General features: G+C 46.6%; 1 protein-coding gene and 1 long non-coding RNA gene across 2 annotated transcripts; both read left to right on the plus strand.

Moving 5' to 3' along the window:
• Window positions 1–6276: 6276 nt before the first annotated feature.
• LOC138674344 (uncharacterized) lies at window positions 6277–42959 on the plus strand. Its single transcript, XR_011320601.1, has 3 exons — window positions 6277–6371; window positions 7845–7941; window positions 42925–42959. It is a non-coding gene; the product is annotated as an uncharacterized lncRNA (long non-coding RNA).
• Window positions 37800–38699, plus strand: IER2 (immediate early response 2). The gene has a single exon (XM_069767263.1). It carries the CDS (start codon window positions 37840–37842, stop codon window positions 38323–38325), a length of 486 nt encoding a protein of 161 aa, XP_069623364.1. The 5' UTR covers window positions 37800–37839; the 3' UTR covers window positions 38326–38699.
• Window positions 42960–60948: the final 17989 nt, after the last annotated feature.

A 60948-nucleotide genomic window follows, 5' to 3' on the forward strand; every position in this document is an offset into this window, starting at 1 on the left:
TCAGCAATCTGATAGATGCTATTGTGAAGGCGCCTCCGTGCCATCTTGGTGGAGACAAGTTTTTTTTTTCCTCTAGCAACATGGCGCCGGCGGCTCCTGTGCAGTAGCATCTATCGGATCACCGATAGATGTTACTACACAGGCGCCACTGGTGCCATTTTGAGAGATTATTTTTTTTCTAAATAAATTTATATCCAAATAAAATAATGACATTGCTATTATAGATGTGATCATGCTGCAGCACAGGTGCCTGCCTCCTGAATGTGATTTTTTTTCAAAACATTGTATTGAGTATGTAAAATAGGGGGTGCATCAGTGACCTGTGATAAGCCATACAGATGAATATGTAAGCAGAGCACCACATAAAGACCATATCCCACAGGCCGCCCCGAAGCACGAGAGTCTCCTTAACTGCAAATAAAGATTAAACAACCACAAGATGGATTTCATCAACTAAGGTATTATTGTAATCAGTATAACGGTGCCAACCTGACACTGTAGGTTACTGAGCACAATCCTGTTGACAGTTTCCCTTTAATCATATCAACCTATAGAATAAATAACATGGTCCTTTTTTCACAGTAAGGCGATGTGCCCACGTTGCATTTTTTATGCTTTTTTGTCGCAGCAGAAACACTTAAAAACCACATTCCCATGCAATCCTATGGGATTCCGCAATTGCCGTGCCCATGCTGCAGATTTTCCCGCTGCAGAATCGCATAGCGGTAAAATCCTTAGCATATTCATTATTTCTGTGGAATCGCATTGCTTCCGCCTCCATAGGATTACATTGAAACGCTCACTTTACGCATGTGGCTATGCCCACCATGCGTAAAGTGAGCGCTTCATGTGCGGATGGTACCCAGGGTCTGCAGGAGAGGAGACTCTCCTTCAGGCCCTGGGATCCATATTCATGTAAAAAATAAGGATATACTCACCTTCTGATGGCCCCCGGAGTCCTCCCGCCTCTCAGCGGTGCACGCGGCGGCTTCCGTTCCCAGGGATGCATTGCACAAATCACCTGGGATGACTTTGCGGTCCTTTGCGCAAAGCATCCCTGGGAACAGAACATTGCAGGCGCACCACTGAGGAGATTGGGGGCCGTCGGAAGGTGAGCATAACTATATATTTTTTTTTTATTATTATTTTTAACATTCTATCTTTTACTATTGATGCTTCATAGGCAGCATCAATAGAAAAAATTTGGTCACACTTGTTAACCCCTCTGTGACCTTAGACGTACTATCCTGTCGAGGTGCCCTGGGCTTATCTGACCCTGGACGGGATAGTACGTCATAGCCGATCGGCCGCGCTCACGGGGGGAGCGCGGCCGATCGCGGCCGGGTGTCAGCTGCTTATCGCAGCTGACATCCGGCACTATGTGCCAGGAGCGGTCACGGACCGCCCCCGGCACATTAACCCCTGGCACACCGCGATCAAAGATGATCGCGATGTGCCGGCGGTATAGGGAAGCTTCCCGCAGGGAGGGGGCTCCCTGCGGGCTTCCCTGAGACCCCCGGAGCAACGCGATGTGATCGCGTTGCTGCGAGGGTCTCACCTCCCTCCCTGCTCCCTCCAGCCCCGGATCCAAGATGGCCGCGGATCCGGGTCCTGCAGGGAGGGAGGTGGCTTCACAGAGCCTGCTCAGAGCAGGCACTGTGAAGCCTGCAGCGCTGCATGTCAGATCAGTGATCTGACAGAGTGCTGTGCAAACTGTCAGATCACTGATCTGTGATGTCCCCCCCTGGGACAAAGTAAAAAAGTAAAAAAAAATTTTTCCAAATGTGTAAAAAAAATAAAAAAAAAATATTCCAAAATAATGAAAAAAAAAAAAAAATATTATTCCCATAAATACATTTCTTCATCTAAATAAAAAAAAAAAACCAATAAAAGTACACATATTTAGTATCGCCGCGTCCGTAACGACCCGACCTATAAAACTGTCCCACTAGTTAACCCCTTCAGTAAACACCGTAAGAAAAAAAAAAAAAAAACGAGGCAAAAAACAACGCTTTATTATCATACCGCCGAACAAAAAGTGGAATAACACGCGATCAAAAGGACAGATATAAATAACCATGGTACCGCTGAAAGCGTCATATTGTCCCGCAAAAAAAGAGCCGCCATACAGCATCATCAGCAAAAAAATAAAAAAGTTATAGTCCTGAGAATAAAGCGATGCAAAAATAATTATTTTTTCTGTAAAATAGTTTTTATCGTATAAAAGCACCAAACCATAAAAAAATGATATAAATGAGGTATCGCTGTAATCGTACTGACCCGAAGAATAAAACTGATTTATCAATTTTACCAAACGCGGAACGGTATAAACGCCTCCCCCAATAGAAATTCATGAATAGCTGGCTTTTGGTCATTCTTCCTCACAAAAATCGGAATAAAAAGCGATAAAAAAATGTCACGTGCCCAAAAATGTTTTCAATAAAAACGTCAACTCGTCCCGCAAAAAACAAGACCTCACATGACTCTGTGGACCAAAATATGGAAAAATTATAGCTCTCAAAATGTGGTATTGCAAAAAATATTTTTTGCAATAAAAAGGGTCTTTCAGTGTGTGACGGCTGCCAATCATAAAAATCCGCTAAAAAACTCGCTATAAAAGTAAATCAAACCCCCCTTCATCACCCCCTTAGTTAGGGAAAAATAAAAAAAAATGTATTTATTTCCATTTTCCCATTAGGGCTAGGGTTAGGGCTAGGGTTAGGGCTAGGGTTAGGGTTAGGGCTAGGGCTAGGGTTAGGGCTAGGGTTAGGGCTAGGGTTAGGGCTAGGGTTAGGGCTAGGGTTGGGGCTACAGTTAGGGTTGGGGCTAAAGTTAGGGTTAGGGTTTAGATTACATTTACAGTTGGGAATAGGGTTGGGATTAGGGTTAGGGGTGTGTCAGGGTTAGAGGTGTGGTTAGGGTTACCGTTGGAATTAGGGTTAGGGGTGTGTTTAGATTAGGGTTTCAGTTATAATTGGGGGGTTTCCACTGTTTCGGCACATCAGGGGCTCTCCAAACACGACATGGCGTCCGATCTCAATTCCAGCCAATTCTGCGTTGAAAAAGTAAAACAGTGCTCCTTCCCTTCCGAGCTCTCCTGTGTGCCCAAACAGGGGTTTACCCCAACATATGGGGTATCAGCGTACTCAGGACAAATTGGACAACAACTTTTGTGGACCAATTTCTCCTGTTACCCTTGGGAAAATACAAAACTGGGGGCTAAAAAAATTTTTTGTGGGAAAACAAAAAGATTTTTTATTTTCACGGCTCTGCGTTATAAACTGTAGTGAAAGACTTGGGGGTTCAAAGTTCTCACAACACATCTAGATAAGTTCATTGAGGGGTCTAGTTTCCAATATGGGGTCACTTGTGGGGGGTTTCTACTGTTTAGGTACATTAGGGGCTCTGCAAACGCAATGTGACGCCTGCAGACCAATCCATCTAAGTCTGCATTCCAAATGATGCTCCTTCCCTTCCGAGCCCTCCCATGCGCCCAAACGGTGGTTCCCCCCCACATATCGGGTATCAGCGTACTCAGGACAAATTGGACAACAACATTTAGGGTCCAATTTCTCCTGCTAACCTTGGAAAAATACAAAACTGGGGGCTAAAATATAATTTTTGTGGAAAAAAAAATATTTTTTATTTGCATGGCTCTGCGTTATAAACTGTAGTGAAATACTTGGGGGTTCAAAGCTCTCACAACACATCAAGATGAGTTCCTTAGGGGGTCTACTTTCCAAAATGGTGTCACTTGTGGGGGGTTTCTACTGTTTAGGTACATTAGGGGCTCTGCAAACGCAATGTGACGCCTGCAGACCATTCCATCTAAGTCTGCATTCCAAATGGCGCTCCTTCCCTTCCGAACCCTCCCATGCGCCCAAACGGTGGTTCCCCCCCACATATGGGGTATCAGCGTACTCAGGACAAATTGGACAACAACATTTAGGGTCCAATTTCTCCTGCTAACCTTGGAAAAATACAAAACTGGGGGCTAAAATATAATTTTTGTGGAAAAAAAATATTTTTTATTTGCATGGCTCTGCGTTATAAACTGTAGTGAAATACTTGGGGGTTCAAAGCTCTCACAACACATCAAGATGAGTTCCTTAGGGGGTCTACTTTCCAAAATGGTGTCACTTGTGGGGGGTTTCTACTGTTTAGGTACATTAGGGGCTCTGCAAACGCAATGTGACGCCTGCAGACCATTCCATCTAAGTCTGCATTCCAAATGGCGCTCCTTCCCTTCCGAACCCTCCCATGCGCCCAAACGGTGGTTCCCCCCCACATATGGGGTATCAGCGTACTCAGGACAAATTGGACAACAACTTTTGGGGTCCAATTTCTCCTGTTACCCTAGGGAAAATACAAAACTGGGGGCTAAAAAATAATTTTTGTGGGAAAAAAATTTTGTTTTATTTTTATGGCTCTGCATTATAAACTTCTGTGAAGCCCTTGGTGGGTCAAAGTGCTCACCACACATCCAGATAAGTTCCTTAGGGGGTCTACTTTCCAAAATGGTGTCACTTGTGGGGGGTTTCAATGTTTAGGCACATCAGTGGCTCTCCAAACGCAACATGGCGTCCCATCTCAATTTCTGTCAATTTTGCATTGAAAAGTCAAACGGCGCTCCTTCCCTTCCGAGCTCTCCCATGCGCCCAAACAGTGGTTTACTGCCACATATGGGGTATCAGCGTACTCAGGACAAATTGGACAACAACTTTTGAGGTCCAATTTCTTCTCTTACCCTTGGAAAAATAAAAAATTGGGGGCAAAAATATAATTTTTGTGAAAAAATATGATTTTTTATTTTTACGGTTCTGCATTATAAACTTCTGTGAAGCACTTGGTGGGTCAAAGTGCTCATCACACCTCTAGATAAGTTCCTTAGGGGGTCTACTTTCCAAAATGGTGTCACTTGTGGGGGGTTTCAATGTTTAGGCACATCAGTGGCTCTCCAAACGCAACATGGCGTCCCATCTCAATTTCTGTCAATTTTGCATTGAAAAGTCAAATAGCGCTCCTTCCCTTCCGAGCTCTCCCATGCGCCCAAACAGTGGTTTACCCCCACATATGGGGTATCAGCATACTCAGGACAAATTGGACAACAACTTTTTGGGTCCAATTTCTCCTGTTACCCTTGGTAAAATAAAACAAATTGGAGCTGAAGTAAATATTTTGTGTAAAAAAGTTAAATGTTCATTTTTATTTAAACATTCCAAAAATTCCTATTAAACACCTGAAGGGTTAATAAACTTCTTGAATGTGGTTTTGAGCACCTTGAGGGGTGAAGTTTTTAGACTGGTGTCACACTTGGGCATTTTCTATCATATAGACCCCTCAAAATGACTTCAAATGAGACGTGGTCCCTAAAAAAAAATGGTGTTGTAAAAATGAGAAATTGCTGGTCAACTTTTAACCCTTATAACTCCCTAACAAAAAAAAAAATTGGTTCCAAAATTATGCTGATGTAAAGGAGACATGTGGGAAATGTTACTTATTAAGTATTTTGTGTGACATATCTCTGTGATTTAATTGCATAAAAATTCAAAGTTTGAAAATTGCGAAATTTTCAAAATTTTCGCCAAATTTCCGTTTTTTTCACAAATAAACACAGGTACTATCAAAGAAATTTTACCACTATCATGAAGTACAATATGTCACGAGAAAACAATGTCAGAATCACCAGGATCCGTTGAAGCGTTTCGGAGTTATAACCTCATAAAGGGACAGTGGTCAGAATTGTAAAAATTGGCCTGGTCATTAACGTGCAAACCACCCTTGGGGGTAAAGGGGTTAAGCACTATGCTTGACAAATGTGACCAACCTGTCAATCACTTTTGCAAGTGATGCTTCAAATCGCTTGGAAAACGCAAGCATTCTGCAAGCTAAAAACGCTTGCGAATTCCACATGCGTTTACCCGTGGCAGGGAGTTGCTGAAATGCTGCGGACATTTCCGCAGCATTTCTGCAACGTGGGCACATAGCCTAAATAACAAAATTACTTTCTTTATTTTTTGCCTTCTCCATCTCCCCACCACAATTTTTTTTTATTACTGTAATAGAAAATTGTCAATGAATGGTGCAGTTGAAAATACAACTGTTCAGTCAAAATGCAGGATATCATATGGCTACAACAATGCAATGCGATTCTGAAAAATAACACTTGGTCTGGCCCAAAATAAGCTGAATCCTACTGAGAAACACTGCTAGCCTGAAAATACTGATAAATAATGTGTGTCAGTAGCACTAATAGGTTGCATTTCTGTTTTCATTAGTTCAACTCAGAAATCCTTAAAGATGGTTTCCAGTTAAATATAAGAACCGTAGAATATTACATTCTGGAGAAAAAGCATACTTCTAAAAGATCGGTAAGAAGAACTTGTGGATGATTTAAGGGAATAGTACTTTTATGATGGAGTAACACTAGCGTTTAAAAATTCAGTCAATGTTGATCCAGAAGAGCAGGACAAGTGTCATGCAAGTGGCATACGATTTTCATGCTAGTACAATGCCATCTTCCTCACTTAGCATCCATATGACATGCATATGCAATCCGTATGCAATACAATTTTAACATTAGCTTTAACATAGAGTAATTCTTTGTCATTTAAAGATAGTTTTCAAAGTACATATTCTTCAATATGTAGATTAGATAGATGGTGACCTATATAATTAGTGTAGTGTGGGTGTAGCTTACTGTACATGTATTTAAGTAATAAATCAATAAATTTAAGAAACAAAGTGTTAGGTCCCCCGAATTTTTGTTAACCAGCAGAGAGAAAGTGGACAGCTAGGGGCAGATGAGAAGGGGGTAATGCACCCCCCCTCCAAAAAAATGGATTGAGACCCCCTAAAATTAATAACTAGCAAAGGCTAGGCAGACAGCTCCGGGCTGATATTAATAGGCTAGGACACGGCTATGGATATTGGCCCCATCCCAGACTAAAAACATCAGCTCTCAGCTGCCCCAGAAATGGCACAGGCATAAGATGCTCCAATTCTGGCGCTTAGCCTCTGCTCTTCCCACTTGCCCTAGTGCTTTGGCAAGTGGGGTAATAGTATTTGTTATAGTGAATATTAAAAACTTTGAAGCCACCAGCGATGGGGGCATTCACCCCCCTCATCCTTCCAGTGAGGAAGCAAACAGCTGACAGTCTGAGCCTCTTGAACGGACTGTACAATGAACATAAGGTAGTAGGGAATTGCATATAGTGTGAATTGAACCATACTACTATGCAGGCAGTCCTTTTCGGAAATAAAGGACGTCTGCAGTGTCACAGAGGATGTTTTTTGTACGTGAGACAGGGTTGGAACAAAGGTACCTGTGTTTACACATAGAGACCTGGAAGAGCCTTTCTTTTTACATCTTGAATTTAAATGACACCTGGGTTCCCTCTGATGAAATATTATAACTAGAATAGGCAGTCCAGACTTGCTGTCTCCAAAATAAAAATTCTGAATATTGGAATTTGTTTAGATCCGGTAGTGATGGGTCTGTTGATTTTCAGCTTCAATGCTAATCAAGGAAGAAGATGCATGTTTTTTCAAAACTGTAGCACCTGCCTATAAGCCCCAAATCCATAGTGGCCAGAAAACTGACAACGGCCATGTCCTGTTTGGTCTATGCGTAACTATAAAATCCCAATACAAAATATAGCGAACTTCTGCGATCATCAGGAGTGAAGTTATCGCAAAAGTTGGGACTTTCATAAAATCTTAAAGGGCTGCGGACATCCCAAAACACAGCCCATGTGAGGTCATCACGGGGGGAGGGGAATGTGGGTGTAACCCAGTTGCTGATAAAAAAAAGTCAAGCCAAATTATGATCTTGGTTCCTGCAGAGATAAATTTCGGTGTATACATGATTCCCGTTCTCTGGACGTATTTCAAAGGAAGCGCTCTACTACGCTAGGCCGAATGATATCTGTGATCGATATAGTAAGTTTCTTTTGTTTTATCTGTTTTATTTTATGTAACGGTGTATGTTGTGTTGATTTGTGCCCTTTGTAAAAAATTTTGTATATTTTTTATGAATACTGCCTCGTTTTGAATTAAATATGAAATGTAATAGTTCTGTTCCTTTTGTTCTGCAACTCGCACCCCTGAAGCTGTTATATGAATATGTTACCAGAACCAGGCCTGCAGTCAGCCTGTAAAAAATGACTGGTGGTGGCAGCGAGTAATCTGGGGTTATCGTGGAGTTCACAATGACTGTATTGAAGGTATATACAGTACAGTCCAAAAGTTTGGACACACCTTCTCATTTAAAGATTTTTCTGTATTTTCATGACTATGAAAATTGTACATTCACAGTGAAGGCATCAGAACTATGAATTAACACACGTGGAATTATAAACTTAACAAAAAAGTGTGAAACAACTGAAAATATGTCTTATATTCTAGGTTCTTTAAAGTAGCCACCTTTTGCGTTGATGACTGCTTTGCACACTCTTGGCATTCTCTTGATGAGCTTCAAGAGGTAGTCACCGGGAATGGTCTTCCAACAATCTTGAAGGAGTTCCCAGAGATGCGTAGCATTTGTTGGCCCTTTTGCCTTCACTCTGTGGTCCAGCTCACCCCAAACCATCTCGATTGGGTTCAGGTCTGGCGACTGTGCAGGCCAGGTCATCTGGCATAGCACCCCATCACTCTCCTTCTTGGTCAAATAGCCCTTACACAGCCTGGAGGTGTGTTTGGGGTCATTGTCCTGTTGAAAAATAAATGATGGTCCAACTAAACGCAAACCGGATGGAATAGCATGCCGCTTCAAGATGCTGTGGTAGCCATGCTGGTTCAGTATGCCTTCAATTTTGAATAAATCCCCAACAGTGTCACCAGCAAAGCACCTCCACACCATCACACCTCCTCCTCCATGCTTCACGGTGGGAACCAGGCATGTAGAGTCCATCCGTTCACCTTTTCTGCGTCGCACAAAGACACGGTGGTTGGAACCAAAGATCTCAAATTTGGACTCATCAGACCAAAGCACAGATTTCCACTGGTGTGTCCATTCCTTGTGTTCTTTAGCCAAAACAAGTCTCTTCTTCTTGTTGCCTGTCCTTAGCAGTGGTTTCCTAGGAGCTATTTTACCATGAAGGCCTGCTGCACAAAGTCTCCTCTTAACAGTTGTAGAGATGTGTCTGCTGCTAGAACTCTGTGGCATTGACCTGGTCTCTAATCTGAGCTGCTGTTAACCTGCGATTTCTGAGGCTGGTGACTCGGATAAACTTATCCTCAGAAGCAGAGGTGACTCTTGGTCTTCCTTTCCTGGGGCGGTCATCATGTGAGCCAGTTTCTTTGTAGCCCTTGATGGTTTTTGCCACTGCACTTGGGGACACTTTCAAAGTTTTCCAAAGTTTTCGGACTGACTGACCTTCATTTCTTAAAGTAATGATGGCCACTCGTTTTTCTTTACTTAGCTGCTTTTTTCTTGCCATAATACAAATTCTAACAGTCTATTCAGTGGGACTATCAGCTGTGTATCCACCAGACTTCTGCACAACACAACTGATGGTCCCATCACCATTTATAAGGCAAGAAATCCCACTTATTAAACCTGAGAGGGCACACCTGTGAAGTGAAAACCATTCCCGGTGACTACCTCTTGAAGCTCATCAAGAGAATGCCAAGAGTGTGCAAAGCAGTCATCAAAGCAAAAGGTGGCTACTTTGAAGAACCTAGAATATAAGACATATTTTCAGTTGTTTCACACTTTTTTGTTAAGTATATAATTCTACATGTGTTAATTCATAGTTTTGATGCCTTCAGTGTGAATGTGCAATTTTTATAGTCATGAAAATACAGAAAAATCTTTAAATGAGAAGGTGTGTCCAAACTTGGTGGCAGCAGTGAGATTCTGAGTGACCCCTCCTGTGTCCCCAATCTCTGGCAGGGTTGATGTCAGTTTTGTATTGCCAGCTGACAGCAAGCCCAGGGGTTAGTAATGGAGAGGCATTATAAAACACCCCCATTACTAGCCCAGTAGCCATATTGTAAATTTAAAAAAAAAACCTGAATAAAGTCCTTTATTTGAAATAAAGACACTGGCACCTTTTTTTTAACTAAAAATAAAAAGCAAAGTTATACTCGCCATGACGCCTAATCCACTGAAGCCCATATCCCCTTAAAAGAATTAAAATAATAAACAACCATATCCCTCACCTGTTCAACGTGAAGATAATCCTCAGATGCCCATGTCCCCTGTAAAAGAGTAAAAAAGAAAAAACAACCATATTCTTCACCTCTCCGACATGAAGACTATCCATTTGTCCCTTGACAAGTCTAGCTCTGTTACATCTAGTTGCTAGGCTGAACGCTGGCATGATGTGAGTTCAGTCTGGCAGCCAGCAGAGACACTGGGCTGCACGTGGTAACACAGCATCAGTCTCGGTGATGTGAATAAGGTGAGCTGAGTTCTTAGCTGATGAACTCTGTTCACATCCCTAAGGTCACTCCTAGGACGTGAAAAAGTTCTCAGGCTAGCAGTGACGTCATTGAGGTGAATGGAGTTCATTTCCTATAAACTTTGCTCACCTTTCTCACGACACTGCTGCGCTAGCACACTTAGCATCTCTGCTGGATGCCAGACTGAACGCTTGCATCATGCTAGCGTTCAACCTGGCAGATGGATGTAGCAGAGCTAGAGTCTGGGGAGCCCCACGTCATTTTAGTAACTAGTAAAGGCTTAGTATACAGCTATGAACTGATATTAATGGCCTGGGAAGCTCGATGTTTACTACCCTTTCCCAGGCTATAAACATCAGCCCCCTTCTGTCCACTTTCCCTCTGCTGGCTAACAATATTTTGGGGGATCCCACACCATTTGTTTCTGTAATTTATTGATTAATTAAATACTTGAACATTTTAAACTGCACACACACACTGCACTAATTATATATGTCACTCACATATTTGTAGCTGTCTATTCTATGTATATATATTTTCCCCTTCTCCCATGACAGCACCACCTGAGAGAGGGTATCCGCCCATCAATGACAGGAAACCTACTGAATAAAAGAGCGGTTCCTCTCCTCCGCATCAGTTAGTTTCCTGTCCTTGAGGAAACCTAGGAAGAGCGATATGGTGAAGACTTACCACAGATCTGGAAGGTGTCCATGGACAGGATGCCGTCCGGACTGAAAATACACCACTGGCCAGGAAGTTGGTGCAGGCAGAGACCTGTTACTAAAAGTTTCCTGCCAAAATGAGGTCCCGGGTCTGCGTATGCCGGTGCTGCAGGAGTACCCCATGCTGCGTGCATCGGTACATGCTTGTGGGTCTGCGCACGCGCTTTGTGCGCTGGTGGAAGATCCAGCGCCCCGCTGTGATGAGTGCATCGAAAAGCATGGTCGCCTGGGACTGTGAAGGCGCAGAGCATGAGATGTAATATCCGGCGCGTCCTGATGACGTAGTGTGCCAGACCTTAATGATGCGGCCATTCAGGTCTGCACATGCACAGGGCTTGCTAAGGCTCACTGTGCACAGCGTGCCGGATTCAAATTGTATTTTACCCTGAAACCGGGGAGGGGCCGGACGGAGATGTGACAGGACCATCCCGATTATGAAATGGGATGGTCACAAGATGGTAGTGCCTGCAAAAACCTCAAGCATGTATGTGCTTCAGGAGCCACAGCAGCAGCGTCACCGCCAGGGATACAGCAGTGGCAGTCGGACAAGTGGCAGCAGGACTGGCCAAAGGAACAGGGCGGGTCATGAGTCCACCACCTCCAAGGGAGAACGTTCATGTGAACCGATCCCACCTTCATCTCCGGTACCCTAGACTGAACGTCAGAATGGTGATTGATTTCCTTGTAAGTTGACCATGTTAAATAGGTCCATTTTCCTCCATGTTTTTTTTTTTTTTTACTAGGGAAGGCCCATGAAATGTAGCAACTAGCAGAATAATAAAGATTGTGCACTGTGCAGGGACAACTTACCTAGCACATATACAAAAAGACTATGTCCCAGTTGTATTCAGAAGACCATCTCTGAAGAAACCCCTAGTTTTGCTATGGATTTAACCCCTTAGTGACCGAGCCAAATTTTTGAAATCTGACCAGTGTCACTTTATGTGGTAATAACTCTGCAACGCTTCAACAAATCCCAGTGATTTTGAGATTGTTTTTTCGTGACACATTATACTTTATGATAATGGTAAATTTTGTTCAACATTTTTTGTGTTTATTTATAAAAAATATCAAAAATTTGAGAAAAATGTTAAAAAATTAGCAATTTTCTAAATTTGAATGATTATCCCTTTAATACGGATGGTCATACAACAGCAAACCATTAATAAATAACATTTCCCACATGTCTGCTTTACATCAGCACCATTTGTAAAATGTTATTTTATTTTGTTAGCATTTTAGGAGGTTTAAAAATGTAGCAGCAATTTTTCATTTTTTCAAAGAAATTTACAAAATTTATTTTTTTAGGGACTTATCCATGTTTGAAGTGACTTTAGGGGTCCCATATATTGGGAAACCCACAAACGTGATACCATTTTAAAAACAGCACCCCTAAACATATTGAAAACTGCTGTCAGGTAGTTTATTAACCCTTCAGGTGCTTTACAGGAATTAATGCAAAGTGGTATGACAGAAATGAAAATGTGTATTTTTACCACCTAAATGTTGCTAACTTCTAAACAGATTACTACAGCCGTCAGACTCTAAGGCCACTATTTGGTCATGAATTGCCATGGCAAGCATCAGGACAACAAAATCATGATCTGAGGGCACCAATTGTGACAAAGAAGAAGCCCCCACACTCTGTTAACCATTTATAATGATGTAGTCACTATTGACAGCAGCATCTAAGGGGTTAAACAGATTTAGATGGTGCAAATACTGATCGTGGCTGGTACAGCAAGTTGTCAGCTATAGTGTACAACCGACAGATGCTGGATTGTCACCTGTATGGGGAGGATATTTTCTTATATCTCAGGTCAGTTAAAAGACGTATTGGCGGTCATTAAGGGGTTAAAATCCATAATAAAATCAGAAATCAAGTACTCATTGAAACATCTAATGAAGCAAGAAAAGGGGAAAAAGAGACCAAAGCATCAAGTATCTGATTCGGATGGTTCAGCAATATTGGAGGATAGGGATGATTCAGACTCTTCTTCTGTCTCCTCTAATAGTAGTACAGGGGTAGGCTGTGTTTTCCTGCGGAAGACACAGACAAATTAGTAAGAGTCATTAGGACAACCATGGGCAGCAAAGATTCTAAAACTCCTAGGGACAGTTCAGGTGTTACGGGTTTCACGCGACAGAGAGGAGCCAGAAGACCGCGGCAGTTAAGGGCGGATTCAGGAGCTAAGGCAAAGTACGTGGCCCTGGCGTCTTCACCATCAGAAGTAATTCAGGGGCCATGGCGAGCAAGGGTGCCCCTAGCTTTAGGGACAAGGAAGGAGCCCCTAGAGTCGTGACATCAGGACATCATGTTCAGGGGTTTAGAACAGGAGAGAAGGTGCTCATTCCCAGTCAATGAGATTAAAATGCTCATTGACTAACAATGGAAAAGATCTGAGAAGGGTCTGCTGCCATCTTTATCAAAGAGGAGGTACCCATTTGACGAGAAGGAAGCAGGCATATGGAAGACGCCCCCTAAGATTGATGTAGCCATGGCAAAGTTCTCTAAAAGGTCTACCTTGCCTTTCGAAGATCTTAGCACTCTTAGGGACCCCTTGGACAAGAGAGCAGAAACGTATTTTAAAAAAAGCATAGAAATCCTCAGCAGGGGCATTGAAGCCAGCAATGGCAACATCCTGCATGGGCAGATCTATGATGGTTTGATAACAGCAACTGGAGGATCAACACAGGAACAACACATCTAGAGTTAAAATCTCCCACTAATGCAAGGGTCTACTGCCTTCTTTGCAGTCTGGTTGGCTGCCAGGTCAGCGAATTTATCAAATGCTGCCTGTAGAGCACTGTGGCACAAACGCTAGCTGGGGGATGCCCAGTCTAAGGCCAAATTATGCTCAGTCCCATGCGAGGGAAGATCTCTTTGGACAAGCACTGGATGGTATTTTAGATAAGGCTGCAGACAGAAAGAAGGGTTTTCCCAGTGTGTCTATTCCACAATATGAGTTCCTTTCACAAAAGAAACAAGTCCCTCAGAGAACAGGGGAACTGGAGGATAGGAAGCCAAGGAGTGGAAGCTTTATGTTTGGGGTCCCTTCCTCTGAGGCCAGGAAGCCTTCTAAGTGACTGGCTTCCCCAGGTAGGAGGAAGGCTGTCTTACTTTCGGCCTGCCTGGGAGAAGATTTGATCGAACACCCAGATTCTGAAAATAATACGGTCAAGGCTAAAACTAGAATTCAGGTCTGCTCCGCTGCACACCTTCAGGATATCATCTCCAAGAAGTCTTGGGGAACAATTAGCCCTGGAGGCATAAGTACTAAGGCTACGTTCACATTAGCGTTGCGCGCCGGTGCGTCGGCAACGCAACACTCGACGCACCAAAAACGCGCGCAAAAACGCTGCGTTTTGCGACGCGTGCGTCGTTTTTTGACGAAAATCGGACGCACGAAAAATGCAACTTGTTGCATTTTCGTGCGTCCGACGCTAGCGTCGAAAACGACGCACATGTCGAAAAACGCTAACAAAAAAACGCACGCGTCCCCTATGTTAAACATAGGGGCGCGTCGCCGCTGCGTCGCCGACGCAACAGCGACGCACATTAGCGTAACGCTAATGTGAACGTAGCCTAAGCTTAGTATGAACACAAGTTCTGACGGAGGTACCGGTACAGCAGCAGGGGGAAGGGTTTTATTCTGCCCTGTTGATTTAAAAAAAAAAGAAAAAGCCTGACGGCACCTTCAGGACTATAGTTAACCTGAATAGACTAAAGTTTCTGGACTACAGGCCCTTCAAGATGGAGTCCATAATATCGACCATAAAAATGTTCCCAGGCTGTTAATGAGTATCTTGAGGATGCTTACTACCACATCCCAATCTATGTGGAGGACCAACTGACTTGAGAGTAGCTGTCACGATTCCCCTGACCGCTGTCCCCAATTGGTCAGGATTCCCACCGTGACCGTCACCCCTACGTCACAGATTGAGGTGACTTGAGGCCAACAGACGGCTATCACATGTGCAGGGGGGCTTATCTTAGTTATCCTTATTCTAGGTATCCCACTGCTTTTCTATATACCACGAACTGCAGGGATTTATGTATATCCCACTTACAGTTCCACTTAACACTTGCAGCTCTCTGGCGCCCCCCTTACTCTCAGGTCAGATTAGGTACTGCACCCTGGGTAATTAGTCGCCAGAAAGGCTGCCTGCTATGTACTGGCTATTGGGCACGCTGCAGCGACGCGATAACTACTCCCACTCAGGCAGGAACAATAATTATTAACGCCGCAGCCGCTACAACATAACCCAACAGTCTGCACACTTCTCGCTGCCACCAGCTTCGATTAAACGGGTCCGAAGCTAACCCAACACAGTAGCGTAATTCTCTTCAAGAGACAGGGTACGGCTTTTAGAGCATGGAGAACTGAACTAACATATAATAGTATATCCCATTAACAAATTAGGCAGTGCTTTATCAAAAATATTTTATAAAGATGTTACAAATGAGACAATTGCAAATATGTACATGGGTAATTATAACATAAAGGGAATAAATGAGAAAAGATAACACTCACATGTTAAAAGCATGGCGGACACCCCAGGCTAGTGCAGTTTCCATACATCCCAGTCCATGGGATGTACTCAGCTCTTCCAGGACAATAGGACAAGAAATCCAGAAGAAGAAATCCAGCAGAAGGGTGAGCTGGGGATGTGTGCCACAACTTAATACCTTAAGGCTTTGACATCACAGGAGGGCTGGCTTATCCAGACCCTCCTCTCTCTACATTCTGAGTACTTCAATCTTAAATTTATCTACTTGCTATAACTTCGCTACAAAACATGACAGAGTCAGACTCAACCTATCATTCATCTCGGATTAACGGGAGCATTCTAATGAGATCAAATATGTCCTATCTGGGATACATATTTACAGAGAAAACCCTACTTCTTTACCAGACGGAGTTAGAAGCCCGAGTTTCAAGGGATGGGTAGATACACCGAGTGAGAATACGACTATATATTTTCGTATTTCTAGCTTAAATCGTTTGCCTAATATCTAACAAAAACTAAACAAAGAATCTTTCATGGATCCTTGAAGTTTCTACTTCACTGATAGCTGAACAAGAGCTTACACAGGAAATGCCGGTCGTAAATTCCGTTCGGCCATAAAACTCCCCACACTCTCTGAGAAGGAAAGCCAGGAATTGGCAGCTACAAACTGTTACTCCAAGAAGGGGGGCTTAGCCCACGCAGGCTAGCAAGAGAACTACTTATGATATGTCATACCATATCGTGACACCTCCCCCTTTTGGTGTGCGCTAGGGAGGCAGGACCTGATGGTTCTCCTCCATGCGCACCCTCAGCAGGTTCACCCTGGTGGGCGAACCCATCACCATTGCCATGCTCTGGCTCCATGGTGCCTTCGCCTACCCGGTTTCCCAGGTAGTGAACCTCCCTCATGCCCATCTGACACTTTCCCGGCTTGATAGTCAGTCCTGCTTGGTGAATTCGCCTGAGCACCTCCTCGAGATGCTGCAGGTGTTCCTCCCAGGAGGAACTGAAGATGGCAATGTCATCCAAGTACGCCACGGCGTTCTTCTCCAGTCCCTGAAGCAGGAGGTTGACCATCCGCTGGAAAGTGGCAGGGGCATTCTTCATGCCGAAGGGCATGACCGTGGACTCGTACAGTCCGAAGGGCGTGATAAAGGCGGACTTCTCCTGCGCAATCTGCCAGTATCCTCTACTCAAATCCATTATTGTCAGGTGTTTTGCGCCAGCTAACTTCTCAAGCAGCTCCTCGATGCGCGGCATGGGGTGCGCGTCAGAGGCTGTAATGGCGTTGTGCCCCCTGTAGTCCACGCAGAACCGGGTGGTCCGGTCCTTCTTTGGCACGAGAACTATAGGTGAGGCCCACGCACTCTTTGACCGTCGAATCACCCCCAGCTGTAACATCTCATCGATCTCTTGGCGCATAATCTGCTGCACCTGGTCAGAGATTCGATAGGGTGTTTGCCGTAGTGGGGCGTGATTCCCGGTGTCCACCTCGTGGACTGCTAACTCAGTCCTCCCAGGTCGGTTGGAGAACACGACCCGGAAGGGTTCCAGTGTGGTTTGCAACTGCACCCGCTGGGGTTCAGTTAACGAGGCGCTTACCTCCATATCCTCGATGGACCCATTGGCCTTGGCTTGGGCCAGCAAGTCCAGGAGGGTGTCTTCCTCACTGTCTTCGGGCAAGCTGCAGACCGGTAGGACGAAAGGTTCACGTTCGTGATGAGCCTTCATCATGTTGACGTGAAAGGCCTTTCGCCTACCCCGAGCGTGGTCAAGCGTGACCACGTAAGTGACCGGGTTGAGCTGTTGGTGGACGACGTACGGGCCCTCCCAGGCTGCCTGAAGCTTATCCGTTGGTACGGGGACCAGCACCCACACCTTTTGACCCACGTGGTAGGTCCGCTCCCGGGCGTTCTGGTTGTACCAGTGCTTCTGATCAGCCTGAGCCTGCGTCATGTTGTCATGCACCAACTGCGTCAAGGTCTGCATCTTGTCACGGAAGCGCATGACATACTCCACTAGGGACACTTCAGAAGGGTTCGGCTCCTCTTCCCAGGATTCTCTTACCAACCCAAGGGGTCCCCGGACTCGCCTGCCGTACAGGAGCTCGAAGGGGGAGAACCCCGTCGAGGCCTGCGGAACCTCTCGGTAAGCGAACAGCAGGTGTGGGAGGTACCGCTCCCAGTCGCGCCCTTGGGTCTCAACCAGCATGCGTAGCATCTGTTTGAGGGTACCATTGAAGCGTTCACACAGGCCATTGGTCTGTGGGTGATACGCACTCGATACCAGGTGCTTCACCTGCATTCTCTTACAGAGAGCCTCCATTAGGCGAGACATAAATTGGGTCCCTTGATCAGTAAGCATTTCCCTGGGAAACCCTACACGTGAAAAGATAGCCAACAGGGCATCTGCCACCTTATCTGCCCTAGTTGACGACAGAGCTACTGCCTCTGGGTACCGGGTAGCATAGTCTACCACAGTAAGGATGTATTGCTTTCCAGAGCTGCTGGGGACGGCCAGCGGGCCCACAATGTCCACCGCGATCCTCTGGAAAGGCTCTTCTATCACTGGCAAAGGGATCAGGGGAGCCTTAAGAGCAGGCCCCGCCTTCCCCACTCTTTGACAAGTGATACAGGAGCGGCAGTAGTTTGACACATCTGTCCCCATCTTAGGCCAATAGAAGTGTTGAGACAGCCGGGCCTTAGTTTTGCTGATCCCCAAGTGTCCAGCTAGCAGGATCTCATGGGCAATCCGCAACAACTCACCCCGGAATTGCTGCGGGACGACCAGCTGTCTTTCCCTCAACCACTCCTTTTGTGATTCTCCGGGTACTGTCTCCCGATACAACCTTCCTTGTTCCCAGAACACCTTCTCCTTATCAGTCTCGGAGAAGAGCGTCCCGGCAAGTTGTCTCAAACTCTCTAGGCTCGCATCTGTGTGCAGAGCGGCCTGAAACTCCTGGCTAAGGGAAGCCAAAAGCGACGTCAGGGTCCCTTCCCCACGGGAACCCTCTTGGACCTGCTCTGGGTCCACCTCTGGTTCAGTCACAGTGGTGACTGAGGAGGGTCCGGAAGGCTGACAGTTATCTGCATTCCGGGCACTCTGACTGCGGGTGACAGCAGCTACGTAGGCTGTCTCCCCGGGGGTTTCTACAGGCCCATCAGCCGGCGCTGCTATGGGCTCTACCTCCCCATCCACCCCCAACACTCCAGGGCCAGTGCTACTTATGGGCCAGTTACCTTCCTCGGTGGCACTGGTCACTTTCATGGCATCACCTTCCTCACGGTTCCCATGCATCTCCCCATTTCCTGTAGCACCGACACTTGCCCCTGTTAGGGGTTCATCAGCCGTCTCACTCCGCAGAGCGACGTGGCTGGGCACGCCTGTACCTATGGACACATTAACCTTCACAGAAAAATCATTATCAGGTTCAGCTGGCACAGGTACAACATTTTCACCATCAATCCTAGGGAAAAAATGGTTATTAGATGCATCATTACAAGATAAAGCATGGTCAGGTAACACATGCGATCTCCCATCATCATCATCAGGGTTAACGTTACCCTTATTAGTAGATTGGGGAGGGGTATCAAGGATGTAGTAGGCAACCAACCTCCCCAAATCAGTCCCCAACAAAACATCAGTGGGCAAATTATCAGACAGCCCCACTTCCTTCACCCCGCTCCCGGCACCCCAATCAATAAAAACCCAGGCCATCGGTAAGGGACAGCTGATGCCCCCAATCCCAGTGACAGTTAGGGTTTTCCCCGGAATGATTTTTTCAGGGGCCGCCAGTTCGGGTCGGATGAGGGTTCGTTCAGCCCCGGTGTCCTTGAGGCCTGTAGCAACATGGCCTCCCACAGTGACGGGCTGTACGTTGTCACACACCCTTCCAACCACACCACCCACCAAAAGAACTGCTGCATTAGGCCCTGGGGCCTTGGCTGGGGTGTTCTTCTTCTTGGTTGGGCAGGAGGGACTGATATGACCAGTCTGATGGCAGGTGAAACACGTGCGAGGTTCGGTGGTAGGTCTGGTGTTGTTGGCCACAGGGACAGGACCTCTGGTGTGTTGGCTGGCAGGGGTACTGGCGTTGGTTGCAGGCTTACCCCCTCTCCAGCTGGTGGTGACTGGCTTCCGCACTTCCGATTTACGGTTGGCCTCATAGGCATCGGCAATCTGCGCTGCTTTCGTCACGTCTTTGGGTTCTCTGTCCATCACGAACTGTCGCACCTCAGCTGGGCAAAGATGAAAGAACTGGTCTTTGATCATCAGGTCTCGCAGCGGTGCAAAGGTGGTCACTGACAGTCCTTGGGTCCACTGGTCAAAGTGGGTCCCCAGTCCATGCACCACATCACTGTAACTGTCGTGTGGGCCACGTTGGAGGGTCTGGAACTTTCTACGGTACACCTCGGGTGTAAGCTGGTACTTGGCTATCAGAGCCTGTTTGATGGCCTCATAGTAACCATCTTGTTCTTGAGGGAGGGCAGCAAACGCCTCCAGAGCTTTGCCTCTCAGCCCTGTTGTCAGGTATCGGGCCCATTCATCTCTAGGCAGCCGGTACTGTCTGCAGGCTTTCTCAAAGGCCCGCAGAAAAGTGTCCAAGTCTCCGTCCTTCTCCATAACAGGGAAGTGATCGGGCCGGGGCTTAGGCATCTGAGCGCTGCTGGGCTCACGGCTGGACTGGGACGACCCCTGCATTTGCAGTCGGGCCATCTGCAGCTGGTACTCCCGCTCCGCTTGCCGCTCGGCTCGCTGGGCCTGGGCCTCTCGCTCAGCTCGGGCCTCTCTCTCGGCTTGCTGGGCCTGGGCCTCCTGCCGGTATTGCTGAATCAGCTGCCGGCGTCCCTCATGGTCGTCAGTGGGGAATTCTTTCAAGGCTGCCTGCAGGTGGGGGTCCAATTCGCCCGGATTGCTAACAGGGCCGGCATTCAGTGGTTGGACCTCTGCTGCAGCACCATGTTCGCTGGTGCTGGCTTCTGCGGCCTCTGGGCTCTGTGACCTGGCTTGGTCTGCTTCGAATTGCACCAGGTCAGCGACCATTTGAGCCTTGGACTTGTCCTGGGGGTTCAGGCCATGGTACATGCATATCCCAGCAAGAATGTCCTTCTTCTGCTGGTTGTACCAGGCTTCCCCTTTCGCAGCCATGGTTGCCAAATAAAAGATAGGATAGAAAAACCAAGAGAAAGGGAAGGGATAATTACCAGTACGCAATTGTCTCACAACTAAAAAGCACTGAGTTCGTTCTCCAAACTTATTTGTGCAGAGTCCTCGCAAGAACTTTCTGCAAGTTTTTAGTGAAAGGAATGATTACTCAAACCAAATCACTAATGCTCTAAGATATCCCACCGCCTTGCCACCAATTGTCACGATTCCCCTGACCGCTGTCCCCAATTGGTCAGGATTCCCACCGTGACCGTCACCCCTACGTCACAGATTGAGGTGACTTGAGGCCAACAGACGGCTATCACATGTGCAGGGGGGCTTATCTTAGTTATCCCTCCACTCCACGATGTGATGAAAAACCACACACAAGGCTATTGACCTCTTAGTTTACAGCAGGGGCTTATTCTAGGTATCCCACTGCTTTTCTATATACCACGAACTGCAGGGATTTATGTATATCCCACTTACAGTTCCACTTAACACTTGCAGCTCTCTGGCGCCCCCCTTACTCTCAGGTCAGATTAGGTACTGCACCCTGGGTAATTAGTCGCCAGAAAGGCTGCCTGCTATGTACTGGCTATTGGGCACGCTGCAGCGACGCGATAACTACTCCCACTCAGGCAGGAACAATAATTATTAACGCCGCAGCCGCTACAACATAACCCAACAGTCTGCACACTTCTCGCTGCCACCAGCTTCGATTAAACGGGTCCGAAGCTAACCCAACACAGTAGCGTAATTCTCTTCAAGAGACAGGGTACGGCTTTTAGAGCATGGAGAACTGAACTAACATATAATAGTATATCCCATTAACAAATTAGGCAGTGCTTTATCAAAAATATTTTATAAAGATGTTACAAATGAGACAATTGCAAATATGTACATGGGTAATTATAACATAAAGGGAATAAATGAGAAAAGATAACACTCACATGTTAAAAGCATGGCGGACACCCCAGGCTAGTGCAGTTTCCATACATCCCAGTCCATGGGATGTACTCAGCTCTTCCAGGACAATAGGACAAGAAGTCCAGAAGAAGAAATCCAGCAGAAGGGTGAGCTGGGGATGTGTGCCACAACTTAATACCTTAAGGCTTTGACATCACAGGAGGGCTGGCTTATCCAGACCCTCCTCTCTCTACATTCTGAGTACTTCAATCTTAAATTTATCTACTTGCTATAACTTCGCTACAAAACATGACAGAGTCAGACTCAACCTATCATTCATCTCGGATTAACGGGAGCATTCTAATGAGATCAAATATGTCCTATCTGGGATACATATTTACAGAGAAAACCCTACTTCTTTACCAGACGGAGTTAGAAGCCCGAGTTTCAAGGGATGGGTAGATACACCGAGTGAGAATACGACTATATATTTTCGTATTTCTAGCTTAAATCGTTTGCCTAATATCTAACAAAAACTAAACAAAGAATCTTTCATGGATCCTTGAAGTTTCTACTTCACTGATAGCTGAACAAGAGCTTACACAGGAAATGCCGGTCGTAAATTCCGTTCGGCCATAAAACTCCCCACACTCTCTGAGAAGGAAAGCCAGGAATTGGCAGCTACAAACTGTTACTCCAAGAAGGGGGGCTTAGCCCACGCAGGCTAGCAAGAGAACTACTTATGATATGTCATACCATATCGTGACAGTAGCCTTGTATAGAAACAGGCAAGTCAGCACTTTCAGTACAGGGCTGCACCCTTTGGGTTATCCATGACCTTGAGGGTATTTACGAAGATTATTCTAGAAGTTACAGCACATCTCGGAGAACGAAATGTCTTATTAGTTGCGTATCTGGACAATTTTTTGGTGGTTGGCAGAAGTTTAGTGGATCAATAGAAGACTGCAGTTTCCATCTGATGCAAGTCAAGAACCAGCCTGACGCAGCTAGGATGAATGTTAAATCTGGAGAAATCAAAAGTGGAACAACTAAGGATTCAGTCTTTCTTAGGGCTTATCTTGGACTTGAAGAACAGACTTGTCATCTACTGGAAGAAAAGAAGAACAAGGTCATATAACCCTAATATCAGCAGCAGTGACCAGACCGGTTATGACTCTAAGGAAGGCAGTGTGACTACTGGGTCAATGACTTCCTGTATACCGGCCATCCAGTGGGCCCAGATACACTCCAAATACAGCAGGACATTCTGAAAGGAGAAAAGAGTCTCGAGGGCTATTACACTTTCCCTGGTGACCATCGATTCCATGGCTTGGTGGTTGGATTTGGAAAATCTGTCACAAGGAATCCCTTCGTTTTATCAGACCCCCTCCTCCTTTTAATGAGAGCGCAAGTGTCATTCTAACTACTCCATTTTGGCCGAAGAGACCATGGTTCACATCGATTTAGGATGATGTTCTTGTTGAATCCTTGGATCCTCCCTAATGTCCTGGATCTCCTCAGCCAGGGCCCAGAATGTCATCCTCAGAGCTCAGGTCTGCATTTGACTGGCTGAAGTTTGAGAGGTTGCTATTAATCCAAAAGGGCTTCTCCCTGGCCTTAGTCTCTACCCTGCTTCAGAGCAGTAAACCAGTAACAACTAGAATATATGGTATAACATGGGCAAAATTCTTGTCTAGTTCGGGATAATCCTTTTGAAGGAAATATTCAGATAAAGGCCATATTAGAATTTAATTAGAAAGGTATGGAGATGTGCTTGGCTACAAGTACTCTTAAGGTGCAAGTGTCTGCTCTAGGGGCCTTATATAAACATAACCTAACAGCAGATAGGTGGATAATTAGGTTTTAAAAGGCATGTGATAGATCTAGACCAATTGTGGCCCCAAGAATGCCTCCTTCAGCTCTAAACTTAAGGCCCCGTCACACATAGCGACGCTGCAGCGATACCGACAACGATCCGGATCGCTGCAGCGTCGCTGTTTGGTCGCTGGAGAGCTGTCACACAGACAGCTCTCCAGCGACCAACGATCCCGAGGTCCCCGGTAACCAGGGTAAACATCGGGTAACTAAGCGCAGGGCCGCGCTTAGTAACCCGATGTTTACCCTGGTTACCATCGTTAAAGTAAAAAAAACAAACGCTACATACTTACCTACCGCTGTCTGTCCTCGGCGCTCTGCTTCTCTGGTCTGGCTGTGAGCACAGCGGCCGGAAAGCAGAGCTGTGACGTCACCGCTCTGCTTTCCGGCTGCCCGGCGCTCACAGCCAGACCAGAGAAGCAGAGCGCCGAGGACAGACAGTGGTAGGTAAGTATGTAGCGTTTGTTTTTTTACTTTAACGATGGTAACCAGGGTAAACATCGGGTTACTAAGCGCGGCCCTGCGCTTAGTTACCCTATGTTTACCCTGGTTACCAGCGAAGACATCGCTGAATCGGCGTCACACACGCCGATTCAGCGATGTCAGCGGGACCTCAACGATCAAAAAATGGCCCAGGCCATTCCGACACGACCAGCGATCTCACCGCAGGGGCCTGATCGCTGGTACGTGTCACACATAGCAAGATCGCTACTGAGATCGCTGTTGCGTCACAAAACTTGTGACTCAGCAGCGATCTCGCTAGCGATCTCGCTATGTGTGACGGGGCCTCTAGTCTTGGAAGCATTAACGAAACCTCCCTTTGAGCCCTTAGACGAATTATCAGTCAAGATACCTTAAATACAGTAATATTGGTGGCTTTAACATCAGCCCACAGGATCAGTGACTTACAGGATTTATCAATTAATCACCTATTTACACAGATCATGGAAGATAGTCATATTGAGACCATACCCAGCATATCTTCCGAAAGTGGCATCTAAATTTCTTAGGAGCAAAGAGATTGTTCTCTGCTCTTTTTTTTTAGTAATCCTATGAATGCAGAGGAGCAGAGACTTCATACACTAGATGTTAAACGAGTCCTGGTACAGTATCTAGCCATATCAAAGCAATGGAGGAAGAGTGAATCCTTATTAGTTTCCTTCCAAAGAGTTAGGAATGGCCTCAAAGTAACAAACGGTACCATAGCTAGATGGATTAGGGATGCCAGTTGCTTAGCCTACACCTCTAGAAATATACCAGTTCCAGGGAATTTGAAGGCTGATTCCACCAGGGCAATGGCAACTTCCTGGGCTGAGAAGGCAGAAGTGTTGATTGACAGGATATGTAAGGCAGCGACATGATTCTCTCCTTCTACCTTCTATAAGCATTATCAACTTAATCTGTCTTCTTCTGATGACCTGTCGTTTGGGAGAAAGGTGTTACAAGCGGTGATCCCTCCATAAGATTCTTTTTGTCTATATAAATCTCTCAGGTGGTGCCGTCATGGGAGAAGGGGGAAAAATCTTAGTTACTTACCGGTAATGTGATTTTACAGAGCCCATTACAGCACCCTTATAGTCTCTCCCTTTTATCACTAGTTGGTGTGCACTACATAGGGGTGTTTAAGAAGAAATGTTGATTGGAGATGGTTGTGTTAATAACTGTCTGGAGGACCTCTCATGTTCTGAAACCCAACTAATGCAAAGGAGAGGTTCCGCCCTTTTATTTAGTAGGTTTCCTGTCCTTGATGGGCGGATACCCTCTGTAAGATTGCTCTCACTAAGTGTATTGGGGGACACTCGCTTGGCACGGGATTAACGTAGTCAGGCACGATTTTTGACTTAAACACAGTCTATACGGTTTATTAAAGTGCCATAAACCGGGTTGTGCACAGTTCACTTTATACATTTCATCAAACACAACAGGCACCAACTGGTGATATTAACTTGCAGCTTTGTCTTCAACACTTCATTTACGGCTTTGTCTCACAGACACTAAACATGCTGGACCTCTCACTTCACCCAGTTACCATGGGTGTCTGTACGCCGTACTCTTCACCAATGTCCCAATTCACATACAGCGCATATGACACTGGGTCGCGGTCTCTAAATACGCCAAACCTCACTCCGTTCAGTCACCGTGGGAGACCACACAGTTCATGGAACATTACAAGCACCAACAGTACCTGACGGGAGCTCCTGCTCCACCTGCTGACTCCTTGTCAGTCCACTCCTCCGGGAAAGCTGCCTCACAGGGATCACCAACTTGCCTGGGCGGCATATCTTAGTCAGTCCAGACCCACCGAAGGACGGTAGCTTCCCCAACACAGACCATCCAGAACCAGAGTCTTACTGTGTGCTATTCAGGGATCCGGTCCTACTCCCAGAACCTCCCAACACCCCAGCACGTACTCTTCAGGAAGCCTCCTCCCAGGTTTTCCAACGTAGGTTGCCCAGTGTGCTATTCAGGATTCCTACTCCCAGGAAATCCAACACACTGGCATCTCCTCCTCACATGAACCGCACATGTGACCTGTCCAGGTGCTATTCAGGACCTCGTCCAACACCCCAGGTATATGACCTGTCCAGGTACTATTCAGGACCTCATCCAACACCCCAGGCATATGACCTGTCCAGGTACTATTCAGGACCTCGTCCAACACCCCAGGCATATAACCTGTCCAGATGCTATTCAGGACGTCAGTCCAACACCCCAAGCCACTAGCAAGTCCAAAGCCCCACCATGTGCTCTTCAGGACTCCTACTCCCAGGAAAACCAACACAGGTTGTTCAGTGTGCTTTTCAGGGATCCGGTCCTACTCCCAGGGCCTCCCAACACACAAGCATGTGACCTGTCCAGGTGCTATTCAGGACCTCTGTCCAACACCCCAGGCCACCAGGTCCAAAGCCCCACCATGTGCTCTTTGGGAGTCCTACTCCCAGGAGATCCAACACATAGGCTCTCCAGGACCTTCCATTGGAACCACACAGGAACATGTGACCCACACCCTGGTCACATTATATACCCTTAACCACTCCCCTGGGTGGGAGTTTGGATGTGTGGCTAGTTTGTCCCGCCCATCTCACACAACTAGCCTAGTAAGTCTCCCTTACAACTACACCATACATATACACACTCTTGAGGGACTACAGATCCCAGAACAACAACATTGCATCAGACTTACCACGCAGACTCCCTCTCCGACACATATCGGTCATTCACAACACAGCCAGTCACTTTTTCACCACGATTATCACAATAGATATGCCTCCATACACATCCCAAGGAGCACTCACAGCACCCCCTAGCTGCCACAGGGGTCACTGCATCACACCTCTCTTAGGTGGTGCTGTCATGGGCTTTGTAAAATCCTGTTACCGGTGAGTAACTAAGATTTATCTATCTATTTTGACGTGTCACGCTGTGATTTTACTGTACTCGGCTGTCTTCTAGGAGATGGGTGCATAAAAATCCGATGGCACACGCATGATCCGAGTGTCAGGCAATTGTTTTTTTTTCTCTCACCCATTGACTTGTATTGGCGATTGTGATCTCAAATTCACATCCACTCGCAGCATGCTACGATTTTTTAACAGTCCAATTGCAATCCGAGCTGATAAAGAAATTGCAGCAGATGAGCATTGAATAACATTGGTCCGAATGCAATCCGATTTTTTTTTTTTTTTTATCGGATTGCATTTGTCCGATTTCATTGCAAGTGTGAGCGACCCCAAATGATGGTGCTCATGCCTGAGTCTGGGGTTTGCTTTATTCATATTATACCTGTTGATAATGTTTCTATGCATAAGTTATCATTTATTTTTCTGACTCATGACATATCAGGTCATACAGATATAAGGAGTCATTTTCATTGCTCACAAATAGGTATAAGCTGTAAAGTTGGCAGAGGTTTGGATGGCAACACCGCAGTTACTGCATGCTTTGAACTTCAATCCAGCTTGTGTGGGTTTTATATTACAGGAGAAGAAATAAGCTATTGATTGTTTCAGTCCACGTGTGTTAGTTTATTGCTAGTCAGGAAACAGAGGGCTTAGCACTTGTTTATTATGATCCGGTCACTGGAGCCGTCTCCTAACCTGCCATAAATGAGAACTTGTTAGCTGATATTGCTGGATAGTCATATGACTGAAGAATTCATCAATGCAAATTGTCGTATAACAGCAATGAGAAATTGAAAGCTGTAAAAACATAGATTTAGATGTAGAGAACCCTGCATCTGAATATACCCTAAAGCTGGCCATAGACATGAGATTGATGTCAGCTGTAAATTTGATTGGCAGACAATTATCTGTCCCATTTCCTCCACATAAACGAGTGCTTGGCTTAGGGCAGTCTCACACGTCCAGATAATTCCGGTACCGGAAAAAATCGGTACCGGAATTATCCGTGTCCGTGTGCCCCTACGTTTTTGTGGCACATCGTTCTGAAAATACTCACCTGGTTCCCTCGTTGGCTGTCGCTTCTTCCTGTTTTGGCCGCATCTTCTCCTGTATGCGGTCACGTGGGGCCGCCGATTACAGTCATGAATATGCGGCTCCACCCCTATGGGAGGTGGAGCCGCATATTCATTACTGTAAATGAGCTGCCCCACGTGACCGCATACAGGAGAAGATGCGGCCAGGAGAGGAAGCAGCGCCGGCGAGGGAGCGAGCCGGGTGAGTATTTTCAGAACAGCAGTGAGGGGGGGAGGGGGAGGGGGTGGGCGCACAGGGGGTAGGGGGACGCACAGGGGGTGGGAGGGCGGGGGCAGGGCCGGCGTCAGCACCCGGCACTCCGGGCAAATGCGGGGCCCTGGGGAGAGGGGGGGGCCCACTCATGCTGTCATAGATACAGCTGGGAGAGCAGAGCAGGAGATAACATGCTCTCTCCCCCCACAAAGTCACTGCTGGCTGCGTTCTCTTAACCCCTATGTGCCAGCTCTTACACAAGCATCTTCTCACTCAGTCAGTGCAGCCAGGCAGGCACACATAGGGGTTAACAGAAGGCAGCCAGTGTGACATTGTGGGCGGAGAGAGCACGTTCTCTGCTCTCCCCCCTGGGTGGCTGCAGACAGTGCTGAAGTTTATCAGGCAGATTACGGAGGAGCTCCGTCCTACTAGCGACTGAGTGAGTGCTATGGTATCCAGCAGTGGTTGCAGTTGTGGCTCAGTCTGCTGTTGTCTGTCTCCGCTGCCTAAAAATGTGGGTGATGTCTGGAGGAGCAGCTGATGGGGTGCAGCCTGTAGCCGCCCAGCTCACCCAGAACCCCAGAATACATGCATGCTGCACCAAACCTGCACCAGTGGGGTAGGAAGAAGCTTAACCCCTTCCCATCTGTATGAAGCTTATTGCTGAACCTTAAAGATAACAATCCGACCCGCATAAATGGGGTTAGCCAGATGCCAGGAGGAAGGGGAGCTGCTGCCATAGATAACACTGAGCTGTGGGCTGTACGTTGGGGCCCCGTGGCCCCAGGCTGGTGACTGGAGGGACTCTGCCCAGTGCTGGCATGTGGGTGATTTCTGCTCCGGAGTCTCAGCTTCTCTCCTCCACATCACACTGTGCAGTCACAGCAACATTGGTTGTCTCTGTCCAGGTCCCAGCAGCTGCCACTGCTCCCACCAAGGACATGGCATCACTTAACCCTTCCCCTGCAGCAACCAGCAAGAAATCCACATTATTCCTTGATTAAATCAGTTTCCAACCCAATAGAGGAGCAGACATTTCCTGCTGCCATTAGGGTCTGGGAGGGGGTGACATTGGCTGCCCTGCTACTCTGTAGTGGGGGGTGACAAGTGTAACATGGGGTAACGATGACGGAGAAATGCACAGGATAATAGTGAGCGTGACAGAGGGCAGTGTATGGTATGGAGCAGTCAGGGGGTGGGCTGCAGGATCCCCCCATACTGTACATGACTGCTCGGGACAGGGAGGCGTTTAATGAGCTTCTAATGACAGGGCACTAATTGGGTCATTAGGGTTTGTGGAAAGGATTCAGCATCAGGTCCCTCATTAATGCCCGAGCCGCCTGTTACTTTGTAGCACAGATCTGTTGGGGCCGCAAAACCAAACAACGTTGTTTATGTAGAAAAGTCTTTGTTTCATAGAAAAACTCAAAACAGAAAAGCACCTCTCCTGTATATATACACTGCACAGAGCCTTTCCTCCTGTATATATACACTGCAGAATCTACAATAGCTGTCACTCATGTAAGAAGTGAAATCTGGCATTGTACTATACATTTCTCTGCCGTATCTGTGCATCATAAATCGGGGTATGTGTTAAAGGGGGGGGGGCCCACTGAGACTCTTTCGCCCGGGGCCCTCGAAAACCTGGAGCCGGCCCTGGGCGGGGGGCACATAGATCTTTATTTTAAACACACTTATTCTTATCTTCTCTACAGCAAACGCTAATGCAGGGAAGATATGAATCGTGGCTTCAGCACCAGTGGGGATGACAGCGCTTAATGTAGCGCTGTCTCCTGCACGGCACACGGACTGCACACGGACAACGTCCGTGTGCGGTACGTGCTTTACACGGACCCATTGACTTTAATGGGTCCATGTAATACGTGCGCTCCCACGAACACTGACATGTCTCAGTGTTTGGCACACGGAGACACGGTCCGCAAAAAATCACTGACATCTGAACAGATACATTGATTTTTATGTGTCTACGTGTGTCAGTGTCTCCGGTACGTGAGGAAACTGTCACCTCACGTACCGGAGCCACTGATGTGTGAAACCGGCCTTAGTCAGTAGCCGATCTGGATAATTTGCCCAAGTGCATTCCGTGCCAGCACCTTTACTGTGGTGTTGTGACACCGATGCCCAATCAGCGCTGGCATCACTGTCCCCGCATGTGGACAAATTCAACATTAAGAGTAAAACCAAGATCAGTTGCAGCCTGGACTTCCTCTTCATGTTCAGTTTCTCAGAAGGCGGAGACAGTGACGTCAGTGCTGATTGGGCGCTGGGCATCATGTGTCATTCCACTGCATCACAGCCCCGGGACCGCGAGTGCCGACACCGCTGGAACAGAGTCAGCACGGGAGGTAAGTATAGGCTTTATTATTTTATTTGGACCGAACATTTAGTTTAAGAACCTCATTGACCGCATTCAATTATGGGATTTTCATGATTCTGTGACTTCTCCTTTTTAGTGTCAATGATGTGGTGTGTGTATGTACGTGTGTGTGTATGTACGTGTGTGTGTATATGTGTAAGATATCCCCCACAGTGAATTCATCCAGAGTACCCTCACGCACAGTATGATGACCCTACATTATATTACTTGTGGGGGGTATCATACTACAAAGTATGACACCCCCACGGTGACCCCCAACACCGTATGATGGCCCCACAAATAGCCCTCTAAATAGTAAGATGGCCCTATGAATAGCCCTCCAAATAGTAAGAAGGCCCCACAAATAGCCCTCCAAATAGTATAATGGCCCCTAGATAGCCCTCCAAATAGTGTGATGGGCCCCATAAAGTACTCATTGATTAAAGGGAACCTGTCTCCTGAATTTGGCGGGACTGGTTTTGGGTCATATGGGCGGAGTTTTCGGGTGTTTGGTTCACCCTTTCCTTACCCGCTGGCTGCATGCTGGCCGCAATATTGGATTGAAGTTCATTCTCTGTCCTCCGTAGTACACGCCTGTACAAGGCAAGATTGCCTACAGAGAATGAACTTCAATCCAATATTGCGGCCAGCATGCAGCCAGCGGGTAAGGAAAGGGTGAATCCAACACCCGAAAACTCCGCCCATATGACCCAAAACCAGTCCCGCCAAATTCAGGTGACAGGTTCCCTTTAAAAAAAACACCTCTCCTTGTTCGGTCTCTGCAGCCTGTGGTCTGGTCTACACTGCCCAGGGAGAATGATGGAGGAGGGAGCATCAGCTGACGGCTCCCTCTTCCATTATTTCTTCCTACTGTATCTGCATCCATGATGTTGATACAGTTGAAAGGTGTGTGTGTGGGGGGGAGGTAGGCGCTGGCCCTATGTCCCCCAGACTCACAGGTCTTACAGCAGCCGCATGGTCTGCCGCTATTAGCGGTACGCCACTATATATACACACAGACAAAAATATTCATGCCCACCTGCCCTAGGTTGTTCGTCTACTAAACAACTGAGAATATAAGCAGGAAGCCTAGAATGGCAGTTAATAAAGAAAAATGTGAATTATTTAGTCAGCTTATAGAAAAAAAAATCAAAGGTTTAGATAGGGACAGGAGTGTGGGCGGCTGCAGCCGGAACCAAATCTTTCCGCCTCTGCTTCTTTTCCTTCCGTACACCCACGCACTATTTCAGTAGGAAGGGATCTCCCAGCACAGATGAAGGACAAGTTTCTGCTGTAGATGTGGGGGAGGGTGAGCAACTATGAAAGTCTGACTCTTGTATTGTGAAACACACTATCATATGAAAATGAAAACAGATACTTCAATACATGTGCAAAAATATCTATACTGACAAATGTTGTCCAGTCTGCCACCTATTTTACAAAATCATATATATATATATATATATATATATATATATATATATATATATATATATATATATATATATATATAGTTTCACAGTTGTTGGACCTGTTGTCCCTAGTCTATACGGTAACTTTGTAACAATTAGGCCATATGTAAGCAGTGTACATTGTGTATACTGTAATTTTTTTGCGTTACCTATTTTACTGAATCATAGCATACTCTTGGACCTGGGGTCCCCAACCTGCGGCTTGAGACCCATGATGTATGACTCACAGCTGTCTGCCATCTTGGTGCATTAGCACCAGGTATAGCAACTAGTTATGAAGAGAAGGTTTCCAGATGGTGACTTTTGTGACTAGCCTCACACAGAAGAGCAGATCTGGATGTGTATATACTGGCAGGTGAGATGGGGAAGAGAAATAAATATTGTAAGCTGGAGATACCGATAGCCAGACCAGGTACTGGAGGCTGGACGGCAATAGTGTGGTGAGTGTACGTGATGCAGGAATACCGATTGGGGGGTAAAATGGAAACCACAGAGTGTAAGTATACTGCTTACATGGGAGGGAGGGAGGCACAAAGTCGCTTTTCTTTATGTGGGGAACTTTGGCTATTTTCAAACTAGCCATGGTGGGTTCTGAATGTCACTTCTGTGGGGGGTTGGGAGTTATATGGATGTGGGTCTTGACCATCTCTTATTCCGGGGTCTCACTAGAGAGGAATACGGACATATGATAGGCGCAAAAACAACGCATTGCACAGGGACCAATGTTTCTCTATGGGGCAGCTCCTATCTACGGTATATTTCTCGGGCTGAGAAAATCACAGCATGCTGTGTTTGTCAGCGTATTGCGCATAAAATCCGCCAATGAAAGTCTATGGGGCAAGAAAAATACGGATTACACACGGACCATGCGTGTGACTGTTTTGATTTATTTATAGCTTCTAAGTAACCAGTGGTAAAACAGGTTGTTGTTTTTTTTACCCAAGGCAAGGGTGTCACACTGCTTCTGTATATAGCTAGGTGTTCTCTCACATAAAGTAATTGCAGGTAATATTTTGCTGTTGTCTGTCTACTACGTTCAGTGCAGCTAAGCATCTATGAAACTAGTCTTATTCATGATGTTCAACACTATATTGAAAATGTCATTATCTGAAATTTAATGGAGGAGTGGTGATATTGTATTCACTTTCAGCCTGCATTTGAATCTAAGGAGCACATACACAATAGTGGAAAATCGACCAAGCCTGTCAGTTTTGGCTGAATCGGTCAACTAATGTCCCAGTGGCATCTGAAACTTTTAATAAATATAAAAAATAAAAACAGGGCTATTTACTTAGGCTGGGACTACACATGTAAAATCCAACAAAAAAAGAGAAAAGCAGATGCACTCACCAAATGCAGTATCAAGCGTCCTTTATTTCAATACCAAGCGGTACATACTTCACGGCACGGGGGAACGGAGAATGAACAGGGAGAGTGCGGCAGATGAGACGACGGCCGTTTCGCGCTACATCAGAGCGCTTCTACGGGTCCATTTATTTTTTCTCTGATTCAGGGGCTGTGCTGCTCCTTCTCCCCTTGTTGTGTTCTATATCTACACATGTAAAAGCAGTTCTATGGCAAGTATTGCGACTAAAAAAAAAGTTTCAGCAACTTACAGTTTTTTAACTATTTTAGAGCCCTCATTTTGCAGTTAGCAGGGCCGTCGTTAGGGGCAGGCAGATCAGGCAGCTGACTAGGGCCCCCACTCCTCCAGGGGCCCCCAGCCAGTGTCAGATCTCTAATAGTGGCACACCATGCGGCTGCTATGGGGCCCGGCGCCGCCCCTCTGCATCGCGCATTCATCTTATCCGCAAATGATGCCGATACAGTTGAAAGCAGTGATGGAGGAGAAAGCGTCAGATGACGCTCCCTCCTCCATCATTCCCCTCTGCCCCTGACACAGCAACTGCGTGATGATGTCACTTCATCGTGTGCCACGCTGTGCCAGCAGTGGAAAGAACGGCGAGAGTATGCCAGAGCAGTGGGGGAACAGCGAGAGATAAGTTATGTATGTATGTGTATGCATTATACTGTGTATGGGGCGTCTACATTATACTGTGTGTGTGGTGGGGGCTGCATTATACTCCACGAGAGGTCTACATTATACTGTGAGTGTGTGTGGGACAGCAGTATACTCTGAGGGGGGCTGATTATACTCTGCAGGGGGCTGCTGTATACTCTATCAAGGACTATGGGGAGTGCATTATACTATATGGAACCTGCTTTATACTGTATCAAGGACTATCTGTCCCCATCATTCTTCCTCAGCCGGTGTAAAGAAACTCGGGAACAAGTGTCGAACGAATTCAATATTGTCGATCACGCTCGTGAACTCAGTGCATGTAAATGCAACCGAAATGTTTGTGTGATGGTGCAATATGTGAATATTTGGGGCCCACTTTAAACTTTTGCCCAGGGCCCCACTTTGTCTAAAACCGGGGTTAGGCAAGGGCTACACAGCGACAGGCGTCATATGACAGCAAAAAACATCTGTGTAACTTCAAGTGCTTTTCACTAAATTAGAATATCATCAAAATGTTAATTTATTTCAGTTCTTTAATACAAAAAGTGAAACTCATATATTATATAGTCATTACAGAGTGATCTATTTCATGTGTTTATTTCTGTTAATGTTGATAATTATGGCTTACAGCCAATGAAAACCCAAAAGTCATTATGTCAGTAAATTAGAATACTTTATAACACCAGCTTGAAAAATTATTTTAAAATCCAAAATTTTGGCCTACTGAAATATATGTTCAGTAAAGGCACTCAATACTTGGTCGGGGCCTCTTTTTGCATCAGTTACTGCATCAATGCGGCGTGGCATGGAGGCGATCAGCCTGTGGCACTGCTGAGGGGTTATGGAAGCCCAGGTTGCTTTGATAGCAGCCTTCAGCTCGTCTGCATTGTTGGGTCTGGTGTCTCTCATCTTCCTCTTGATAATACTCCATAGATTCTCTATAGGGTTAAGGTCAGGCGAGTTTGCTGCCAATCAAGCACAGTGATACTGTTGTTTTTAACCCCTTCACCCCAGAGCTTTTTTTCTTTTTGCGTTTTCGTTTTTCGCTTCTCTTCTTCCCAGAGCTATAACTTTTTTATTTTTCCGTCAATATGGCCACGTGAGGGCTTGTTTTTTGCGGGGCGAGTTGTACTTTTGAACGACACCATTGGTTTTACCATGTCGTCTACTAGAAAATGGAAAACAAATTCCAAGTGCGGTGAAATTGCACAAAAAGTGCACTCCCACAGTTGTTTTTTGTTTGGCTTTTTTGCTAGGTTCACTAAAAGCTAAAACTGACACCAAACATGTCCAGGATCTTTTTTTACCTAAGTGGTGAAAAAATTCCAAGCTTTGCTAAAAAAAAAAAAAAAAATTGCGCCATTTTCCGATACACGTTGCATCTCCTTTTTTCGTGCTCTTGGGTCAGGCGAGGGCTTATTTTTTGCGTGCCGAGCTGACATTTTTAATGATACCATTTTAATGCAATGTCACGGCGACCAAAAAAACATAATTCTGGCATTTTGACTTTTTTATCGCTACGCCGTTTAGCAATCAGGTTAATCCTTTTTTTATTGATAGATCGGGCGATTCTGAACTCGGCGATACCAAATATGTGTATGTTTGATTCTTTTTTCATTGTTTTATTTTGAATGGGGTGAAAGGGGGGTGATTTGAACTTTTATATATATTTTTTAAAACATTTTTAACTTTTGGCATGCTTCAATAGTCTCCATGGGAGACTAGAAGCTGCCACAACCCGATTGGCTCTGCTACATAGAGGCGATGATCAGAGCAAAGTACTGCAGTGCGCAGGCGCCGGGAAAGGTCAGAGAGGCAGCGTGAGGACCAGAAGAGGACGTGATCGTAAGAAGATGGGAGGCCCCAGACCGGACCAACCCCCCAAGTATAACCTCTTTTTCTCATCTTTCAGGATACATCGGGGGCTTATCTACAGCATTACAGAATGCATTACAGAATGCTGTAGATAAGCCCCTGCTGCCGGTGGGCTCAAGGTACCGTCACATTTAGCGACGCTGCAGCGATATAGACAACGATGCCGATCGCTGGAGCGTCGCTGTTTAGGTCGTTGTGTGGTCGCTAGAGAGCTGTCACACAGACAGCTCTCCAGCAACCAACGATGCCGAAGTCCCCGGGTAACCATCGGGTTACTAAGCGCAGAGCCGCGCTTAGTAACCCGATGTTTACCCTGGTTACCAGCGTAAAAGTTAAAAAAAACAAACACTACATACTTACATTCCGGTGTCTGTCCCCCGGCGTCAGCTTCTGCTTTACGGCCGGCCGGCGCTGACACAGTGCAGGGAAGCTGGTGCCAGGGGACAGACACCGAAATGTAAGTATGTAGTGTTTGGTTTTTTTTACTTTTACAATGGTAACCAGGGTAAACATCGGGTTACTAAGCGCGGCCCTGCGCTTAGTAACCCGATATTTACCCTGGTTACCAGTGAAGACATTGCTGGATCGGTGTCACACACGCCGATCCAGCGATGACAGCGGGTGATCAGCGACCAAAAAAAGGATCCTGATCATTCCCAGCGACCAACGATCTCCCAGCAGGGGCCTGATCGTTGGTCGCTGTCACACATAACGATATCGTTAACAAAATCGTTATGTGTGAAGGTACCTTCAGCGCATCTTTGATTTTGGGGGTGACAAGTTCCCTTTAAAGTGTTCCTTCAACCTTAATAACTGTTACTATGATTTATTGGTGCTTAAATGCATGTATTGAGTTACTCTTTTTTTATTGGTTCAAGTTTCATTACTAATTTTGCACGATTTAGCCTGTCTCCTTTCCCACCATCCTGTAGAATGTCAGCCCGCAAGGGCAGGGTCCTCGCCCCTCTGTAACAGTCTGTCATTGTAAGTTTTGTTTACTGTGATATTTTTATTTTGATGTAACCCCTTCTCATGTACAGCACCATGGAATTTATGGTGCTATATAAATAAATAATAATAATACAGTCTGCGGGCATCAGGCGCCACACAGAAAACGATTGATAAGAGCGTAACACACGCTCCGGTTAGGACAGTTCTGGCTTTGGTTATACGGATAGCCCTCGCACCTATGATATCCTATGGGGCCGTGCACAAAACTGGAGACGTGTCCAATTCCGATCAGAGCGTCAGATAAATGTACACAGTGCAAGTGTATGGGTGCCTGAGCACAGCAGCAATGACTCCAGGTGCCTGCACCCACAGTGTACGGGGACGGCCTCCATGTGCTGGAATATCCGCAGCACTCACCCCCAGGCCAGTATTGGGGGTGTAATGAGCAGAGGTGTCCAGCAGGTGGTCACATACGTTATATATGACGTTATAGAAGCAGCGCGGCCCCTGGGATGTGAGACTTCTCACACTGACTGTTTCCCGCCCCTTCCCCCTCTTACACCCGCACTCCATATATGGTCAAAGGAATCAGCCGGAAAACTGTTCTGCGTACTTCCCAGGACACGCCCCCTGACGTAACAATGACCTAATATAGCCCTGGAATCCGACTGTCAGCGCGCGGCGACGTCGTGACGATTAACCCACACTGCACCGGGCATTCATAGACTGCTGCACAGACCTCGGCTGCGCTGTCGCGAATAGCGCTTTAAGCGCAGACCACGCCCCCGCATGGCCACGCCCAGTGATCAGTGAGACGTATAAAGCGGCGGCCGCGCTCCCCGTCACCCCCATAAGCTGTTTTGCTGCTGTCCGTGAAGGGAGAATGGAGGCCCACGCTCGGTTCCTGGCGCAGCAGGAGGCTGTCCACCGCGAGGCCCAGCGCATCGCCTCTCTGTCCGCTGCCAAGCTGTTCCGTTCCCGCAGTCAGCGCGGAGGGATGCGGCTACACCGGTCTCTACAGCTGGCGATGGTGATGAAGAGTGCCCGGGAGCTCATCATATCCTCCGCTCAGGCGCCGCCAACCAGACCGGCCGCTGACGTCCCGATGGAGGTGACCAGGGAGAGCCGCAAGAGGAGGTCGTGCGAGTCCAGGTTACCGGAGCCGGTGCTCCCCAGCAAGCGCGCCTGTCTGTGGCAAGAAACTCCGCATCCGCAGCCCCAAGGGGGCGCCTTCCCGGGCCTGGCCGAGGTCCTCCAGCAGCTGCTGCTCCGGACTGTCCCGCCGCCGCCTCCTCTGCCGGGGGGCTGCAGAGCTGTCGGGACTGCGCCCATAGCGGGCGTCCATGTCAGACCCCTGGAGGCGTTCTGAGCACTCGTGTCCGGTCTATACGACGGCGAAAGGGAGATGCCAGGGCTGCCCGAGAGCCCCTGGCCAGGAATGGGTTAACCAAACCGCCCCGGCCGGCTCCTAGTTCCCGGAGGTGCCGGTGACTCAGCCCGAGAGTGTCTGATGGAGTCATCACCGATGAGCGGACATTCCCCTCCGATGACTGTACGATGCGTCACCTCCCAGGGAGGCGACATTACCGGGGGCTGCCCCGGTCAGGACCACTGACGTTTCTCCTTCTGTGAAGGATCCGCACTGCTGCTGAGCCCTGGCTCTTTCTACTGGTTTTATACTTGTCTGTAATGGAATTGTCGTGTTTTGTATCGTCAGTATTAAATGTCTGTGCTTTTACCTTATGTTGCTTTTGATTATTTGTGACTTGTAAGTGGGTTTAGGTCTGAGACAAATGACTGGGACATCACAGCTGTGTATGAAAAGCACAGCTGACATCCGGGTCCTAGAAGGATGAGGCCTCGGGGGGCGCGCTTCTTCCATAGGGGGGGGGGGGGGTTGCCCTTCTTCCATAATATGGGGGGGGGGGTGCCCTTTTTTCATAATATGGTGGTGGTGGGGGGGTGCCCTTCTTCCATAATGTGGGGGGGTGCCCTTCTTCCATAATGTGGGGGGGTGCCCTTCTTCCATAATATGGGGGGGTTGCCCTTCTTCCATAATATGGGGGGGGTGCCCTTCTTCCATAATGTGGTGGTGGGGGGGTGCCCTTCTTCCATAATATGGGGGGGCGCCCTTGTGCTGGACGGGTTCTGGGTAAGGACCGCCGTAGGCCCTGTTAACCATTTCCGCAGTCATTCTGTGGTGGTCTGCATGGATCCCAGATGCCATAAGAGTACAATGACCTGAGCTCTGTGGGGGTCTACACCCTTCCCCTGTGAGCATGCCCATTTGTTCTTACAGGCCCAGCAATGTAGCTTGTTTCTGTGCTCTTCTGGACACATGGACGAGTTCAGATTAGGTTTAACCCCTTCATGACCGGGGGATTTTTCGTTTTTCCGTGTTCGTTTTTCGCTCCCCTCCTTCCCAGAGCCATAACTTTTTTATTTTTCCGTCAATTTGGCCATGTGAGGGCTTATTTTTTGCGGGACGAGTTGTACTTTTGAACGACATCATTGGTTTTAGCATGTCGTGTACTAGAAAACGGGAAAAAAATTCCAAGTGCGGTGAAATTGCAAAAAAAGTGCAATCCCACATTGGTTTTTTGTTTGGCTTTTTTGCTAGGTTCACTAAATGCTAAAAATGACCTGCCATTATGATTCTCCAGGTCATTACGAGTTCATAGACACCAAACATGACTAGGTTATTTTTTATCTAAGTGGTGAAAAAAAATTCCAAACTTTGCTAAAAAAAAAAAAAATTGCGCCATTTTCCAATACTCGTAGCGTCTCCATTTTTCATGATCTGGGGTCGGTTGAGGGCTTATTTTTTGCGTGCCGGGATGACGTTTTTAATGATAGCATTTCGGTGCAGATACGTTCTTTTGATCGCCCGTTATTGCATTTTAATGCAATGTCGCGGCGACCAAAAAAACGTAATTCTGGCGTTTCGAGTTTTTTTCCCGCTACGCTGTTTAGCGATCAGGTTAATACTTTTTTTTATTTGATAGATCGGGCAATTCTGAGCGCGGCGATACCAAATATGCGTAGATTTGATATTTTTTTTATTGATTTATTTTGATTGGGGGCGAAAGGGGGGTGATTTAAACTTTTATGTTTTTTTTTTATTTTTTTAAACTTTTTTTTTAAACTTTTGCCATGCTTCAATAGCCTCCATGGGAGGCTAGAAGCAGGCACAGCACGATCGGCTCTGCTACATAGCAGCGATCTGCTGATCGCTGCTATGTAGCAGAATTGCACGTGTGCTGTGAGCGCCGACCACAGGGTGGCGCTCACAGCGACGGGCAATCAGTAACCATAGAGGTCTCAAGGACCTCTATGGCTACAATGGAGACGCATCGCCGACCCCCGGACATGTGACGGGGGTCGGCGATGACGTCATTTCCGGCCGCCCGGCCGGAAGCGGTAGTTAAATGCCGCTGTCTGCGTTTGACTGTACTAAAATTTGGAGGGAGAACTGAGATTTGTCTGCAACACATCCAGCTGTTCCATATGAACTCTGAAAAGCTTCACCTAAACATGTTGCAGATTTTTTTTTTATTAATTTTTTTTTTGCTTACAGGCTGATCTGTAGTGTTGCTACAAGAGGAACAATGACGAGGGCTAACTAAAAATCCCCATAAGACAAAAACAAGAAATCGTGCTAGCTCACAATGTAGTGGTATCAGTTAGTATATCCACCGATGATGTAAACCTATCATGTTCTGATAACCACCTGTGATTATTTGCTAACTTATAGAATAGACACCTGTACCACTCTAGAGCTTATACGTTAGCACGGATTTCCTTTTTGTACTTGGGGTGTCTTTCTAAATTTTTAACAATTGACACAAACCTATTATTATTTTTAGGTTGTTGCTTACACTGGAGGCAGGGACTGGACTTTACAGGAAGTGAAAGTATAAGCCAGTCCTCTACACTCCTTCCTTTTGCATTGATCCTTGAGTTGGCAAAAACTGCATTTGTGATTCCTCCTTAAAGGGAATGTTACACCCACACACAACCCCCTCCCTCCCCCAGGATATATGACCTACTAATATGGACATAATAGAAATGTTACACTAGTCCTACCTGTGTGCCACATAGTAATGGTCGTGTTGTGGAGAAATGTAATAGTATTTATGTTAATGATTTCTTCCAGGGTCAGTGTTCCCCTGGAGAAACAAGACCTGTTGGTGGCTCTTGAGGACCGGAGTTGGGGAACACTCCTCCAGGTCGTGCAGTGCCTGGAAGGAATCCCTGCCTCCTGTCCTCATTGCAATACTAACCCCCTCCCATCAGCGTCAGTTACTGCCCCAGCATCCCGCGCCCTGCTCTGCCTCAGAAATACCTCATCCTCCCTTTTGTGGGCACTGCACTCAGGGATCTTCAGCGCGGGTACCGGCGAGTCACTGTGCCTAGAGTGAATATGTTCGGGTTCCCTCTTATTCGGCAAGCTATAGCGCTTACCGAATAAGCTGCAGAGGGATCCTGGCTTCCTGGATCGCACCGGCTGATCGGCGCCGCAGCTGTGTCACAGCACGTGTATGGAGAGCCCAACAGGAAATCCATGCATGTGCTGTGAATGTGACACATGCAGCTGCGGCGCCGATCGGCTCGGCGCGAACCAGGAAGCTGGGATCCCTCTGTAGCTTATTCGGTAAGTGCTATAGCTTGCCAAATAAGAGGAAACCTGAACATTTGCTGAACTCCGGGGTGCACGCCGATGGTATGCTCTCCCCACTTCTTCCCTGCGCAGTCATTGCTAGGTACTATGTGTACATGGGAATGACTATGCAGGGAGGGAGAGCACCTTATCAGTGCGCACACCGGAGATCACTGGAGCTGAGGATCCATGAATACAGGGCCCACAGAAGGTAGGATGAGGTATGTATTACGGAAAGTGTGCAGGGCGCAGGATTTCGGGGCAGTAACCGACGCTGATAGAGGGGGTTAAGTATTACAATATGGGCAGGGATTTCTTACAGCACCGCACACCCCGCAGCCTGAAGGAATCATTAATATAAAGAGACTGTATAACATTTCTCAGCAACAAGACTGTTAACATGAGGCATGCAGGTAGGACTGGTGTAACATTTCTGTCACCTGTATTCAAATATAGGTCATGTGCGTCCTGGGGTGGACGGATTCCTTTTAAACTACATTCAGGCTATGTGCACAACACTGCACATGATGCGGATTTGCAGCCGTTTCCATGCGGTGTACAGTACCATGTAAACCTATGGAAAACCAAATCTGCAGTGCACATGGTGCAGAAAATACTACGTGGAAACGCTGCGTTGTATTTTCTGCAGCATGTCAATTCTTTGTGCGGATTCCGCAGCGTTTTACACCTGTTCCTGTATAGGAATCCGCAGGTGCTAAAACGCAGGTGAAATCCGCAGGTAAAATGCAGTGCGTTTTACCTGCGGATTAAAAAAAAAAAACAGTGCGGAATTCCTATTAAGGAACAGGTGTAAAAGGCTGCGGAATCTGCACAAAGAATTGACATGCTGCAGAAAATAAACCACAGCAGATCTGCACGGTATTTTCTGCAGCATGTGCACAGTGGATTTGGTTTTCCATAGGCTTTCATGGTACTGTAAATGCATGGAAAACTGCTGCAGATCCGCAGCCATATCCACTGCGGGTGCACATATCCTTAAACTGCTGTTCGTGATGTGCTACTCATTACCCTGAGTTGCGATCAAGCAATGGTGTTTTGCCACAATGTCCCTTACTTTCCGTGGTTAGATCTTCCTTTCAGATATCTGGTCCCTCCATTCTTAAACCTGCAGTTAAATCCGGCCTGATTGAGAGTAAAATATAAAAAAAAACTGAAAATGAAGCACTCCTCTTCTCATCAAAGTTTTTATCCTCTTAATGTATTGCAGTCACCATATTATACAGCACTGTGTACTCACAATTGCTCGTTTTGCCTTTCTACCCATCTAATTCTTCTCTTTTCCGTTAGGTCTATGACATCACGTGATCAAAAACCGACTAAGGGTATGTGCACACGTCAGGATTTCTTGCAGAAATTTTCCTGACAAAAACCGGACATTTCTGCCAGAAATCCGCATGCGTTTTTACCGTGATTTTGATGCGTTTTTGGTGCGTTTTTGTGCGTTTTTTCCCAAATGCATAGAATTGCGGGAAAAACGCAGAAAATCCGCAAAAATAATGAACATGCTCATTTTTTTACCGCGATGCGTTTTTTTCACAGAAAAAAAACGCATCCATGTGCACATAACATGCAGAATGCATTCTAAATGATAGAATGCATAATGTATGCGTTTTTAATGAGTTTTTATAGCGTTTTTACCGCGAAAAACCGTGAAAAAAAACGCGAAAAAACCTGAACGTGTGCACATAGCCTAACTGAGTCTTTCCAAGCTGGATGTAGAAACAGGAAATCAATTTTCCCTGCATGAGTCATCACTGGGTTAGGACAGAGTTGAAGAGGGGGATTACTCAGGCAGGGAAAAGAGACTTCCTGTTTCTACATAGAGCAGAGTAAGTAAGAATTCACTGGGTAGAAAGGCCGAGTGAGCCACTGTACGCAGTGCTGTATAATATGGTGACTGCACTATATTAGGAGGATGGGAACTTTGAAGTGAGGACTTCTAATAAGCATGGAAATATGATTATCTACAGCACCAGCCATAACACTTGGACATACTTTTATTTTTTTTTTCTTCTCTTTTCATTTATATTTTAGACTAAGAATAAAGTCATTGAGATGAAGTTAAGTAGATTTATACACTCAGCTAACTGCAAGAAGGGCTTATTGGCTGCTCTTCTCTGACTCTTCAGGCTAATTTAGGCCTTGGACCTGTGGAGGCCCTGTACCTGTGGAGGCGAGGCCTTGTGGCATAGCCCTTCATCACTCTCCTACACAGTCTGCACGAGTGTTTCAGATCATTGTTTTTGTGAAAACCAAATTATGTCCAAACCCTCGATGGAGTGACATGTCCCGGCAGAATTCTGTGGTTGCCATAATAGTTAAAAAGGTTATTCAACACCATAAAGTATTTTAAAAAAAAAAAAAACAGTTGCTAAATGTATGAAAACAGGGGAAGTAGACACAATAAATCCTCTACTTCTTCTGTTTTAACGTTTCCAGGTCTCCCGACAGTCACTATTCATCCAGCTCCAGTGATATGTCAAAGCTGTGACTTCTGTGGCCACCATGGTCACCTCAGTGGTGTTAATGTGTCACATCTAAAGGGGTCCAGGTGAAGTGTCAGCGCAGGACCGCCAGGAGATTAGTAATGTGGCTATTGTTATGTCATCATTTCACTTTACATACTTATATAGCACATTAATTCACAGCAATATACAGGCATTATCATCCCTGTCCTCGTTGGGGCTCACAGTCAAAATTCTCTATCAGTATGTCTTTGGAGTGTGGGAGGAAATCCACGCAAACACGAGGAGAACAGACAGACTCCTTGCAGATGTCCTTGGTGGGATTTGAATCCAGGGCCCCAGATCTGCAAAGCAATAATGCTAACCACTGAGCAGTGCTATCCACTGAGCATGATCTAATTTTTGTAAGAAAAATAAATGTAAAGGTTTTCGATAACCTCTCACTGTATACATTGAGTATTTGTTTGCAGAAATTTCCGCAAGATTTCTGCATTTCTACAATTTTGTTGACAGCAAAAACGCAACGGAAAAAACCTGCATGTTTGAAAAAAGGAAAAAAAAAGTTTTGTGGTGCAATTCCCTTGTTAAACACCTTCTTTTTCATGCTTATTTGCCCCGTCCCAGGCTAAAATTACCAGCCCTCAGCTGCCCCAGAAATGGCACTTCATTTTTAAAGTGCCAATTCTGGCACTTAGCCCAGGCTGTTCCCCATTCCCTGGTGCAGTCACATCAGGGTAATGGGATTGGGGGTTGGTGTCACCAGCTGTCCCTGACTCCAAGCCCTATGTTTGTAATGAAGAGGTGTCAGCCACACAATCGATGTCGTAAGTCCTACCCCGTCAACAGAGCGGAGCAGAAAAGAAGCCTCTGCCCTGTAGACTTGACATTAGCAAACGCTTCTGAATCCTCGGCAGGAGCGGTCTGTGACCAATCTGTGCCGGAGAAGAACTGCGCCATGCACAACATGCAGATAAGTTGCAATTACCTGCCTGTTAGTGCTTAGGTACATTTTTGTTTTCTGTAAAGTCTCGGATATCCCCTTTAATACATGGACTTCAGTTAGTTACTCACACAGCCAGTGGCGTCTTTGCGCCTGCCGTCCAGTCAAGAAGAATCTAATGGCCACCTCACCCTGCCCGTCACCTCCTCTGCCTCACCCTGCCCTCTTCCTTACAGCTTTCCATCAGCAGACTTTCCTTAGCAGTCTCCCCTCAGCAACTTGCCCTCAGCAGTCTCCTCAGCAGCCTGCCCTCAGAAGCCCCCAGCCTGCCATCAGTAGCCTTTCCTCCCCAACCTGCCCTTAGCAGCCTTCACTCAGCAATCTGCCCTCGGCAGCCTCCCCTCAGCAACATGCCCTCAGCCGCAACCCCTCAGCAGCCTACCCTCAGTAGCCCCCCAGCCTGCCATTAGCAGCCTTGCCTCCCCTCAGCAACCTGCCCTCAGCCGCATCCCCTCAGCAGCATGCTCACACTGCCCACCCACTGTTTCCTCACATTGTCCACCCACTTCTTCCTCACTCTGTCCGCCCACCTCTTCCTCACAGTCCGCCCACCTCTTTCTCACACTGTCCGCCCACCTCTTTCTCACACTGTCCGCCCACATATTTCTCACACTGCCCACATCTTTCTCACTCTGTCCGCCCACCTCTTCCTCACACCGTCCGCCCATCTCTTCCTCACACTGTCCGCCCACCTCTTCCTCATACTGTCCACCCACCTCTTCTTAACACTGTCCACCCATCTCTTCCCCACACTGTCCACCCACCTTTCTCACACTGTCTGCCCACCTCTTCCTCATACTGTCCACCCACCTCTTCATAACACTGTCCGCCCACCTCTTCCTCACACTGTCCGCCCACCTCTTCCTCACACTGTCTGCCCACCTCTTCCTCATACTGTCCGCCCACCTCTTCCTCATACTGTCCACCCACCTCTTCTTAACACTGTCCACCCATCTCTTCCTCACACTGTCCGCCCACCTCTTCCTCATACTGTCCGCCCACCTCTTCTTAACACTGTCCACCCATCTCTTCCTCACACTGTCCGCCCACCTCTTCCTCACACTGTCCGCCCACCTCTTCCTCATTCTGTCCACCCATCTCTTCCTCATACTGTCCACCCACCTCTTCTTAACACTCTCCGCCCACCTCTTCCTCACACTGTCCGCCCACCTCTTCCTCACACTGTCCGCCCACCTCTTCCTCACACTGTCCGCCCACCTCTTCCTCACTGTCCACCCGCCTCTTTCTCACACTGTCCACCCACATATTTCTCACACTGTCCGCCCACCTCTTCCTCACACTGTCCGCCCACCTCTTCCTCATACTGTCCACCCACCTCTTCTTAACACTGTCCACCTATCTCTTCCCCACACTGTCCACCCACCTTTCTCACACTGTCCGCCCACCTCTTCCTCATACTGTCCACCCACCTCTTCTTAACACTGTCCACCTATCTCTTCCCCACACTGTCCACCCACCTTTCTCACACTGTCCGCCCACCTCTCCCTCACACTGTCCGCCCACCTCTTCCTCACAATGTCCGCTCACCTCTTTCTCACACTGTCCGCCCATCTCTTTCTCACACTGTCCGCCCATCTCTTTCTCACACTGTCTGCCTACCTCTTCCTCACTCTGTCCACCCATCTCTTCCTCATACTGTCCGCCCACCTCTTCCTCACACTGTCCGCCCACCTCTTCCTCACTCTGTCCACCCACCTCTTCCTCACTCTGTCCACCCACCTCTTCCTCATACTGTCCGCCCACCTCTTCCTCACTTTGTCACTTTGTCCGATGCAAACTCGGCTTTGGGAAAATGGCCGCCGCGATCTCCATCTGCACACGCGCGGCATCCCGCGGCCATTTTCCTGAAGCCCCGTGCAGCAGAGCACTCCATCTGCGCACGCGCGGCCCCAGGAAGATGGCCGCCCCACCGATGACAGGGGTAATAGCGCAGATCGCGCGCTGTTTCTTCACGTGCGTGCAGTGGATTTGTAACTTGGACATGCGCACACCACTATGCCACCAACGGAAAGCTGGGGAAGAAAAGAGCGATGTCACCACGCCCACCTGACCTGACCAGCCTGATTGACAGGCGAAAATGGCGACTTTGGTAATGTATTTCGCAGCATAGGTGGGGAATCAGGGTACACTACATACACTATTGTAACGCACAGCGCAGGCCCTATTTAACAGTATTTTTATCTCAATCTGAAAAAGCGGGGTGACAGGTTCCCTTTAACACTGTCCACCCGTCTCTTCCCCACACTGTCCACCCACCTCTTCTTCACACTGTCCACCCATCTCTTCCCCACACTGTTCACCTGCCTCTTCCTCACGCTGTCCACCTGCCTCTTCCTCACACTGTCTGCAGCAGCCTCCAGTGGTGCCTGTCTCCCATTTTTCTTGGTGTTTGGAATCAAAATGGGCACGTGTGTCACGTGAGCGTGCTGGCTGTGGCTTAAAGGTACAGTGCCCAATTCCAGCCGCCAGGTGCATTAACAACACTGAAGCTGTATCTTTAAATCACCATAGTTATGCACCTGACATGGTGACCCTGATTACTGGTGCCCCTGGGGCCCAGTGAGCGTTAGCAAAGAGTGGGGACCTTGGCTACCAGCATGTATGGGCCTTCCCTCTTTGCTTCTGTTCACTACAGTAGTATAGGCAATAATACCCTTATGGCGGCTCTGCTGGTGGCGATCAGTCAGAGGAACCCATACACATTACACTGCCATCGATTTTGTCTGGTTTGGCCAATCTGTGTGTATGGGTGTCTTATCTACTATGTAAAGGTGATGTGCACATGATGCTTTAGATGTCTGCGAAGCCAACAACTTATTCATGTGGAACACTCTTCAGGATACTCCGGCAACGTTTCTCCCAAAATGATTTTCTCTGCTTCTTTTCTGTTGTTTATCCAACAATTTTTTGTTTACCTTTTTAAAAAAATAAATAAATTGTATTCAGTAAACTGAAGTACGGAACGCTGAATTGTTTTAACAGCTTATCGTCTCTGGAAACTTTAAGAGAAAATAATCTCAAAAGACAGAACACGTGCAGCAGTTGCCGTGTATATATTCTTATTAGCAGTTATTAAGCGTTTTTTTTTCCGAGCAACTTACAAGTGGAATCACCAGAAAAAAACTTGTGTTCACATACCCTTAGTCTGACCATTTGGGGGCGTGACCTCTTAAAGTACCTAGGACAGCACGAAGGCCAAGTACGGCCCTGTCGGCGGTACATCCTCCTGTGTAAAGTTCAACCAAAAAGTTTATTTTATGGAGTGCTGGATTTTCTGAAAACGTTAAGTTATAAATGGACACTTGGATCTCTATTTTCCTGGTATACTCTAACAAACCTATGAACTGCACAGACATGACAATCAGTTTAATTGGCAGCTTTCTGCCTATGCACAGTGTACACAAAAGCTGCCAAACAGCAGTGTGGGCAGGGTTATAAAGAGCTCAACATTCAGAGAACTGCTAGATCTGCTACATAGAAAACAGTCTTTAACCCCTTAACAACCACAGATACGCCTTTTAACGGCCGCAGTTAAGGGGACTTATTCCTCAGCGCCGCTTTTTAACAGCCTGAAAAATAAGTGACTAGGGCCCCCAGCTTTGGAAATTCTCTGGGGTCTCGGCTACTGGGGGTTGCGGAGACCCCAGAGAACATGATTCGGGTCAGTTGCGATTACCGTTATTCATGAATAACGGCGACCACAAAAAAAGTCAGATTTCCCATTTCATTTCTCTCCTCTGATGTGATCTAGCACATCAGAGGAGAGAGAAATGGGGTTCCCCTAGCCCCCCCCCCCCGGTACCTCCGGTGTCTCTGGACCCTCCTGCATACCCCTGGCCGCCAGCATCTTCCGAGAAGAAAATGGCGGGCGCATGCACATTGCGCCCGCTGAGATCTGCTATCCGGCAACAATAGGAAATTTTTCCTATTGGTTCATTTTGATGACTGTGATAGAGCCTATCACAGTGATCAAAATAAAAAAAAAATAGTAAATCAAACCTCCCCTTTATCACCCTCTTAGGTAAAAATAATAAAATAAAAAAATGTATTTATTTCCATTTTTCCATTAGGGTTAGGGTTGGGGCTAGGGTTAGAGTTGGGCTAGAGCTAGGGTAGGGTTGGGGCTAAGGCTAGGGTTGGGGCTAGGGTTAGGGTTGGGGTTAGGGTTGTTTTAGGGTTAGGGTTGTGATTACAGCTAGAGTTGAGATTAGGGTTAGGGATGTGTTGGGGTTAGGGTTGGAGTTAGAATTGGGGAGTTTCCACTGTTTAGGCACATCAGGGGGGCTCCAAACATGACATGGTGCCCACCACTGATTCCAGCCAATTTTTCATTCAAAAAGTCAAACGGTGCTCCCTCCCTTCTGAGCCCTACCATGGGCCCAAACAGTGGCTTTCCCCCACATACGGGGTATTGTCATACTCAGGATAAGTTTCACAACAAATTTTGTGGTTCATTTTCTCCCATTTGGTTCCAAAATAAATTTTTGGTGATAAAACTAAAATGTTAATTTTTTCCTTCCACATTGCTTTAGTTCTCGTAAAGCACCTGAAGGGTTAATAAACTTATTGAATGTGGTTTTGCACACCTTGAGCGATGCAGTTTTTCTAGAATGGTGTCACTTTTCAACAACCCCCAGAGCCCTTCCTCCCAACTTCCCAGCCCTCCACCTCCAAAACCAACTTTTCCACCATTACAGAAGATCAACTCTCCACTCTACTCTCAAGATCGCATCTCACCACCTGTGCACTTGACCCGCTCCCATCCCACCTCATCCCAAACCTCACCACAGTCTTCATCCCAACCCTAACCCATCTCTTCAACCTATCACTAACAACTGGTGTTTTCCCCTCAAGTTTTAAACATGCCTCCATCACACCTATCCTCAAAAAGCCCTCTCTTGACCCATCCTCTGTATCTAGCTATCGCCCTATATCACTTCTTCCTTATGCCTCCAAACTACTGGAACAACATGTTTACCTTGAACTGTCCTCTCATCTCTCTTCTTGCTCCCTCTTTGACCACTTACAATCAGGCTTCCGGTCACACCATTCCACTGAAACTGCCCTAAGTAAGGTCACCAATGACCTCTTAACCGCCAAGAGCAAGCGACACTACTCTGTCCTCCTCCTCCTCAACCTGTCGGCTGCCTTTGACACAGTGGACCATTCCCTATTATTACAGACCCTAACATCCCTTGGCATCACAGACTTGGCCCTATCCTGGATCTCATCATACCTAACAGACCGGACATTCAGCGTCTCCCACTCACACACCACTTCCTCACCTCGCCCCCTATCTGTCAGAGTCCCACAAGGTTCAGTCTTTGGGCCCCTGCTCTTCTCCATTTACACCTTTGGCCTGGGACAGCTCATAGAATCTCATGGCTTTCAGTATCACCTCTATGCTTATGACACACAGATCTACATCTCTGGACCAGATATCACCTCCCTACTAGCCAGAATCCCTCAATGTCTGTCCACTATTTCATCCTTCTTCTCCGCTAGATTTCTCAAACTTAACATGGACAAAACAAAATTCATCTTTCTCGCATCTCACGCGACCCCCCCCAACGAACCTATCCATTACAGTAAACGGCTGCCCGCTCTCCCCAGTCCCACAAGCTCGCTGCCTCGGGGTAATCCTTGACGCTGATCTCTCCTTCAAACCACATATCCAAGCCCTTTCCACTTCCAGCCGACTTCAACTCAAAAATATTTCACAAATCCGTTCATTCCTCAACCAAGAATCTGCAAAAACCCTAGTCCATGCCCTCATCATCTCTCGCCTTGACTACTGCAACCTCCTGCTCTGTGGCCTCCCCTCTAACACTCTCGCACCCCTCCAATCTATTCTAAACTCTGCTGCCTGACTAATCCACCTGTCCCCACGCTATTCCCTGGCCTCTCCCCTCTGTCAATCCCTTCACTGGCTCCCCATTGCCCAGAGACTCCAGTACAAAACCCTAACCATGACGTACAAAGCCATCCACAAACTGTCTCCTCCATACATCTGTGACCTCGTCTCCCGGTACTTACCTACATGCAACCTCCGATCCTCACAAGATCTCCTACTCTACTCCCCTCTTATCTCCTCTTCCCACAATCGTATACAAGATTTCTCTCGCGTATCACCCCTACTCTGGAACTCTCTACCACAACATATCAGACTCTCGCCTACCATCGAAACCTTCAAAAAGAACCTGAAGACCCACCTCTTCCGGCAAGCCTGCAACCTGCAGTAACCACCGATCGACCAAACCGCTGCATGACCAGCTCTACCCTCACCTACTGTATTCTCACCCATCCCTTGTAGATTGTGAGCCTTCGCGGGCAGGGTCTTCTCTCCTCCTGTACCAGTTGTGACTTGTATTGTTTAAGATTATTGTACTTGTTTTTATTATGTATACCCCTCCTCACATGTAAAGCGCCATGGAATAAATGGCGCTATAATAATAAATAATAATACTACTTTTGGGTATTTTCTGTTATATTTACCTTCCAAACTCCCTTCAAATGTGAGGTGGTCCCTAAAAAAAGTGGTTTTGTTAATTTTGTTGGAAAAATTAGAAATCGCTGGTCAACCTTTAACCCTTATAACTTCCTAACAAAAAAAAAATTGTTTCCAAAATTGTGCTAATGTAAAGTAGACATGTGGCAAATGTTATTTATTAACTACTAGATGGTGGCCCGATTCTAACGCATCGGGTATTCTAGAATATGCATGTCCACGTAGTATATTGCCCAGCCACGTATTATATTGCCCAGTCACATAGTATATTGCCCAGCTACGTAGTATATTGCCCAGCCACGTAATATATTGTCCAGTGACGTAGTATATTGCCCAGCAACGTATATTGCCCAGTCACGTAGTATATTGCCCAGTTACATAGTATATTGCCCAACCACGTAGTATATTGCCCAGTGACGTAGTATTCAGCACAGAGCCACGTAGTATATTGGCCAGTCACGTAGTATATTGCCCAGCCACGTAGTATATTGCCCAGCCACGTAGTATATTGGCCAGTCACGTAGTATATTGCCCAGCCACGTAGTATATTGCCCAGTCACGTAGTATATTGCCCAGCTACGTATGTCACAGGTTAAAAAATAAAAAATAAACATATACTCACCTTCCGAGGGCCCCTTGTAGTCATGTCGCCTGTGTGCGGTGCACTCGGCAGCTTCCGGTCCCAGGGTTGGTATGAGCGCAGGACCCGTGATGAAGTCGCGGTCACATGACCATGACGTCATGGCAGGTCCTTGTCGCATACCATCCTTGCCACCGGAACCTGCTGCTTGCATGGAGCGGTTACCGGAGCGTCGCGAGGAGTAAGAAAGGCGGCGGAAGGTGAGTATATAATGATTTTTTAAAATTATTTTTAACATTAGATCCTTTTACTATTGACGCTGCATAGGCAGCATCAATAGTAAAAACTTGGTCACACAGGGTTAATAGCGGCGGTAACGGAGTGAGTTACCCGCAGCATAACGCGGTCCGTTACCGCTGGCATTAACCCTGTGTGAGCGGTGACTGCGGGGAGGAAGGAGCGGCCATGTTGCCACCGGACTGCGCCCATCGCAGGACAACCAGCAGAGGGCGCCTCTTATGATCTCGAGCCTGGGAGCTTTCTAGGAAAGTTCCCACGATCTAGGAACAGCCAGCAGAGGGCGCCTCGCCGCAAATGCAGGTAAATATAGGTCATTGACCTACTTTACCTTCATTCTCCGGGGTTTTGCAGACATGAGCAGCTGCATTAGCGGAGCTCGTGGCTGCAAAATATTTTAACCCCTTCAGATGGATTTACATCGTTGGACGTGACAGATCCTCGGAAGGTATGTATATTGTTGGTTTATTATTTTTTTTTTATTTACAGATCGAGGGTCTTCAGTGAGTAGATTGAGAGTAGAATAAATTAATACAACAACCTTTGTGATTTTTTCATTAAATTAATTTTTAACCCCTTCATGACCCAGCCTATTTTGACCTTAAAGACCTTGCCGTTTTTTGCAATTCTGACCAGTGTCCCTTTATGAGGTAATAACTCAGGAACGCTTCAACGGATCCTAGCGGTTTTGAGATTGTTTTTTCGTGACATATTGGGCTTCATGTTAGTGGTAAATTTAGGTCAATAAATTCTGCATTTATTTGTGATAAAAACGGAAATTTGGCGAAAATTTTGAAAATTTCGCAATTTTCACATTTTGAATTTTTATTCTGTTAAACCAGAGAGTTATGTGACACAAAATAGTTAATAAATAACATTTCCCACATGTATACTTCACATCAGCACAATTTTGGAAACAAAATTTTTTTTTGCTAGGAAGTTATAAGGGTTAAAATTTGACCAGCGATTTCTCATTTTTACAATGAAATTTACAAAACCATTTTTTTTAGGGACCACCTCACATTTGAAGTCAGTTTGAGGGGTCTATATGGCTGAAAATACCCAAAAGTGACACCATTCTAAAAACTGCACCCCTCAAGGTACTCAAAACCACATTCAAGAAGTTTATTAACCCTTCAGGTACTTCACAGCAGCAGAAGCAACATGGAAGGAAAAAATGAACATTTAACTTTTTAGTCACAAAAATTATCTTTTAGCAACAATTTTTTTATTTTCCCAATGGTAAAAGGAGAAACTGAACCACGAAAGTTGTTGTGCAATTTGTCCTGAGTACACTGATACCTCGTATGCGGGGGTAAACCAGTGTTTAGGCGCACGGCAGGGCTTGGAAGGGAAGGAGCGCCATTTGACTTTTTGAATGAAAAATTGGCTCCACTCTTTAGCGGACACCATGTCACGTTTGGAGAGCCCCCGTGTGCCTAAAAATTTGAGCTCCCCCACAAGTGACCCCATTTTGGAAACTAGACGCCCCAAGGAACTTATCTAGATGCATAGTGAGCACTTTGAACCCCCAGGTGCTTCACAAATTGATCCGTAAAAATGAAAAAGTACTTTTTTTTCACAAAAAAATTCTTTTAGCCTCAATTTTTTCATTTTCACATGGGCAACAGGATAAAATGGATCCTAAAATTTGTTGGGCAATTTCTCGTGAGTACACCAATACCTCACATGTGGGGGTAAACCACTGTTTGGGCACATGGTAAGGCTCGGAAGGGAAGGAGCGCCATTTGACTTTTTGAATGAAAAATTATCTCCATCGTTAGCGGACACCATGTCGCGTTTGGAGAGCCCCTGTGTGCCTAAACATTGGAGCTCCCCCACAAGTGACCCCATTTTGGAAACTAGACCCCCCAAGGAACTTATCTAGATGCATAGTGAGCACTTTAAACCCTCAGGTGCTTCACAAATTGATCTGTAAAAATGAAAAAGTACTTTTTTTCACAAAAAAATTCTTTTTGCCTCAATTTTTTCATTTTCACATGGGCAATAGGATAAAATGGATCATAAAATTTGTTGGGCAATTTCTCCCGAGTACGCCGATACCTCATATGTGGGGGTAAACCACTGTTTGGGCACACGGCAGGGCTCGGAAGGGAAGGCGCGCCATTTGACTTTTTGAATGGAAAATTAGCTCCAATTGTTAGTGGACACCATGTCGCGTTTGGAGAGCCCCTGTGTGCCTAAACATTGGAGCTCCCCCACAAGTGACCCCATTTTGGAAACTAGACCCCCCAAGGAACTTATCTAGATGCATATTGAGCACTTTAAAGCCCCAGGTGCTTCACAGAAGTTTATAACGCAGAGCCATGAAAATAAAAAATAATTTTTCTTTCCTCAAAATGATTTTTTAGCCTGGAATTTCCTATTTTGCCAAGGGTAATAGGAGAAATTGGACCCCAAATGTTCTTGTCCAGTTTGTCCTGAGTACGCTGATACCCCATATGTGGGGGTAAACCACTGTTTGGGCGCACGGCAGAGCTCGGAAGGGAAGGCACGCCATTTGGCTTTTTAAATGGAAAATTAGCTCCAATCATTAGCGGACACCATGTCACGTTTGGAGAGTCCCTGTATGCCTAAACATTGGAGATCCCCCACAAATGACCCCATTTTGGAAACTAGACCCCCAAAGGAACTAATCTATATGTGTGGTGAGGACTTTGAACCCCCAAGTGCTTCACAGAAGTTTATAACGCAGAGCCATGAAAATAAAATAAAAAAATTATTTTCTCAAAAATGATCTCGTAGCCTGCTATTTTTTATTTTCCCAAGGGTAACAGGAGAAATTTCACCCCAAAAGTTGTTGTCCAGTTTCTCCTGAGTACGCTGATACCCCATATGTGGGGGTAAACTACTGTTTGGGCACATGCCAGGGCTCAGAAGTGAAGTAGTGACGTTTTGAAATGCAGACTTTGATGGAATGCTCTGCGGGCGTCACGTTGGGTTTGCAGAGCCCCTGATGTGGCTAAACAGTAGAAACCCCCCACAAGTGACCCCATTTTGGAAACTAGACCCCGAAAGGAACTTATCTAGATGTGTGGTGAGGACTTTGAACCCCCAAGTGCTTCACAGAAGTTTATAACGTAGAGCCATGAAAATAAAATTAAAAAATTATTTTCTCAAAAATGATCTTTTAGCCTGCAATTTTTTATTTTCCCAAGGGTAACAGGAGAAATTTCACCCCAAAAGTTGTTGTCCAGTTTCTCCTGAGTACGCTGAGACCCCATATGTGGGGGTAAACTACTGTTTGGGCACATGCCGGGGCTCGGAAGTGAAGTAGTGACGTTTTGAAATGCAGACTTTGATGGAATGCTCTGCGGGCGTCACGTTGCGTTTGCAGAGCCCCTGATGTGGCTAAACAGTAGAAACCCCCCACAAGTGACCCCATTTTGGAAACTAGACCCCGAAAGGAACTTATCTAGATATGTGGTGAGCACTTTGAACCCCCAAGTGCTTCACAGAAGTTTATAATGCAGAGCCGTGAAAATAATAAATACGTTTTCTTTCCTCAAAAATAATTATTTAGCCCAGAATTTTTTATTTTCCCAAGGGTTACAGGAGAAATTGGACCCCAAAAGTTGTTGTCCAGTTTCTCCTGAGTACGCTGATACCCCATGTGTGGGGGTAAACCACTGTTTGGGCACACGTCGGGGCTCAGAAGGGAAGTAGTGACTTTTGAAATGCAGACTTTGATGGAATGGTCTGCGGGCGTCACGTTGCGTTTGCAGAGCCCCTGGTGTGCCTAAGCAGTAGAAACCCCCCACAAGTGACCCCATTTTAGAAACTAGACCCCCCAAGGAACTTATCTAGATATGTGGTGAGCACTTCGAACCCCCAAGTGCTTCACAGACGTTTACAACGCAGAGCCGTGAAAATAAAAAATCATTTTTCTTTCCTCAAAAATGATGTTTTAGCAAGCATTTTTTTATTTTCACAAGGGTAACAGGAGAAATTGGACCCCAGTCATTGTTGCGCAGTTTATCCTGAGTACGCTGATACCCCATGTGTGGGGGGTAAACCACTGTTTGGGCACACGTCGGGGCTCGGAATTGAGGGAGCACCATTTGACTTTTTGAATACAAGATTGGCTGGAATCAATGGTGGCGCCATGTTGCGTTTGGAGACCCCTGATGTGCCTAAACAGTGGAAACCCCTCAATTCTACCTCCAACACTAACCCCAACACACCCCTAACCCTAATCCCAACTGTAGCCATAACCCTAATCACAACCCTAACCCCAACACACCCCTAACCCTAATCCCAACTGTAGCCATAACCCTAATCACAACCCTAACCACAACCCTAATTCCAACCCTAAGGCTATGTGCCCACGTTGCGGATTCGTGTGAGATTTTTCAGCATCATTTTTGAAAAATCCGCGGGTAAAAGGCACTGCGTTTTACCTGCGGATTTTCCGCGGATTTCCAGTGTTTTTTGTGTGGATTTCACCTGCGGATTCCTATTGAGGAACAGGTGTAAAACGCTGCAGAATCCGCACAAAGAATTGACATGCTGCGGAAAATACAACGCAGCGTTTCCGCGCGGTATTTTCCGCACCATGGGCACAGCGGATTTAGTTTTCCATAGGTTTACATGGTACTGTAAACCTGATAGAACACTGCTGCGAATCCGCAGCGGCCAATCCGCTGCGGATCTGCAGCCAAATCCGCACCGTGTGCACATAGCCTAATTCTAAAGGTATGTGCACACGCTGCGGAAAACGCTGTGGATCCGCAGCAGCTTCCCATGAGTTTACAGTTCAATGTAAACCTATGGGAAACAAAAATCGCTGTACACACGCTGCGGAAAAACTGCACGGAAACGCAGCGGTTTACATTCTGCAGCATGTCACTTCTTTGTGCGGATTCCGCAGCGGTTTTACAACTGCTCCAATAGAAAATCTCAGTTGTAAAACCGCAGTGAAATGCGCAGTAAAAACACGGTAAATCAGCCATAAATCCGCAGCGGTTTAGCACTGCGGATTTATCAAATCCGCAGCGGAAAAATCCGCAGAGGACCAGAATACATGTGCACATACCGAAACCCTAGCCCTAACCCTACCCCTAACCCTAACCCTAGCCCTAACCCTATCCCTACCCCTAACCCTACCCCTAACCCTAACCCTACCCCTAACCCTAGCCCTATTCTAACATTAGTGGAAAAAAAAAATCTTTATTTTTTTTTATTGTCCCTACCTATGGGGGTGACAAAGGGGGGTGTCATTTATTATTTTTTTATTTTGATCACTGTGATAGATTATATCTCAGTGATCAAAATGCACTTTGAACGAATCTGCCGGCCGGCAGATTCGGCGGGCGCACTGCGCATGCGCCCGCCATTTTGGAAGATGGCGGCGCCCAGGGAGAAGACGGACAGTCCCCGGCAGGATCGGTAAGTATGATGGGGCGGGGGGGGAGCACGGGGGGTGGGGGGAATCGGATCATGGGGGGGTGGATCGGAACGCGGGAGGGGTGGAACGGAGCACGAGGGGGGGGGGTGGAACGGAGCACGGGGGGGTGGATCGGAGTGCAGGGGGGATGATTGGAGCACGGGGGGGTGATTGGAGCACGGGGGTGAGCGGACAAGAGCACGGGGGGCGCGGACAGGAGGACGGAGGGGAGCGGGGCAGTGTACCGGACAGATCGGAGGGCTGGGGGGGCGATCGGTGGGGTGGGGGCACATAAGTGTTTCCAGCCATGGCCGATGATATTGCAGCATCGGCCATGGCTGGATTGTAATATTTCATTCGTTATAATAGGTGAAATATTACAAATCGCTCTGATTGGCAGTTTCACTTTCAACAGCCAATCAGAGCGATCGTAGCCACGGGGGGTGAAACCAGCCCCCTGGGCTAAACTACCACTCCCCCTGTCCCTGCATATCGGGTGAAATGGGAGTTAACCCTTTCACCCGATCTGCAGGGACGCGATCTTTCCATGACGCCACATAGGCGTCATGGGTCGGATTGGCACCGACTTTCATGACGCCTACGTGGCGTCATGGGTCGGGAAGGGGTTAATAATGTGTGTGTTTTTTTTTAACCCTTTACTTGTATTGGATTAATAATGGATAGGTGTCATAATTGACGCCTCTCCATTATTAATTAGGCTTAATGTCACCTTACAATAGCAAGGTGGCATTAACCCTTCATTACTCCATATCTCACCTCTACACGGGAATGGGAAGAGAGAGGCCAAGTGCCAGAATAGGCGCATCTTCCAGATGTGCCTTTTCTGGGGTGGCTGGGGGCAGATGTTTTTAGCCGGGGGGCCCAATAACCATGGACCCTCTCCAGGCTATTAATATCTGCCCTCAGTCACTGGCTTTACTACTCTGGCGGAGAAAACTGCGCGGGAGCCCACGCCAATTTTTTCCGCCATTTAACCCTTTAATTTAATAGCTAGAACGGTCAAATTTTGCATAGACACACTACTAACATTAGTAGTGTGGAATATGCAAAAAAAAGGGCATATGAGATGGTTTACTGTATGTAAACCAGGTCTCATATCATGTCGGGTTTAGGAAGGAGAAAGCAAAAGCCGGTAATTGAATTACCGGCTTTCTGCTATATCGCGCTGGATGAAATAATAATATATATACATATATGTGTCTCAATGACATATATATATATATATATATTTATATATATATATATATACCTATTCTATGTGTACACATTTATTCTACCTATTCTACTGTAAGCTGTCAGCGTGATTTTACTGTACACCGCACTGAATTGCCGGCTTTTCTCTCTAACAGCGCTGCGTATTCCTCGCAAGTCACACTACGGGTTCGTGTGTAATCCGTATTTTTGGGGCTTCCATAGACTTTCATTGACATTTTATTTGCGCAATACGGTGACAAACGCAGCATGCTGCGATTTTCTACGGATGTAGAAAGCCGTATAATACTGATCAGTTTAATACAGCAGATAGGAGCAGGGGCATAGAGAATAATTGGGCCGTATGTTTTGCGAGTTTTACGGACGTAGTTTCTGCGCTCTTACGTCCGTAAAACTCGCAAGTGTGAGGCCGGCCTAAGGCTGCTGGCAGGTCGGATCGGAGTGTTCAGCTCCATAGAAATACATGCAGCTGAACACTCCGGTCCCGAGTGCCGGGTATGGAGGCGAGAAACTCGTGCAAATTTCTCACATTGCAGTTGCAAGTGTGACCCCGGCCTTATTTAGGTTTCTTGGAAGTTTATTTTGCCGACTTTTGTTATGCAGAGGGTATCTGTACATAGCTCTTTTCTCCAGGGTCCCATAGCAGTCACATACTTTGCTTATGGCCAGTGTCACACTTAAAGTATAGAAAATCGGTCAGAGTCCGAGAGTCGCACGAGTGTAATGCGAGCGTCATGCGAGTACAATCCGATTTCTCACACCTAGCATCCGATTTACATCCGATTGCAATGCTATTTTAACATGAGCTCTTACATACAGCAATTCTCTGTCATTTACACATCGTTTTCAAAGGAAATATTCTTCAAATCACAGACAGAGATATATATATATATATATATATATATACATACACTTAATCAACAGAATAATAAGTTACCCACCATTGCCATGTAAACTTCCTTACGCGTTTCCTCTCCCGTATAGGAGATTCATCAGGGGAAATGTAAGGTACCATAGTCCGGACCTGAGACCGGGTGCATTGGACATAGGAGCTACCTCCCGATGTAGGGGCTCCCTTCTTTTTCAAAAATTCCCACAATCCTTACATTTCCCCTGATGAATCTCCTATACGGGAGAGGAAACGCGTAGGGAAGTTTACATGGCAATGGTGGGTACAACTTATTAGCCTGACTTGGGGACTGCCCTTGTCAGGGCGGGAGCACTACAGGGGCATGACTGGGGTAGCATAGAAATTCTTTCCCCCTTCCCCTTAACATATACGTATGCTCCCGTGAAGGAAACTACGTATTGGGTGAGATAAAACCATTTTTTTAAATTGAGCATTGGTTACATGAGCATGCTTTGCACTTTATCACCTTATTGTCTTGTATTATCCATTGGTCTTTTAGATATTTATCATTAAAAGTTACGTTTTATTTTATGTAAGGTTTTCTCTTGGCTAGTGTGGATAAGTGCAAATTTGGAAAGAGATGACTCAGTCTACGATAGCCCCAGTGGTTCATTGTAAAAACTGCAAGAATTATCATTTTTATACAGCAAAAAAAAAACATTTAATAAGATTGTCTTCTTTCAGGAAAGTGGATTCCCTGATGCTGCTTGGTTTGAAAAAACCCCCACTGTGCTTTACTCACGGCCATTGTCTGTGGCGCTGACGTCACGTCGCAATTAGTGAGGTCAATGGCTTTGCTAGTGTAGACGGATCTCCCGGCTCAGTCGCACAGCTGCCAATGGCAGGCACTGGGAGTAGTGGCATAGACTCTCCGCTGGATTCAGGGATGA

Source organism: Ranitomeya imitator, chromosome 4 (assembly GCF_032444005.1).
Source record: "Ranitomeya imitator isolate aRanImi1 chromosome 4, aRanImi1.pri, whole genome shotgun sequence".
In the NCBI taxonomy this organism is placed as follows: domain Eukaryota; kingdom Metazoa; phylum Chordata; class Amphibia; order Anura; family Dendrobatidae; genus Ranitomeya; species Ranitomeya imitator.

Excerpts from the sequence above, each read along its gene's own strand:
- IER2 (XM_069767263.1), top strand. The coding sequence starts at position 37,840 with ATGGAGGCCCACGCTCGGTTCCTGGCGCAGCAGGAGGCTGTCCACCGC.